The sequence below is a fragment of the Vicia villosa genome, unplaced genomic scaffold (genome assembly GCF_029867415.1).
Source record: "Vicia villosa cultivar HV-30 ecotype Madison, WI unplaced genomic scaffold, Vvil1.0 ctg.003373F_1_1, whole genome shotgun sequence".
Taxonomy (NCBI): domain Eukaryota; kingdom Viridiplantae; phylum Streptophyta; class Magnoliopsida; order Fabales; family Fabaceae; genus Vicia; species Vicia villosa.
The window spans coordinates 92106-164194 of record NW_026706189.1 but is presented as its reverse complement, the minus strand read 5'-3'; the positions used below and the strand labels follow the sequence as shown (position 1 = coordinate 164194).

General features: G+C 32.3%; 3 protein-coding genes and 1 pseudogene across 3 annotated transcripts; 1 reads left to right on the top strand and 3 right to left on the bottom strand.

The window, feature by feature from the left end:
• Positions 1–3707: 3707 nt before the first annotated feature.
• On the bottom strand, positions 3708–4768 carry LOC131640890 (uncharacterized; annotated as a pseudogene).
• A 14896-nt stretch (positions 4769–19664) lies between these two features.
• Positions 19665–23943, bottom strand: LOC131640889 (DEAD-box ATP-dependent RNA helicase 42-like). Its single transcript, XM_058911257.1, has 3 exons — positions 23787–23943; positions 20094–23597; positions 19665–20008 (listed from the first exon to the last, which is right to left on the bottom strand). Exon 2 carries the CDS (start codon positions 23586–23588, stop codon positions 20097–20099), a length of 3492 nt encoding a protein of 1163 aa, XP_058767240.1. The 5' UTR covers positions 23589–23597; positions 23787–23943; the 3' UTR covers positions 19665–20008; positions 20094–20096.
• Positions 23944–28790: 4847 nt separating this feature from the next.
• On the bottom strand, positions 28791–44134 carry LOC131640884 (UDP-glucose:glycoprotein glucosyltransferase-like). Its single transcript, XM_058911252.1, has 37 exons — positions 43820–44134; positions 43286–43729; positions 41870–42023; positions 41510–41681; positions 40897–40970; positions 40125–40221; positions 39899–40011; positions 39698–39813; positions 39106–39163; positions 38534–38686; positions 38341–38439; positions 38093–38239; positions 37936–38004; positions 37234–37325; positions 36650–36812; positions 36006–36140; positions 35827–35926; positions 35644–35738; positions 35405–35517; positions 35053–35263; positions 34875–34943; positions 34604–34749; positions 33828–33929; positions 33490–33637; positions 33085–33141; positions 32873–33003; positions 32406–32494; positions 31932–32281; positions 31776–31865; positions 31309–31373; positions 30965–31067; positions 30706–30864; positions 30422–30562; positions 30253–30296; positions 30043–30157; positions 29522–29674; positions 28791–29390 (listed from the first exon to the last, which is right to left on the bottom strand). Exons 1-37 carry the CDS (start codon positions 43963–43965, stop codon positions 29211–29213), a joined length of 4893 nt encoding a protein of 1630 aa, XP_058767235.1. The 5' UTR covers positions 43966–44134; the 3' UTR covers positions 28791–29210.
• Positions 44135–47368: 3234 nt separating this feature from the next.
• Positions 47369–50822, top strand: LOC131640888 (chaperone protein ClpB1-like). Its single transcript, XM_058911256.1, has 5 exons — positions 47369–48536; positions 48643–48824; positions 48899–49533; positions 49779–50256; positions 50505–50822. The coding sequence occupies exons 1-5, from the start codon at positions 47369–47371 to the stop codon at positions 50820–50822; spliced, it is 2781 nt and encodes a 926-aa protein (XP_058767239.1).
• Positions 50823–72089: the final 21267 nt, after the last annotated feature.

Below are 72089 nucleotides of genomic sequence, written 5' to 3'. Positions count from 1 at the left end.
AAACTCGTCATATTTTGACAACAACTTTCAATTTAATATGTAAAAATTAAATTACTCAAAAGTGGAATAATAAACATAAAATAATAGTATAAAAAAATATAAAAATTATTAGAATGAAACAAAAAAGTAGAAGAGACGAGAGATTAGTGAAGGTGAGAAAGAAAAAACAAAAGAGTTGAGAGATTAGAGAAGAAGATATGCGATAAAAACGAAATTGAAATAGGGAACATTTGCATAAAAATGAGAAGGTGAAAAAGAAAGAATATAAGAGAGTAGAGATTATAGAAAAATAAGGAAGATGTATGTGGCAAAAAATGCATGATAATGCTATTAGAGATTTGAGAAGATCGGGACTAAAATCATATGTGTAAGGATGAGAAAATTATTCGTAATCATAAGGTTAAGGTATAATAGATTTAAGTTTGGGTTGGATGTGGGTTAAGTAAAAGTTAGGTTGTAACATAATACGGTTTGGTTCGGTTTGGTTCGGTTTACAAAATACAAACCGCAAACTGAACCGAACCGTGCGGTTTTGTTAAAAGATGACCCAAACTAATCCGAACCAAATGCGGTTTTTTGCGGTTTCGGTTTGGTTTTGTTTGGTTTGCGGTTTTTTATTGGGTTGGTTTGGTTTTGATCACCCCTAGTTTAGGTGGATCATTTTTCATATTTCACTACTATGGTTGCAATAACAAATTCAAATTATTCTACATTGATATTCAATAAAAATATGTATGATTATGTTATATATGTTATATTTTATAAATAATTTAAAAATTTATACATTTTTCTCATTGGTTGATAGGAAATCTTTTTATTTTTAAGATTAATTTGAACTTTCCAAAAATATTAAATGTTTTATTTTGTATCAAAGTTGTCACATCTCACTTGTTTATTTTTAAAAAAGTGAACTTCAGTCGTTAAGTTAGGGGTGCAATCAATTTATAGAATATTTGGATATATGGTAGGATTCTTAAAAGTACGGTGCATTTTTACGGCAAAGCAGAAGCTATGTTTTGTTGCTTCTTCATTTTCACGGTGGAAAGGGTATGAAACACGCGTCTGATGTTTCCACCGCCAAACCAAACAGGCCATTAATTTGGATCAAATTTTGATAAAATAATATCCGAACATTTCTATCGATTTGGTTTGGTTTGATTTTTTATATTTTTCAAAACTGGAACCAAATCAAATTAACCAGGTTAGTTTGGTTTCATTGATCAGTTTACAATACTTTTTTTCAAACATTAAATTCCTTTGGGTATTATCCTCTATCGTATTTTTCGATGTATTTATGTTATTATTTTTTTCAAATCAACAACAAGTTGTTTTTAATCGATACGAAGCACTGACATGATTTATATTCATCGTGAAATAAGTTCACTATCAAATATAAAAGTTGACAGTTGACATCAGAAGGTTGAGACGAGATTCAAAAACTTAACAAATAAAACGCAACAATATCAACAAAAGGTTTCAATACACATAAATTAACATGATTCACACCTAATCAAAACTACTTTGTAACAAGAGTAGAAACAATTTTTGAAAAAGAAACAAAAAAGGTTAAAAAAATATAAAAATTAATGAAGAGAACTTGAACACGAAGAAGGCGACCAAAACATATCTAAACGATGACGGCGAGAGCAACAATGGTGGTTCACCGGTGAAAGCAACAGTTCGATAAGGGCAAGTTTTTGTGACTTGGTGACTTACTGTTTTTACTTTTTATGTTTTGAGTTTGGTTTTGGCTACGTGTTTTGTTGAAGAAAAGAAGTGTAAATAAAGATAGAGAAAGGTTGGACCAAAATAAAATTTGAATAATGAAATATTAAGTGAGTATCTATAGTCATCGCTTTGACGGTTTTTAAAAATTAAAATCGAGATTCAAATTGAGTCACCTCAATTTTCATTGGTTCGATTAGGTTTTTGGACGAAACCAAAAACAATTAGATTGTTTTGATTTAGTTTGAATTGTCGGTTCAGTCGATTTTCTATGACCCGCTTACATGTCTACACTAGGCTACATACATGACAAAAAAAATTGATTAAGAATACAATTTATAATTTAGTTATTTGATGCTCTAACAAAAAAAATTATACGGTAAATTAATTTTGGTTAATGATATATAAAAGGTTGAATAATATAATTGTAATTTTGGTCTCTTAATTTTTTTATTTTTTTAGTTTTGATCCCCATTTAAAAAATCACAATTTTGATTTTTTTTTTATTTTGTTTTGAATTTTAGTTCTCTATTAAATTTGGGACTAATTTTTAATGATGTGACATTGATAGTGATTATATGTCAATGACACATGATCAAATTTAATTTTATGTTTTTTTAAAAAATTTATTATCATGTTATTTATTTCTTAAATATATATTAAAAAATAATACTAACTTAATATTATTTAAAATAACATAAGTTAATATTTTCCATTTGAATTATTTATCCAATTAAATTATTTAAAATTATTTATTTTATATAAATTTTAAAGAATGAATTAATTATAGAAATTTTGAATAATTGATGAATATTAATGAACAAATAAAAAATTTGAACCCACACTTTGAAATAAGTAGACTACTTTACCACTTGAGCTGAACATCTTATTGTGTTATTTCTTCCCATATGTTATATTTAACAATGATAAAATAATTTAGTTTATGTGAAAAAATGTACGTCTAGAGATACATCTTCATAATGGTGGAACAATCCTTATTTGCAAACCGTTTAGAAGAAATTAGTAAATTTAGCAGTTCAAAATGCACAAACCTATATCAATGTTTAAAAATCAGACCGAATTGACCGGTTCAACCGCTTAGACCGGGAACCAGAGATGAATTCAGTTGGGTCAACCTTTCAAAAACGCTAATGAGTCAAAACCAAAAAAACGGATTAAAACGTCCAAAATCATTCGAACCACAAAATCGAAGTTCATTTGTAAAACTGCCCCGTTCAAAAAAATGCATCAAGTTGACCATTTTTTTTACAATTTTTAAAAAAAAGTTCAATATGTATAATGGTTTTTTAGAACCATACCAACTTCTAAGTTACGTCATTCCGTTAGTAGTTTTTTTTTCCAACCATATTCCATCATCATCATGCCGTCTCTTTCAAACATAGTCACATTGTCCAACTCAATATTATTTGTCGTTCAAGTCAATATTGTTTGTTGTTGTTGTCAGTTATGACTTATTAGTCGTAGTTCAATTCAAATTTAATTTTTGTTTGATTAAATCAATTGTATTAATTATTTTTGACATTCTATCTTAATTTTGATTTGAATAAGTTTAATTTATTTTATTGTAATTATTTAATTTATTTAACTTATTTTTTAAATGAAAGTTGAAATAAAGTGTATAACTCTCCTGTGTTAATATATGTACTATCGATATTGTTGTATTAAGTTTTTTAATAAATTTTTGAAATATTTATTTTATTAAATTGTAATATATAATTATGTCGAACATATCTATGAAATTTAATTTCATAATATTAGTTTATTTAATAAACGATTCGACCGTAAATTTAACGGATTAAATCAAATAAATCTTAATTGAAAGTCTCGTCAATTAGATTTCCGATCCGTTTTTAAAACATTGTGTATAATTCTAATTTTATCTAAATTTTAAAAAACTTTATATATATATATATATATATATATATATATATATATATATATATATATATATATATATATATATATATATATATATATATATATATATATATATATATATTCACCTTAACAACCTATGGTCAATATTTAAGCGGTCAACACAGTGAATGAAGATAAAGGAACCAAGGATTTTCCTCATTCAGGCCTGTCTAAATGACCATATCGTTGTTACCAGTATTGTGAAGCTTCATATCGTGTTCTGAAATTCCATATGTGTGGCTTTGATTTCTCTTGAGCTTCGAGGATTTCCTGCATCCAGATATACAACTTGTGACTCCAATAAAATGTGTAAAGTTGTTACAGGAAAAACACAATTCAAAATTTTCAATGTATATCAACTACACATTAATGAGGAAGAAATAGGAACTAACCTGGAGTTGAGAACTATGTTTGGTCTTGAGCATTAAGCAGTCAAGCATTGCTTTCCATTTACCAGAACAGTTATCAAGAACACCAAGTCTGTAATACTGCTGCATTTGATGAACTGGGGCTGCACACATTAAACACACAAACTGTATCAGTATTGGGATGGATGACCCATTTGCATTTTATAAGTTTTGGGTGAGTAGCCATTACAGTAGCAGAACCAGGGGGCATCAAAGTGAGCAGTTCATGATAGCCTGTGTTTCTCTTTAGAGCTCAAGGCTTCCTTCTCTGACGACATAATAACTGCAACTATCTGAAAATTGGAGCTTTTAAGGCTAATCTGAATCTCATAAACTGTAACAGTTATCAGAAATCAATGTTGTGAAAAACGAAATCACAGTATTACCTAAAAATTGGAGGATTGTGGAATAGAAGAATCGAACAATAGAACGGTCGAATGCGGAACTGCAGATTGCGGAGCAGCAGAAAACCTGATTGCGAAAGTTCTGGATTGCAGATTTGCGACGGAACGAAAGGGTTAACGGCCGGGAATCTGAACAAGGAAGGAATCAAATATGACAATATAAATTGGTGACGCGTAGTCAAGGGAATTTCTTTGAAAATCTCTTTGGGTGAATTTCTCCTTTAAAAATCCCAAAATCCTTTTTTGAAATGTATGTCTGAATGCATTTATTTTAGATTTTTTTGAGTTAACTTGGAGAAGTATATCCGAAGATACCATTTTCTTTGGATAAATTCAAAGATATATCTCTCAAGATACAAGATACTATTTGTTCTAATTGTCATTAATTTCTCAACATAATTTAATAAATAAAAATAGATTTTTTTTATTATTCCTATAAATATAAATATTATTATAATTTTCTATAATAATTATTATTATTTTTTATAATAATTATTTTAATATTATTTCTAACTTTATTTTAATATTATTATTATTTTCTATAATAATTATTTTTTAACTAAAACTATATATATATATATATATATATATATATATATTAATATTTTAAAATTATTAAATATTTTTATTAATATAATATTATTAATATTATATAAGACTTTATTAATAATTTCTGGACTAAAATTATATTTTTTCTTAAAATAAATAATAATTGAGTTTTAATGATTATATAAATTATGAATTTTTGAAAAGGATTTGAATCTAATCTATAAATTTTAATGATAGATATTAATAAATTATTAATTATTTGGAACGAAAATAATTAATATTTGTCCTGGATTGGCCCAATAATTAGGCATTGACTTAATCCACTCAACCCCTCCTGCATTCAGAACGGTCCAATAATTTTGGCCCAATCAACAGGGGGTAAGCGAAGCCCCCTTCTCATACCTCTGTCGAAGACACACCTACATTTGACCCGAGGATGGCATACCACCACCAACCTCGGCCAGACCCTCTTCCATGCCAAGAACAAGACATCCGCTCGACTCTCTTATCGGGGACAGATAGCCCTCTGCTCGTTGGGCATCTCTGTCGCCAAGAATTATTCCTCTATCCGCCTAACGACTATTTACGGGGAGCCTTCCAGAATTCCTGAACATACTCCTAGAATCCCGATAGTCATGCGTTTTGGGCCTAGATCCATGATCCAGCCCAAAAATGTGGACCAATAGCTAAGGGCTGGGTGACAATATAAAAACCCTCTCATTTGAAAGGTTAAGATAACATAATTTTAAACCCTAAAAACATCCTCACATATCTGTGCTCCTACTTACTTGATCGTCGGAGAGCCTTGCAGGTACACTCTCTCCTCATCATTACTAACATTATGCTCGAAGCCGCCGACCCACTTTCAGATAGGTTCTGACCACCTTCAGGGTTAGTGGCTGATTAGGCTGTTGCTAAATCAATTACATGTTACAAGATGAAAAATGATAATAAACCTAATAATTATAATGCGCACAATATTTGAGAGTTTGAATCCTCTTATTCTATTTTGGTCTAGTCCTCTCTTCTTTTCCTAATTTATTAGTTGATTGTCACACAAAAAAAAAACATTAGTATAAATGAGAGAAAGAATCATTTTAGGTATTCAAATAAAATTAGTCATGTATTTGTCCACATGGCATTTTATTAACTAAACACAACTTTTATGTATCTGTATATGAACTTTTATATTTAAAAGTTCTAATCATCTCTTCCAACAAAATCCATTAAACAAAAGAAATACTATTTTTCTTCATGTTTGATACTCAAGTTGTTGTATGTTTGAGAGTTTCGGTGAAATTCCGTAAGGTGAAATTCCTTAAAGACAGGGATTACAACAAATTGATGCATTTTACATATTTTCCGCGAGGTTCTTGTGATCAAATAATCCAATTAAAGTTACAATGGACGCTATCAAATCAAATATTGTTGTGTTCTTCACACGCATAAGCATGTGTTAAACTTCATGTAACAAGCTTGAAGGTGTGTCTCTTTCTAATTCATAAAATCTTTCATGTTCAATTTTGTGCACAAAATTTTCACTATTGTTAGATCCTCCCTTCCATGGATACCATAACCTTCTATAACCTTTTTTGCATCATTAATTTCTTTAACTTAGAACATAATCTTCCAAAATACCAATGTATGTAAGTTTAACGAACTTCGTGACTTTTATGTAGTATAGCACACGAAAATCTTCCAAAATATTAACCTTCCAATGGATACCATAATCTTCCAAAATACCAATGTATGCAACTTTAACGAACTTCGTGACTTTTATGTAGTATTCCACACGGAAATCTTCCAAAATATTAAAATTTGCAAGTTTAACAGCTTCGTGACTTTTATGTAGTATAGCACACGAAAATCTTCCAAAATACCAAATTTTGCAAGTTTAACAAACTTCATGACTTTTATGTAGTATAGCACACGAAAATCTTCCAAAATACCAATGTATGTGTTCCGCCCAAGCATCTCTATCCGCTGGCATATCGGCAGAAGATCAGTGGCATGGTCGTTAGGGGTGGCAAAACGGGCCGTGACCCGCCGAGCCGGCCCGCGCACCCGCAAAAAAATGGCGGGTTGGGTTGGGATTTTAGGCCCGTCGCTCGCCAAAGCCCGCCCCGCCAAAACCCGCCGCCCGCCATACCCGCCCCGCCAAATCCCGCCGCCCGCCAAACCCCGCCTTCCTCCAAAACTCACTCTTTTTTTAGTTAAATCTAGTAATAGTAATCCTTGATGGTTTATTTTATACATTTATTTATAAATATACTTAATATTTTTTTAAGTAAATTTGTTAAAAAGTTGCTTTTATGAAAAATTATTTTAAAAAATAAGTGAAAAGTTTAATTAAAAGGTAAAAAAACCTATTAATTTATTAAAAAAAGTATAAATAAAAATAGGCGGGTAAGCCCGCCACCCGCCAACCCGCCATCTTGGTAGGGCGGGCATGACTTTTATGCCCATTTTACTTGGCGGGCATGCCCGCCCCACTCATTTTTTAGCGGGCATAAGGCGGGGCGGGCGGCCCGTTTTGCCACCCCTAATGGTCATCCTCGGTCTGCTGGTTCTCCAAAATCTCCTCGTGTGCTAGCCCGGAAGTTCCGGAAGCGTTGGGTGTCATTAGAGGATGTGACACTTGATATAACCATGTCACGTACCTCAACCCTAGAATACTATATATATATATATATATATATATATATATATATATATATATATATATATATATATATATATATATATATATATATATATATAAATATAAATTATTCAACCATTTGGATTCATCCCAAATAATGAGGTTTAATATTATTTTTGTTTTTATTTTGTATGAGGTTTATTTTGATCTTTTCTAAGACCATTTGAATCCTTAATTATATAAATTATTAGTCATTTCTATCATTCTTCTAATAGTCAATCAATAAGTAATAAGTAAGACTATGTAGCACCATTATGGAATGTCATTTATTTCATATTTTTTTATTGAGTTAACAAAAGAAAAATCTTCTACTAAAAATTATTTATGGGTTTTGATCGTTGTTTTCCATTTTGTTCCACAAGCCCACAATATTCAATGTTGTTGTCAATGAAAAACCCACCTTTCTCATTCTTTAACACAAATATCTTTACTCTTTTCTAGTATAATTCATTGTAGGATAGTCATGGAGTCGAAATTTTAAAACATTTCAGGTTCATAAAATAAGGTAAATTTAATGTTTTGTACCTTGATCTGGTGCTCTTTTAGAGATATGTAAGACATAAAATAAGGCCATGGATTCATTGCTCAGTTTGGATCTAAAAATGGTTTGGACCTAAAAATAGCTAAAATCAGTATACCACTATTTCACGTGTACCTCATTAAATTGGTGAAGCATTACATTGATATTTTCAAGGGAATTTCTTTGAACATCTCATTGGGGTGAATTTCACCTTTGAAAATTCCAAAATCCCTTTTTGAAATGTATGTTTGAATGTATTTATTTTAGATTTTTTTGAGTGAATTTGGAGAAATATATCAGAAGATACCATTTCTTTTGGATAAATTCAAAAATATCTCTCCAAAGATACGATTTGTTCTAATTATCATTAATTTCTCAACATAATTTAATAAATAAAAATAAATTTTGTCTTAAAATAGATGTTTTTTATTACTCCTATAAATATAAATATTATTATAATGCTATAATAATAATTATTATTATTTTTTATAATAATTATTTTAATATTATTTCTAACTTTATTTTAACGTTATTATTATTTATAATAATTATTTTCTTGACTAATATATATTTTATTATTATTTTCTATAATTATTATTTTTTAACTAAAACTATATATGTATATTTTAATATTATTAAATGTATTTATTAATATAATTTTATTAATATTATATAAGATTTCATTAATATTTTCTTGACTAAAATTATATTTTTTCTTAAAATAAATAATAATTGAGTTTTAATGATTATATACGTTATGGATTTTTGAAAGGGATTTTAATCTAATCTATTAATTTTAATGATAGATATTAATAAATTATTAATTATTTGGAATGAGAATAATTAATATTTGTCTTGAATTGGCCCAATAATTAGGCGTTGACTTAATCCACTCGACCACTCTTGCATTCATGACGGTCCAATAGTCTTGGCCCAATCAACAGATGGTAGGGGAAGCCCCATTCTCATACCTCTGTCGAAGACACACCTACATTTGACCCGAGGATGGCATACCGCCACCAACCTCAGCCAGACCCTCTTCCATGCCAAGAACAAGACATCTGCTCGACTCCCTTATCGGGGACAGATAGCCCTCTACTTGCTGGGCATCTCTGCCGCCCAGAATTATTGTTCTGTCTGCCTAACGGCTATTTATGGGCAGCCTTCCAGAATTCTTGAACATACTCCTAGAATCCCGGCATTCATGCGTTTTGGGCCTAGATCCACGATCCAGCCCAAAAATATGGACCGATAGCTAAGGGTTGGGTGACAATATAAAAACCCTCTCATTTGAAAGGTTAAGATAACACAATTTCAAATCCTAAAAACATCCTCACATATCTGTGATCCTACTTACCTTATCGTCGGAGTGCCTTGCAGGTACACTCTCTTCTCATCATTACCAACATTATGCTCGAAGCCGCCGACCCACTTTCAAATAGGTTTTGACCACCTTCTGGATCCGGATCAATGGCCGATTAGGCTGTCGCTAAATCAATTACATGTTACAAGATGAAAAATGATAATAAACCTAATAATTATAATGAGCACAATATTTGAGAATTTGAATCCTCTCATTCTATTTTGGTCTAGTCCTCTCTCCTTTTCCTAATTTATTAGTTGATTGTTGCACCCAAAAAAAAAAACATTAGTACAAATGAGAGAAAGAATACTTTTTAGGTATTCAAATAAAATTAGTCATGTATTTGTCCACATGGTAGTTTATTAACTAAACACAACTTTTATGTATTTGTATATGAACTTTTATATTTAAGGGTATGTTTGGATTGATGGAATATGATAGAATGGAGCGGCATGGAATAAAATAAGTTTATATTCTATTGTTTGGATTGATTAAAAACGAATGGAATTGAGTGGTATCGGATGGAATGCATTTCATCCCATTTCATCACTTTCCACCATTTTTTGTACCTTCTGATTTGGGCGGAATGAAAAAATTACTCTATTCCATCGTGATGTTCCCAAACAATAGAAAGACGTATTTATTCCATTCCGCTCCATTCTATCCCGCTCCGTTCCATTCCGCTCCGTTCTTTTTATTGTATCCAAGCATATCCTAAAAGTTCTAATCATCTCTTCCAACAAAATCTATTAAACAAAAGAAATACTATTTTTCTTCATGTTTGATACTGAATTTGTTGTATGTTTGAGAGTTTCGGTGAAATTTCGTAAGGTGAAATTCCTAAAGACAATGATTACAACAAATTGATGCATTTTACATATTTTCTGCGAGGTTCTTGCGATCAAATACTCCAATTAAATTTACAATGGACGCTATCAAATCGAATATTGTTGTGTTCTTCACTCGCATAAGCATGTGTTAAACTTCACGTAACAAGCTTGAAGGCGTGTCTTCTTCTAATTCATAAAATCTTTCATGTTCAATTTTGTGCGCAGAATTTTCACTATTGTTAAAACCTCCCTTCCATGGATACCATAACCTTCTATAAATTTTTTTGCATCATTAATTTCTTTAACTTATAACATTTCATCTTTGCTATTAAAAACTAAATCTTATTGTTTCCTCACACATTCTTCTGTGTTAAACATTATGATATCACACTTATCCATACATCATTAAACAATGAACCATAATCCATGGGTGAATCATGTTATGTAAATTGTTCAACTATTAGACATATAGTTTCCATTAAATCATTTATCTACTTGTTAATTTCAGTGCATTAAATTCGTTTTTCTTCCATGATTTGTTACATTTCCAAAAAACCTGCAAACCCACCTTCAGCGCAACAATATGTGATTCTAATGTTCCTTAAATAATCACCATTAACTTCCTTAAAAATAGAGTGTTTTGATAACTGTTAATAGATACCAATAGGAAAATTTAATATAGTTACAACTTTTTTAAGAAATTCGAGTGTCACATTTCTCTTTTCTCATTAATTCAAAAGTTTGGTCTCTCCGTCTGAATAGCCTCTTGTTAATTTTTAGGATAATACACAACAATCTGCATTCTTCTTTTTATTCAAGCACAACGCATAATTGTTCTCGTTTAGCCAAAATAGTTTCACATTATTTGAAAATCGAACAATTCTCATACACCTCGATCCAACAAAGCTCATTTTCTAAATCTAAAAGACTTTAATTTTCACAACTAAAATAAACAATACCTCATAGTCACAGTAACGGTCAACCGGAACATTGGTACTGTATGTGGGAACGAAGTTCACACCATGCCCCTTAGCCTCGACTAGGAGACAAGTGTTTTGATTTGACCACTCGCCGTATGTAGGAACTCGAAATTCACACCGTCATAGCCGCAATGAGCAGACTTGAGGTCGATTGGAATAATAACTACCTTTATGACATATTTATTAAGTGGTAAGTTACAAAATAACGCTATTACCAATATTTGAAAATATAACATTTATTTAATAAATGCTCTTAGATATTTTATTTATATTTGAAATCTAAAACTCGATTTGAACCGCTAGAATGCTGAAGATTCTTTTACAGCTACAAAGGAAAATACTCACCAAAATTAACAATAAAGAAAATGGTTTATGCACACCTTATGCATTTCTTGGTTCACAAATACATGCCAATATGTAGTATCTGTATAATACATAACTACCTACATATAATACTCAAGAGAGCCACCGGCATAAACTTGCCTCTATTTGAAAATCAAAAATGTCTGGTGAGAGTACTTCTGAGCTCCCCCTTAACAAGCTTCATATGACAAGAAATTTTCTCAGGACCACTCAATCCAGAACATGAATCTCGGAACCCAAAAGCAATAGCAAAGTAAAGATAAACCGTACATAGGATAGTTAGTAGAGCTAAAACAGATAGCAGAAAGCGGTGCCTCATGATGAGTATCGACCAACTACCCACTTCATTCTTTGTAAACGGCCTCCTGGCAGATGATGATGACCTCATAGGATCTACTCAATCTGTACAATGTGTCAATAATTAGTTAGACTTTAAGGTAATTCAATGCACAATTGCACCCATATAGACAATATACAGTTTCTTTGCTGAATTCATATTCAATTCTCAAATAAAACCCGTGATAGTAACAAACAAGAAAAGAACCCCTCATGATGATCTGAAACAATGCTTTTAAGCATTTATGAGCATGAACATTTTCAAAATAATTCTTCCCAACTTAGAACCAAACAATCTTAGATCTGGTACAATAGCCATGATTACAAACAACAAATCAAATGGAATTTCCTAGTATGGTGACATCCATTGAGTGTTGCAGATTAAACACAATAATGCAGGAACGTTAATCTCACACCCCCCATTATCCTAATGAAACAAGATAGCTGGAAAGTACGCAACTGCACACATGGGGATTGGGGATACACAACAAATCTAACTCAGAAATAGATACATAAGAAATTCGCATTAAAGTTAAATGATGTTGATTAAACGACAACGTGATTGGCCTGAATGATAAGAATTACCTTGACAATGAAGGAACAAAAAAGAAGAAGCAATGATGCGGGATCTTGATCCTAGAAGAACGTTTCTTATAATGTAAAACAATTAAATTAAATCTGAAAATAGTTACTATAGTGTTAGAGAATATGTTACTAGTATTGATTTAAATTTAATTTTAAAAAGAAAACAAATTCCATGATAAATAATAGATTCATTTATTTTCAATCTTCATTTAAGTGCTCAACATCACATTACATAATGAAGGAAATAAGAAACACCCAATGCCAAAAACAACACACGACTTTTTTACATAAATCATAACTAAATCCCACATAATACTAAATATATCTCTAGAAGTTTTAATTGCATTTTATGTATATTAATATAAATCAAATATTTACTATATTTATTTTGGACAGAAGCAACCAAATTTTAAATCACAGAAAAAGCAGCCTGATTTTTCTATATAAAAAAAAGCCTAATTTTGTAGGTTAAAAAATTGATCCATATTTAATTAATATTTTAAATCATATTACTAATTTTTAAATTAAAAATAATTTAATTATAAACCCAATTTAATGGTCTATATATTTTGGCTTAATGAAATTTATATTTGGACTACATTTTCTAACGAATTCAATTGCCACCACCTGCTAATTAATAAGAATTTAAAAAGGAGAAAAAAGAATGGATTTTATATTTGCTCCGGTCCCATTCGAATTAAATCAGTTTTAATATCCGATCCATTTTAATCTGAACCGGAAAAACCGAAGTCTAATAGGATCGAAATTAGGGTCTAGTTATTACACCTGAGGGTTGGTCCGATTTACTGGTTTGGGCCCGAACCCAAACTGAACCAAACCGCTGTCCAACTCTACTACCAATAGTTGGCTTAACGGAACAAAAAAATAAAAAAATTTAATTGATATGTTCTGATTGTAAAAAAATTTACACCATTAATTCATCATAACTATTCAATTGTATTACTTTGAAAAAATTAAAATAAAAGTTAAATATTTTAAATTAATCAACAATGATTAATTTATATTGTTTGTATGTTTCAATTAAAATTTAAAAAATAAACTAATCTGAATTCCTTCTCAACCACTAAAATAGACATGCATATGTTTGCACAATGTGATGAAAAGTATTAATTCAGGGTGAATTCTTATGTACCCAACACAAAAAGTTGGGTAGAGTTACCTTTAGTGTAAAATGCATTGGAAACAATCAAAAAATATATTATTTAATAATTAATTAAATAGGACAAAATTAAATGATGTGATGTGATTGGTGGAATGTACACTACCCAACTTTTTGTGATGGGTAGAGAAGTTGTCCCCTTAATTCAGAAGAGTATATGGATTTGATAATAATTGGAAACCAATATATTTATAGTTGATAAATAGAATTATAGTTAAGATGTATCAGAATTTATAAACTAGAATGGTTACTCTATCGTCGTTGAGGAATGAACATTGACACCAACTATTATGGATATAGTGCAACATACAGCAGGCTGTTATTTTATATCAACATTGGATAAATCCCTGTTTAGCAATAATAACAGTATAACCTCAAAATCTGATTGTAAGAATTAAAACTAAAATATAATACCAACTATAAAACACGTGTTTTCCTTAATTACCTTGATTTCATCTTTGATGATACTCCAGAAGAAAAAAAAAAGACACGATACATTATGCAACAGTTTTTTCTTAACACTACAATTTAAGTAATAAGGCACGTGGATCTTGATGTTGGAGTAAACTCCATCAGAGTTTCAGATTAAAGCATCAATGAGACTTATTAGATCTTGAGGCCTATGGCACCCTCTGAGTAAGTCCTGCAAACTTTTTTCCAAGCCACAGTTACCTACTTCCCATGATTGATATCTATCAACAATGTAAAACTTTTTATCCATTTCCTATGTATTTACGAGCAAGGAAACACGTTAAGTATCTCAATCAGGATGTATACAGTCAAGGGTAATTTCTGAATACGTGATTAATGAAACAATATGAGAATTGATGAATGTGATCACCTAGTGAATGATGAGTGCAATCACGTGAAATGTTGTTGAATCTAATCATGTATTCAGAATTTCTCTTGATCATGCACATCCCGATTAAGATACTTATGTAAAGTATAATTTGAGATGTGGCACCAATAATCTGAGCCTTAGATGGGTTTGAGTCCCTACCATATTGAATTTATGGGGGAGCGGTGGACACTCAAGTGAGTTCAAGTCTCATATGGTGAAAGATACTTAAAGTGGATTCGAGTCTCATACGAGTGACGGTTCTTAAAGTGGGTTCGAATCCCATAAAGAACATGATATCCACATGAAAGTCAAATTATACAAACATGCATGAATCGAGCCTTGGCTCAGACGTTGGTCTGGTTAGGCATTGATGTTCGTGCTTCCGAATAATGATTTATTGAGTTATGAGAATTCAAGTTTCCATACAATGGGAATACCCCTTAGATGCTTAAATCTTGGTTACGTTTTACGAGTAACACATAAGTAACGAAAGATAGATTCTTGAGTTAAGAATCAGTAATAGATTCCTTTAAAGTTGGGTGGACTCATAGGATAGGGGAACTCATTGAGATTATCATCTCACCCCATTATCATTGTTGTTTTCCATGTGTTTATTTACAGGTTAAAGATAAAATAAGTTGTCTGATCATGTTTCAAAGGATTCTGATTATTGTGATCTTCCATCGTGGATTATGTACAATGAAGATGTTTTGCATAGGCCTTGATTTTATTTAAGTACCTTTGTATAACATGTGCCATAATGTATTTTATACTTTTGGACATGAACATATATATATATATATATATATATATATATATATATATATATATATATATATATATATATATATATATATATATATATATATATATATATATATATATATATATATATATATATATATATATATATATATATATGACGATGTCATTAGGCACTTATGTTGTATCAGTACCAATTAATATCATGTATAATGTATTTTCTAGATCTATATTACACATGGTGTTATAATTGGTATTGGAGCAGGTTGATTCTCGACCAGCCTTGAAATATCATAAGTAAATCAATTTTCGCCTCATATGTGTGATTTGCCAACATTATTCTTAATGTCACTGTATATAGTATTGTGCTCGATCAACCTAATTTTCTATGTGTCGCAGGTAGGATCATAGTTGAGCGACCACGAGGACTCCAGATGATTAGTAGAGTTTGTGCTTTGAGAGTAGGATCAAATCAAGAGTTTAAAAGCAAGGACAATCAATGAGCTTAGTTAAATTCGTAGTAACATTTGTGTTTCAGGTAATGTGGGAGTCCAAGGTGGAACATGGTTCGAGCAATCCTGTAGGGTTACAGGAGTCAGAAAGTTAAGGATTTCTATTGGATGAATTTGTCGATGTTGAGCAATGTGAGAGCCTGTTAGTAGAACAAGATTGACCCACTTGTATGAAACAAGTATTACATGTAATTTCGTGCAATGAGGGAGAAATGATGATTTTGTCGCACGTATGCCATAAGGCTCAGAGGCGAGGTGGTGTATTGATGTCTTAGCTCGTAAGGTCACTAGAGCATCTTGGAAGAACGAGAATACTTCAAGGAGTATGTTCGGAATGGTACCTTCTAAATGGATGAAGGTTTGAGAGGTATTAAAAGTAAGCATCTTTGTAAGGGTTTAAGGAAGTGGTGAAGTATGTGAAGATACTCAAGGACGTGACGACATATTCCAAGCGGGACATGGCCGCACTAGACGAATGGCAGGAGATAGTCCTAGTGTACCCAGTCCTAGAGGGGATATTGTGTTCGAGATAATTCATCAGGGGTTCAATGTTAGTAAGAGCTCGCATGGAAATGTTGAGCTGCATAAGGATCAGTTTAAAGAGGTTCATGCCAAGAGAGAGCAAGCATTTCAGATCTAAGGAACTCGTGGTAGAATGGTTCTATAATAGGAGTTAAGAGGGTCGCCTTAGAAAGAGAAGCAAATGCGGAGTTAAGATAAGGAATACAACTATCATAATTGGTTGTATTTCGAAAAATGCATAGTGGGATCATTAAGGTTTCATTGATGCTAAGATAGGAAAATGCAGCTCGTGTTTGTTCACGAAAGAAGATTTCTAGAGTATAAGGTAAAATAGAGAGAGGTATATTTTAGTACTAAGAAATTAAGTGATAGTGGTATTATAGTCATAAGTATGTATTTTTGGGTTATCTTGTATTAAAGTGGTTGTGAAGTATCACACTACTTAGTCGAACAAATGAGTTGGCGTCCTGAAAGTTTAAGCATATGGCCATCAATCGAGAGCGATCCGAGCTTAGGTACGAAACTAAGCGTGGATCGTGAAACAGGCTACACCGCGTGGACTTGTAAGTAGTTCACGAGATATCCAGTTGTGAGTCGTTCAGATATGTAACCTCCGTGTGATGAAATGTATAGTGGATGTTGAGCTCAGAACGGAATCCAAGCCAGTAAGTGTGTGGGAATATTAGGTTCATATTGAGTGCGTATTATTTGGTTTCCAAGAGTAGGAGTGTCTTATTCAAAATCCCTTATCTTCTTAAGTAGTGTTTGGATTGATTGGTCACAGAGTATGATGTTCACATCTTGTTGGAACTAAGTACATCCCAAATCTCATTTGGGTACAGTTGTGGATGATCGAGTTTGAGAAAGGAGTTGCAAGTTAATGCAAGCTAGATTGATAGTTTGAAATTGGAATTTTGGAAGGTGTATTTTGTAGTTGATCACCGATATAGATGTCAAAGAAAATAGACGTCTACGAAGCTAACTTTTGTGAATTGTACTCAGTGTGAGTAAGTATTAGGGTGTATCAGTATTATGACTATTGAGAATCATAAGGAATGAAGTTGGGAAGGACTTACTAAGTGATGCTCTCGAGGAGATCGGTTCAGTATCAATGAAATTGCACCAAAGTTCAACTCTAAGTCCTTACATTTTACTCTATTTCTAAATGTATGTACGTAACACATTTAAACTAGCAACAAGATATATGTCTATTTTTTTGCAAATGATATAGTCCTTAGAGAATCGGTTAAAAATTTAAATCAAAGGTTGGAGACTTAGAGAGAAACTTTAAAAGTGTATGAATTTTGCCTAAGCAAAACTAAGATAGATATATGAATGTAAGTTTCGCAAAAGGAGAATTGTCTTTAACCTAGAGATGAAAGTTAAGATCAAGTCTTACCACTAATTTTATGGATTAAATATCTTGTGTCCAAAGTACACAACGATAAAGAAATAAAAGTACACAACGATAAAGAAATAAAAGGAGATCCAAACCATTGAATTCAAGTTGGATGCTTAAAATGGAAAAAAAAATTTACGTGTTATGTGACACAAAAAAATCACATTTTATCTAATAGTTGTAAGATAGACAACGCTGTTCAAGACAAAATAGTGGATAATAAAAAACAAATACAAAAATAAATCAAGATGTTATGTTATATGTGCAGTAAAAAAAAAAAACTACTAGAAAAATTATTGGAATAATGCCTATAGTAGAAAAAGATTGTGAAAATAAATTTAAATAGTTTGGACAATGTAAAGAGAAAATGTGTGAATTTTATTATAAAGAGTAAGAGTATATTAAATAAAAAATAGTCAACCAACTACTATAAAAGCTAATAATTTTTTTTTTGAGATTAACAATTTTATTGAATTTTAACATAAATATAATCTTATTGAATAATGTATCAGGAAAGTGGGGGTAATGATTGGTTGTTATTGCAATTTGCAACACCACAAATTTCTTTAAGGCTATGTTAAAAGAATTTGGAAGGAAAGGAATCGTTTCCGAAAATGATTATTTCCGAAAATGATTATTTTTTAAAAATAAAAAAAATTGTATAAAATAATATAAAAGTTTATCATTATTATATTTTTACTCTTTATAATACTATAAAGACATAAAAATTATTTAAAAAAATTATGTAATTCCTCCAAAATCCTAATTCAATACAAATTTTGAATTCTTCAAATTAGGAAATTTTTTAGACCAATGTTGGTTTAACAAAAGCTATCATTTTCTTCCTCACACTAGGTAACAGGATGTTTCCGTCTAACTCAACCCCCTGAATGCTGATCTCGATAACTTTCTGTGATTAAAGCTGATAATCATATGGGAAGTTGCAGAGAAAATAACTGGAGAAATCAGATACCACAAGCAAAATGTAAAATTATTGTTTGGCACGAAGATGAAATATGCATCAAGACATCAAGCAATTAACACTGGACAAGTTGACAAAACAGAAAGAGCAAAAGATTAAGAAGTGAAACCTTGTTAGCAAGTCAGGGTCAACCTCTTTAATAATTTCCACTATGTTATTTCTGCTGATAAAGTGAGCACATGTGATCCAATAAGTCTAACAGAGAATGAGCAACTGTGCCTAACTCTAAGCACATATAGATTACAAGTAAAACAAATTCCTATGCCATACATAGACTACTATAAGCCCCAAAAGGAGAGGAAACATACACTTCATCTATCACCAAACCAAGACTACCACCATAAACCATTTGTGGATTGAACATCAAAGTCTATTTCTGAAATAAGGAACCTTATCACTAGCATGCATGCCCACTTCCTCTCCTACAGAATCCTTGTTAGCTTTCCTTCATTAACTGCAAAGATTTACATGCAACCGGTTCACAAAGCAAACATAACAAAAGCCCGTGTCCTAAATGATTTTTGCCCAATCTAATGAATAAACAGATATAAACAAATTAAAAAAATAAGGTAAGATGTATAGAATGCGTATTGAAGAAGTCTATGGAATGATTATGCACAACTAAGAGCCATCGAAGCACCAGCTGTCTCGTTCTTCGTTCTAGTGGGAGAGAAAGCATCCTTCAATCTGCAATGTTCAAAGAAGGTGAACCCTTCCATCCAGCACAAAGTAAATCGAATTAGCTGATTAAAAAAGGGATAAATGTAAATCGAACGACTTTCCTTTTCCCAAACCAATCCAATTCTTAAACACTCCTTTGGAATTACAACATAAAATATAGAATTGCTGAATTCACCAAAAACAAGGGTAAGTGTAAAGCAATTATCTTATAAGTGCCATGACTACTTTATAAGCCTAAACTGATGATTAAGATGCCATGATAACATATCAATTAAAATGGTCAATTTGACATAAAGATATGTCTTATGGAACATGTGCTGAAATCCAAATCAGTGCAGCTCGGAAAACACATAAAAAAAACTGAATCATGTGATCTTCCCAATCACATCTTGTATCCCTTTTCAAGGCAAAAATCATCGAACCAAAACCTGAAAAAAGACACATGTAAAATCAGATTAGAACTGCAACTAAATAAAATAAGCATTACTAAACTCAATTATATCAGAATCTTACCCTTTATACAACAGAGTATTTGCCTGGTTGAGTTCCACCAGGTAGTTGCAAAGCCTGATTAGTGATGTCTTCCAAAACACGCTTCAATTCTACTTTGGCTCTTTTAACTGACTGCTCACTAGGACCCTCAATGAACAAATAGAGTTTGCGATCCCCAGGTCCTGCGACTTTGCCAGGTGGGAAATACTGTCCCCTGGTGGTAATAGCAGCTCCGGTCCATTCCGAAATGGGGCCTAAAGTTTCCTTGTGTGTGACTTTCCAGCGAGCATTCTGAGGGAAATCATTTATTTCCAGCTCGGCCTCATAATGCTCTGGCAATGCTTCAGATTGTATTTTTGCCAAGTTGTGCTGCAGGTTTATAGCAGCTAGTGCAGCTCGAGCTGCCCCGTCGTTTGTAGCAAGGGGTAGTCCTGTTCCAGGCAAGACTGTTGCAGTCTGGAGACCAAGAACAGAAGGCAAAGAAACAGGTAGCCCACCATTTGAAATCAGTTGGGTTGCAGAGATGGGAGTAGACATTGAGGGAGCATTTGCTTTTGTCGCAGCAATAATCTGAGCGAGAGCAGGGTGCTGTGAGATATCACCTCCTGCCTTCCTAATACCGTCATCTTCGTCTTCAGAATCTGACTTGTCTTCTTCAAATCCATATTCTTTGGCTTGAGCTTTCTTTGCTGCTTTCCTTTCCTCATCTTCTTCTTCATTAAATTTAAAGCCACTGCCTCCATAACCAGTCCCATGGGCTTGCTCCAGTCCTTGAGTCACTTTCACCATAAAGCCAGCGGCAAGGGATTTCAGATCATCAGGAACAATCTGCTCAGATAGCTCCAATGCTTTCACCAGATCTGGTGCATATCTTGCATCTTCTTCCGAAATAAATGTGATGGCACAACCTTTCCGGCCAGCACGACCAGTGCGCCCAACACGATGTACGTAGTCTTCATAGTGGTTTGGAACATCAAAATTGATCACCAATTCTAGCTCCTTGACATCTAATCCCCTAGCAGCAATACTTGTCGCAACCAACAAATTGCAAACATTGCTTTTAAAATCAGATATTGTGGATTCACGGTCTGTTTGATCCTTAGCTCCATGAAGAGAAAGACAAGGATAACCGTGCCTGAGTAGATCCTTGAACAAGGAATCACATTTCTCCTGTGAGTGGACAAATATTAAAATCTTTCCCTTTTCGTACCATTCTCCGAGTAGTTCCAAGAGTCGTAGGAACCTCTCATTTTCTGGCCTCACTTCAACTAACTGTGCAATATCTTTGTTCACAACACTCCTCCCACCAACTTGCATTTCAACAGGTTTATTCAAAACCTTGCGAGCTAAAATTTCAACCTGGCGGGGAAAAGTAGCAGAGAAAAGCACTGTTTGACGATCCGGTCGAATATTTTGAACTATTCTCGTGATTTGAGGTTCAAAGCCCATGTCAAACATTCGATCTGCCTCATCCATGACCAGATAGGTGACTCTACGCAGGTTAGTTATTTTCCCACTACTGGTGCATAGTATGTCAATCATCCTACCTGGAGTACAAACCACTATCTCAGTACCACGTTTCAACTCACTGATTTGTTGAGCAACACCAGAGCCTCCATAGACAGGGACACACCTGATACCCATTACCTTTGTAAACTTCTTTATATCACTGTGAATCTGTTGAACAAGCTCTCTTGTAGGGGCCATAATAAGCCCAATAGGTCCATCTCCTGCAAGAACTGGTGGCTGATCCTTGATATGCCTCAACATTGGCAGAACAAAAGCAAGTGTTTTACCAGACCCGGTTTTGGCAATGCCTATGCAATCTCGGCCACTCATAATTACAGGCAACGCTTGAGCTTGAATAGGCATTGGCTTTTCAAAGTTCGCCTTCTTTATTGTATCCAAAATTTTGCTAGTAAGTCCAGTCTGGTTCCATGACTTTATAGGCTTGGGCACATCCTTTCCATGTATCTTTAACTCTAACTGCTTCCTGTATAAAGCAACTTCTTCAAGAGTCATCTTTGAGATCTCCTTCACTTCAATATAGAAATTCTTTTTGAACGGTATATAGTCAATCTTTGAGTGGTCAACTAAAGAAAGTTTTTCAACTTTCGTTTTCTTCACTCTTTTCATGAACTCGTCATCATCTTCTTCAACTGGATCCCCGTCAGTTTCAGGATCTGCATAATCTGAGTCGGACTCTTCGCCAGGAATTATCCTGCCAATAGACTTCCCTGAACCTTTCCTTGACTGTCTGCCATTACTACGCCCGTCCCCTTTATCTTGGGGTTTCAAGTCAGAAGTTATATCAGAAGGTGTTGAGTTAACAGTATTGTTCAGCTTTTCAACCTCAGGAAGAACCATAGAATTCATAAAAGCATCCAATGGGTCTATTTCCTCGTCTGAAGGAGCACCAATATCTCCATTTTGTAAATCAGGCGCAACTGTTCCATTGTCAACATCTACCACCATTGACTCCATAGGTTCCTTATCAGCAGGTTTTTCTTCTTCGTCTACATCCATAGCAGTATGTTTACCTGTTCCATCTTCATCATCAGATTCCTCCCCTTCAAGTGTCCACGCCTTTCCCGACTCAAGTTCAGCAGCACTTGCTTCACCTTGCTTTTCTCTTTCCGCCTCTTCCTTCTTCCTCCTTAACTCCTGCCACTCTTGAACTCTTCTCCTCCGTTTTTCCATTTCATCATCCAACCTCCTTTGTTCATCTTCCATCTCCTCCTCACGGGTAGGTTTTTTCTCTCTGTCTTTAGAATCCGAGTCATCCCCGTCACTCTTTCTTCTAGGACTTCCATCAATTCCCTCAATTTTCCTGTTTGATTTGCTAGAACTTTTCTCCTTCTCTCTCCCCTTATAATCCCCGTCCTCTTTCTTATGCCGCTTCCGATTCCTCTCCCTCAACTCACCATCACTGTTTTCACTATCAACATCTCTATGCTTCTCCCTCTCTCGTCCTCTCCTCCCTTTATCTCTATCCCTTTCCTTTTCCTTTTCCTTTTCCTTCTCTCTCTCATGATCCCGCCTCTCCCTCACCCTTTCTTTCTCTCTAATCCTCTCCTTCTCTTCCTTTCTTTCCCTCTCTCTTTCTTTCTCCCTTAATCTCTCCTTCTCCTTGTCTTCCCTCTCCCTCACTCTCTCCTTTTCTTTCTCTTCTCTATCTCTTTCTTTCTCCCTCACTTTCTCCTTCTCTTTCTCTTCCCTATCTCTTTCCCTCTTCCTATCCCTCACTTTCTCTCTCTCAACCTCATGAACACGCACCCTATCCTTCTCCTTAACATCTCTCCTTTTCTCCCTCTCTCTATCATGCTTATCATCAGAATCACTACTTTTCTCTCTATCATGTCTTCGCGATTCCCGATCCCTCTTCTCCCGATTATCCTTATGCCTACCATCACTTCTATCCTTATCCTTACCTCTTTCACCAGTTCTATCGCGATCGCGATGACTCCTCTTCGAATCACCGTCTTCTTTTCTCGATTTATGTTTTACCTCATCCATTACTTTCACCTAAAAAAACAAATTCACACACAAATATCAGCAACGAATTCCTAATTCAACAAAAATAATAAGCATATAATTTCTAAACCCTAGAAGATAAATTCAATCATTCACGATGCAAACTGGTACGAATTCGATAAACAATGGAATTGAAGAAAACTAGTGTGCGTAACGGTGGAATTTGAAGAACAAATGTACCTTGGGGATTTGAATGTAACTGCGAAACTGGAAGTGATGCGGAAGTGATGATTTTGAGAAGGTGGAATCACGTTGAAGCAGGTGCTAGGGTTTTCGGCAGAGGAGAAAATTAATAAGAATCAAATATAATAGATCCTATAAAACAAAGTAAAATATATTAGAAATCTTTTTTTTTAATCAAAAGAGCATCAATTTATTTTATTTTCAATGTAGTTTTAATTTATTTATTTTTAATCAGTACACCATCCGGTCATATTTATAAGTAAATTGGATTTTTTTTTTTTTACATTTAACTAGTCTAGTCTATATATGGGCTACATATTAATGGTCAAATATATCAAAAAAAATCAAAATTTATTAATAAAGAGGATCACGGATTGATGCTGCGATTGAAAGGGGTTACAATTACAAGATGTCAGAAGAAGTGTCCTCCAAACCAAATTAGACATTCCAATAAATCAGATATTGGTGATGAAAATCCAAGCAAAAATAATAATAATTAGTTCTCAATAAATAATAAAAAATAATATATTTTCTATATTATTAAAATAAATTTTATTAATTCATTTTTAAAATATTTTGACTTAATTGCAACTTTAATCCTTCTATTTTGTCTTTTTCTTGATTTTGATCCCTCTATTTTAAAAACAATTATTTTAATTTTCTTTTTAAGTTTTTTGTGCACCCCCTAGTTTGGTTTTTTCTCGAAAATCAGTTCATATTTTTGTTCCATTTTCAACACAAAACTCAAAAGGGGATCAAAATCGTGGTTTTAAAAATGGAAGGACTAAAAAAAATAGGAGGACCAAAGTTGCAATTAAGCCAAATATTTTAATAATTTTAATATTATATTATTGTAGTAAAGATCAATCTCGATTTAAATAAATTTTGCAAATACTAATAAAATTGAAAAGTAAATACAATATGAATGCTAAAAATACTTATACTTATGGGGGAGACCTCGCCTTTAACGTCTCCTACTCGTTCCGTCATGGAAAATGTGAAAAAAGAAATGTCTTGATCAGAGAGAATTTAAAGTCAATTGACTAAACTGCGTCTTCCTGTGAAGTAGAGATTCAACGACCCACTACCATGACTAATATGGGTCACACCTTTCGTTACCATCACCACTTCGATACTCACCAAAACATCCACTCCCAGACCTAATTGTTCTCAATTATGGTTGTTAAGAGAGCACAATCTGAAGGTAAAGAAAAACACAAGAAGAAATGGGGGTTTGAATTGGGTTTTCAAAACTTTGTCGTTCTTAGAAAAATATTCGTTTAGATAAACATTAACGCATGCAAGAAATAGAAAGATGACACATTCAGTTATCCAGGTTCCTCTTAGAAAGGGTTAGTCCTGTCATCCCGCCAAGGTGATTTTGCCTTAGAAAAGGACTTAATCCACTAATCATAGAAATGATTACAATTGCATGGGCCAATTGTCGGTGACTAACAATAAAATATTGATCAACTCTATTAGTGATCCTTTAAGAATTCTGATTCAACTGGTCCCCTAAGAGATATAACGATCAATGACTTTAAGAATTCTGACCCAACTGGTCCCCTAAAGAAGATTTTTCCAAAGCACGTTGATCAACCTGTTAGTAATCCCTTAAGAATTCTGAATAGCATTTGAGTCCTTTCTGAATAGAATAATGTCTTTAGATAATAGTGCAACAACATATTTGAGGAACACATCTGAAAAAGAGTCATCGACTACACTATATTTCACATTGAATCCTTATCAATTGATCTTTGACTATATCTTCAGAGTAATGAGCAACAGCTCTTCTGACGAACATATCTTTGACATATGATATTGACGTGACAACTTGTATTTGATGCAGACTTTGATTCTGATCTGGAGCAGCAACATCTTGGTAGACTTTGTTTCTTCTGGAAACGCTTGAGACTTCTGAAGTAGAAGCTTGTTGAGAAGTGTTCTGGAGATCTTCTTTCTTATTCATTCAACATTCCATGTACCTATAGAAATGAAAGAGAGAAGTCTTTTTGACAACATTTCTGATGATTCTTTAGACAACAGTCCTAAATCATATAGAGTTTTCTAATCTGCACACTCAAGAAAACATTAGAAACAAAATTGCTTACATATAAAATATATATGTTGTTATCATTAAAACTTAGAGATGAGGTGTAGAAACAAATCTTGTTGTAACACAATCCCCCATGCCGGAGGACACTAGAGGTAACAGTGATTTCAGTGTCCATGTGGAAATGTACACCACATGGACGAACAGCACCGCCAAAATCAAATCTTAGAGGACGATGTCCATAATATCCAACAATACCAACATGAGACTACCCCCATAGAGGAGATGGAAGTGTTGGATCATCAACCACTTTTAGACAAAATGTGGGAAGCTCTTGTCCCTAAAAGGTTCAATCTCCCTCCTTAGTGAAGTTTGATGAGTATAGTGATCCTTATGAGCACGTCGCCTCCATTACCATAAAGATGGTCATCATCTAAGCGCCGGACTCCCTTAAATGCAAGATGTTGTATGGAACTTTCAAAGATTCAGCCTTACGATGGTACATGAGCCTACCCCGAGCTTCTATCACCAGCTATCAGGAGTTGGTGAAGACACTCTTGCACTAGTTTGCAGCCAGTTGTCATAGGAGGATGGCCACTACCAACATGTTTAACATTCGACAGGGTGCTTCAAAGTCACTAAGGGAATACCTCGCTCGTTTAAATTAAGCTACCATAAGAGTTATACACCCAAACCAAGAATGATCATGGGGGGTGTTTTAGAATGGTCTCAAAGGTCATCATCTTCGTTAGCAAAGGCGGTTACAAAGGTTGGATGCTACATAACGAGCAAAGAGAGCAACACCGAGAAAAATGCATAAGACGTAAAAGAATGTGTACCTAACATCGAAGGCTCGAAACACCCACAGAAGAGAAACTATACCTCAGTACTCGTCAAAAAGACAGATAAGGCAGAACGACACATGTATTTCGTAAGCAAAATGCTTAAAGGCGTCGAGGCATGTTATCAGAAGACCGAGAATCTAGTTATGGTCGTCGTCATGATGAGAAGTCTTCGACCCTACTTTCAAGGCCACAAAGTGCTCGTAAAAACCAACTACCATGTCCAATAGGTCCCAATTAGTTGAAATCCAATATATCCCAAGAGGAAGCATCAAGTCCCTGGCTTTGGCGGATATTTTCAACAAAATTTAACTCGTCGATAGACGAAGAGGTGTCCCTAAAATTAGGGGTGTTCAAAATCAAACCAACCCAATAGAAAACCGCAAACCAAACCAAACCAAACCGAAACCGCAAAAAACCGCATTTGGTTCGGATTAGTTTGGGTCATCTTTTAACAAAATCGCACGGTTCAGTTCGGTTTGCGGTTTGTATTTTGTAAACCGAACCAAACCGAATCAGACCGCATTATGTTACAACCTAACTTTTACTTAACTCACATCCAACCGAAATTTAAACCTATTATACCTTAGCCTTGTGATTACGAACAATTTTCTCATCCTTACACATATAATTTCAGTCCCGATCTTCTCAAATCTCTAATAACATTATCACACCTTCTTTTCCACATACATCTTCCCTCTTCTTCTATAATCTCTACTCTCTTATATTCTTTCTTTTTCACCTTCTCATTTTTATATAAATGTTCCGTATTTCAATTTTGTTTTTATCGCACATCTTCTTCTCTAATCTCTTAACTTTTTATTTTTCTTTTTCACCTTCACTAATCTCTCGTCTCTTCTATTTTTTTCATTATAATAATTTTTATATTGTTTTATGCTATTATTTTATGTTTAATATTCCAATTATGTCAAATTTAATTTTTACATATTAAATAGAAAATTGTTGTCAAAATATGACGAGTTTTGTTGTTATTTGATAGTGTATGAATGTCTAAATACAAAATTATGTTGTCATCTATAAGTGTATGTATGACTCAATAAAATATTTGTAAAAAACCGAACCAACTGAACCGAACCAAACCGCATTAGTTTGGTTTGGTTTGGTTCGAATTTTTTTAAAAAGCCAACCGAACCAAACCAAACCGCACGATTTTTTCTCTTGCGGTTCGGATGATTTTTTTCGTCAAAACCGCCCAAACCGCACCGCGAACACCCCTACCTAAAATGGACGTCGTCAGTTGATAGAGCCTTAAGTGTCAAAGGGAGAGGTGTCAGTATAACATTAGAGGGGCCAAACGATACACTGATCGAACAAACACTGAAGTTTGAATTTAAAGTTAGCAATAATCAGGCCGAATGTGAAGTTCTCATTGCTGGTATGGTTCTCCCCTTAGAAATGGGTGCCTCCAGAATGAAGGCAAAAAGTGATTCCTAGCTGGTCGTCAATTAAGTCAATGGGGAGTACCAGGCAAAAGAACCCCAACTCATAATACTGAATATTGTAAAGGGACATAATACCCAATTGTTTCTTGGACTTTTGTTAACTTTTTATCACAGCTCATGACATAAGCAGAAAAGAAATCACCATACTTAATTCTCAATTAGAAAATCATGGATGAGATGCTTCATATATGGTGGAAAGAGTCATACTTACTCTTGAATATCATGATGTGAATATGTTGAATGGCATGATTATTAATAAGTTTAACTTCCCTTAAAAATATTTTTATTAACTTCCCTTAAAAAAATATCTTTCTCTTTTAGCCGTTTGACTTCTCTCTATTTATTCTGCTCTCGATTCTACATGGTCTACATGTCTTCATTCTATTTGCCCAAATCACATAACTATATTTACACAAGTACATGCCCAAAATCTACATTGTAAACAACAAAATTCTACATTAAATCATTATTAATATTTTACACGCGCGTTAAGGTGTTAGCATAATAAAATAGCGAGTGCCCGTATGTAGGCTAGTGTTTGTAAATTAAATGCAATAATTTGATTTTCAACGTCATTAAGCCATTTTATATCTTATTTAAAAGTTATAATTTAATCCAATCATATTGCCTTAATCCCAATGAATGTAGTAAGTATCATGCATCCATTGAAAGAGAGAACTAATGTAAAATAAAGTTACACTATTACATGGTAAATTTGGCATTGCTGACTCTAGCATTCTTCTCATATTCTAAAGACTTATTCTTGAAAAGAACAAAGAGCAGAGTTGGACGATGACAGGATTGTACATAAGATTATATAGCACATACATCTGTCTACAATAATTAGATTTGAATATTCTAACACTTCTCTCTAACCAAAAATTCTTAACAGAGAAGGCAAATCTTCGTTGCATTCACTGTTGCTAGTGTTTCGTGGCATGCCAATACATTAACCAAGCACTCCTTGACAAGAAAGTAAGATACCATGCTGCTATACGGTACCAACTTCATCAAATATCACATATTTTTCAAGAACTTCACATTTGTCATCGATGTTCACAAATCACAATTCTGCCTTGGATTCCAAGTCTTCTTTCAGTGTATCTTCATTAGTTGAATCCTTCAATTCATTAGATTCGTTAGGGGATTGAATAGGTTCTTGATCATCACCCAAGATTCGTGCGGTGAATGTTCTTGCCTCTAAATCAAGGTCCGGCCACTCGGATACAATTCGCCTAGCCCCCTGTTGACCAAAGTGGAGATAAGTTAATGAAGTATATTTATGCAGAAAACAAGTGAGGCTACAAAAACAAAAAACTAATATGATGCAAAGTGTCCAAGAAAGAACAGATACTTCAAACAGAAAATGTTCACCTGAAGTTTGGGCTCTTTTGTCATTGGATTGTTGCACAGATCAATTGTTTTTGCCTTGGATTTTGTAGCATTACCACACCATGATTCACACCATAGCCATTCTTGTGGCAACGAAAAAATGGGCACGTTATGCTGAGCATAGTTAGGTAGATCCTGAACCAATTGAGTGCAAATTTCAGCCAAGGTCCCTCAAGAAGAGAATGCGCCAACAATGATGGTGCAACATTGGAAATATATGAAAAGGATTCCATCTTAAGAAAATAATGGGTATCCAAACCCTATATCTTAATTACATGGTCAGAAAAGACCAAAAAATTTGTTCACAAAAAAAAATCATTTTATGAAACTCTTGCCTTTGCGAGTGTGTAAAATTAAACCCTTTCTATTATACATTTAATTTAAGTAATAAGCCTTCTATTGTAACTTTATGAAACGATAAATTGAGTTTATGAAACGATAAATACAGTGATTCTTTGAAAGTAAAATAAATATACAAAAAAAAAAAAAGAACAATCTCTCACCTGATCCAAGTTGGCTAAACTATTTGGATCCTTGCTAAGGGTTTCATAGAAAACTCGGAGATTATCTCCAGCAGCAGTCTCTCGGAACTTCTTCAAATCAACAACATACAAAGCACTGAAAGTAAAAGGAAATGGTAAACAACTATCAGAGTAATGATACTTATATACTCCAACTCTTTTGCCAAGAGTAAATAGAAAGTAGTTGCCAACCTAATATGATACGGTCTTCCCCGTAAATGATCCTTCCAGAAACCCTAACCAAAACAGCAAGGCAAAGAAAAATTAGCATTCGAAGCTGCACCTACATTTAATTATATACGTGTGATGACAACCAAGAGTTCATGTACAATAAATGATATTCAACAACAGTGGCATTTACTTGTCTCCAAAACCGATATCCATCCATCTCCCTATTGTTATCACAAAATGGAGTATATGCCAAAGGTCTTCCTTTTAAATCCATGTCGTATAGTTCTCCCATGTCGGTCCTGACAATCTGATCAGCATCCACAAAAATGACCTGCAAATATCGGAGGACTTTAAACACACAATTTTTAAATATGCTTTTCTTTTCATTCCTTGTTATGCGACTCTGAAATTGAGAGTGGAGAAGACAATACAAATGAAGCATTAAGCTTGATACAGAAGAAAAAACCATGATACCTTCTCCAAAGAAAGGGGGAAGATGACATCCAGGAATAAAATTTTATATGCCCAAATTATTCTTTGCTTTTCTTTCTGCTTATGCAACCAAGTAGGCCATTTGTATGTGATTAGTTCATATTCAAAACCATACTCTTTGGACATGTGGGGAATCAGATCCTGTGTGTATAGATGACAACCAAAATAGTTCAAGTATGTCAATCAAACTTGTTAAATTCTGCTTTGAATTTCCAATATAAAAGAAGAATAAATATTTAACCTTAAAAGGAGGAGAGAGATAGTTCTTTATGAACCAGAATTTAACTGGACGATGAGTATTCTTTAGAACACTTAGAATCATAATCTTCAAAAAGCGTTCATATCTGGCAATAATACATAAAACAAAACAAGTGAAGATGCATTTGTGATGATAGAAATTAAATACCTAACAATTAACAAGACACAAATGTGTCAGTTCTATAAACATCTCTTAATAGATTCTGGATCAAGTAAAACATTTTAAAACTTTTGAAATTCAGAGGTCTGAAATTAAAAAATGTTAAAAAAATTGAAACTGAAAACCAGAATTGGAAAAAAACAAGTTAAAATAAGAGAACAACTTACAGGTGTCCAGAAGCAATTGAAAAGATATTAATTGTTTTTCCACGCCTTCCACCTTTCGCAGTCTCCTATCGTGGAAAATAGGGTCACTCAGTTACACCTCTAGGAAATTATGGAGTGGGTTGACATTAAGAAAGAAAAAAGGGAGAAGAAGGCAAGAAAATAAATTGAAATTCATCATATATTTTGATAATACATAATTTGGACGCAACGCAGGCTATATAAATGGTCTTTTCATTCAAGAACAAGAATCATAGCTATCTCAATTCTCAAGCCAAACATTACATAATTCAAAGTATTGAAGCATTAGTCAGATCAAAACAAAAACAATTGCACCAAGTTTGATAATTTTTTACTCAGAAGTCCCTAAACAAGGTCTTCAATTAAATCTAGCAAGAGAAATATGAATTCACGCAAAAGGAACAGAATGGAGAAACTTTTAAAAATTAAATATATAAAGTATAGCTCACGGGTGATTTGCTTTCAACATTTTTCGATTGTTCATTGCTACTGATGAAACCAGAAGCCCATTTTAGTATGTTAGAATTCCAGCTACTTCCCTATAAAAACAAGTGTCAGGATTTGCATTTGAATTTTCAAAATAAATTTAAAAAACAAGCACTCACTTTCTTATCTTGTCGATCGTCATCATCATCATCAGGAATGAGCAATTTCTCATCTTCCTTGCCCTTTCTTTTCACTACTTCCATATGAACTACTTTACCCCGTAAACTGTTAATAGTGATGAGTTTTGATGATTGTCTATTCTTACTTCCATCATCATCTTCCTTAAAAATATAGAGCTCAGAACTTCTACCAGGAGCAAGCTGCAAGAACCAAACACCAGGAGCAACTTTCATTTGCCAATAACCAAGATTGGCCATCACAAGGGTATCAACTAAATGGGGTGAAGTTTTGGTTCCAAGAATGAGCTGAAGACCTCGTGGAGGATCGTGATCTTTCTCAGAGCAATGACCTGATTCGATGAACAATAGAGAAGAATGCCAATGGACTCAGAGGAAGATTAATGCTATTTAATTCCGACAACATCAGAAATAATTACCAGCCTATATCTTAAAATAAAAGCAATGCAATTTTACCTGTGAGGACAAGAGCTTCCAGTTCAAAAGCTGCTCGCAGGGTTCTTGTGTCCCCAAGGTTCTCAAGCAGAATATTATCCAGGTCATGACTGCAGAATGAGAAATCACATTAAGGACTAACATGATATAATAACATCAAATGTATCTAGCACGGTTTAACATGTCTAATACTGAACTAATAACGAAGGCTATAGTTATGCCAAAACTGAAATACAAGAGAGGTCAGTGTGATTTGCTCTAATAATACTTTTACACAAGTAGACAGAAAATAAAAGTGTATCAATAGTAACAGACAATCTTGTAAAATATGCAGCTATTCGTGAGCCCCCACCCAATAGCTTTAAAGATAGCATGCCATGAACCAGCTCTGATGGCTTGTGGCTTATGGCTGATACGTGGAGGCTCATAAATTGCTTAATATGCAACAAACGTTAAGGATAATACTAATACATATAAATAATACATACACAGTGAGAACAGGCTCAACAAGCCAGGGTTCTGGAACATCAAGATTCATGGTAAGAGTCTTAGATAATGGCATGTTGGCAAAGAATGCTTTTGGGCCATTTATCGAAGAATCAGTGTTGCTAAAGTCATCCTGCAAAAGCAATAAAAACCTAAGAACCCAGAGATTAAATATCATGAAGAATTATGAATGAACGAAAAATGTAAGATATACCATTGACGGTACTACATATCTGTAATAGTTCTTCAGAGGAAGATCAACAAGGGAACTCTGGCATAAAAAGAAAAAATCATTGAATATTAGTGTAATGTATTGAGATAAATTAAAACAAAATATAGTTTTTGCAGTAGAAAATTCGATATTAGGGTTAAAAAAATCTCATAAGGCCAAAGGCACTACAAAGGCTAAATTTGAGTGGAGTTCATAGTTAGGCCCACAAGGACAAAACTGTCTTTTCAAATTACAGGTATCATACATAATAATTACACTTTTCTTATCCTATTTCCTTTTTTGATCCGAAGGACTTCAGAAGAATCTTAAAGAAGGTTTAACTTAGGTAATGGAAAACAAAAATATTTAAGAAATAAAATATAAATAGAACCATAGATATCAACCGACCATTGGATTCAGTACAATCCTCATGCTGGGCTGAATGTATTTCCACAAGACTCGAAGAATTCCAGACAACTTCTGGCTGGTTGGACTTAAAGGATCCAGAACCGCATCAATATGAATGCTAGAATTTTCACTGTTTAGAATAATGGCACTGCATAGAACAAACAAGCGTAAAAAATATTACCTTCATATTTCATATAACTATATAATTAAAACTTCAGTCAACAACCCAAAAATGAATAAACCTTTAAAAAGAAGATAATATCAATCACAATTTGTGCCTTTACTTTCCTACTAACCATTCTTTCTATCTGAATTGAGTTCAGTGACTGATATATTACCTGTGTTCATCACTCAAAACCTCAAAACGAGCACTTTCTGAACTCCGCTCCCTCATAGACATTGAAGATGATACAGACATGACAATATCACTAATGAATTTGCTGCAAAAGAAATTGAGGAAAATTCGAATTGATACATTGATTGCGTAAACAGATAAAGAACCAACAACTAAAATAATTTTTTAAAAAATAATATGTCATGACCGGAAAAATAAAATGTTGTGGGCATTTTTATAAGGACTTCTTAAAATATTTTAAAAAATCCTTCTCATGGACAAGCTTTAACTTCAAGCATAGTAACTAACTAGAGATGTTGCAAAACACACAAACCAACTACATAAAGCCCATCAAAGTGTTATCAAACTTCCAGTTCTCCTAAGCTAGCATTTCCATCTTAACCCTTCAAATGTTTGTGTCTAAGTCATTGAGTGGTATATTCATTGATGGTGGATGGTGGAGTGCCAAAACCCCACCATACCGTCCGTTCTGCAGCGTCGTTATAGCAGATTATGGTGGAAAAACCGACAATATCGGCTGATATTTACCATTGCGGCCATGGCACCGCTATTTGATAACACCGGGTATATTATTATTGAGCAAAAGACAAAATAACTCATGGTCCCCAAAATGCTGATTTTGATAAACATCATAAAATAATATGATAAGAGGCAGAGATAATAACTGGTCTGGATCATATACTTAGATGTAGGCTGTAGCGAGATATAACATAATAATAACCACGGGACATAAGAGACAGAGCGAAGACAAAGTGAAACCTTGTTAGCAAGTCAGGGTCAACATCTTGCCAGTTCACCTCTTCAATAATTTCCAAAATATGCTTCGTCCTCTTCTTAAGCTCTATCGATTCAAGAAGATGCAGATCAGCACTCAAAAATGTGCCCTCGTCAATAGGACTAGTAACCTGTGAAACACAGTTGCTAAGGTTAACACAGGGAGGATTTACAGAGATTCTTTGAAAATCTCTTAAAATATACACACACAAACAACTGAGACATAAAATATGGCAGGAGATAAAGACAGACTTACCCTTCCATTAGTAAAGATAGCATTGACACCAGATTCAGACCCAAGGGTTGTAGACAAAAACTTCTCTGCCTGATAACAATAAGTCTCATTAGTGTGAACTTTCACTGTTACTGAACAATAAAGAATGTCACTGAAAGGCTATATTGAGTTCAGAAAAGGGAAAAGCAGCCAGAAGTACCTCACTCAAATGGCTTCTCACTTCATCAGCAGAAAATTCTGAGAGGGAAGATCTAAAGCTCTCAGATGGTAACCCGTTAGATTCAGCAAGCTTCCCGATCTCATCAATAAATGCTTGGGTCCCATCAACTTCCACAAGAGAAGTAAGGATGTATTTCTGCTGATAGACTGAGCAAAGCTGATCCAAAAAGTTTAATGCATCCTTTTTATGGCTGCATAAAATCATGCATTCATACAATAGATATAAAACTATGCGTAAACTTAGAAAAGAAATGCATAAAACTGCAGAATCAAATAGACAAATGCCAATCAATCTATTTTTATAAGTCAACTTTAAAAATTATAAAACAGACCTATATGAGGATGTAGTAATTTCAAAAGCCTTCGCAAAAAGGAGGCTAAATAAATTTGTAGTATGATTGCCACTAAACAGAAGACCTACACGAGCATCTTTGGACCCTTCTACCTGTAGAATAATGTTCAAATAAAAAAAATAGACGTACTGAATAAGTTGCCCAACACTCTCAACTCATGACAGCCATCAGGCTAAAAGGAAGAAGAATATTCATAAGAAATGCAAATCAATATTAACCAGATAATTTAAGCCTTGGCGAAGTAACTTAATCCCACTCGTTAAAGTGATGTCAACGGCAAAAAGATGTGTCACGGGTTTCAAATCATCCATTGCTGCATTGGATAAAAACAGTCCAAATGATAAGACAAAAGACCATTGTGTAGATATGGGCCTGTTTATTCTAACATATCAACAACTTACATCCAGGAGAATGCAAATAGTTAATTCCGCTAAGTATAGATGCCTCTCCAAAAGTAAACATCGAAAGAGATATGAACCTTGGTTTGTTATCAGAAATAATCTACATCAATCAGAAACTGGTTAGCCACACATCACATTGTACAAGTTTCCAGAAAATATAAAATTTTAAAATATTATACCCGAGGATTATAGCGTTGAATGCCAGCTTCTGATAGGAGCTTGTCCAATACATCAGTGTGAGATTTTATTTGTCCAAAATACACTTGCTCCTGTAATCTCTGAGTCTCATCATTTAAGGCATTTAGTAGAGCTTCCTGTTAAAATCAATTGCAATTATAATGATTAGAGTAATTAAAGTAATACCAAAATTTAGTTTATGAAACTAAAGCTGAGCACATAAAGCAGACTGAAAGTTAAACAGGACATCAAGCACATTATAAAATGAATTTAATCCTCCACAGTTCAGGGTGTATATTATATTTACGGAAGTGGTTAACCGTTGGCAATTAAACAAGGAGCATATTCAGGGGGGAAAAACCCTTTCATCAACAGAGAAGAAAATTCAGAGGGAAGCTAGCTACCTAGAAAAGTCTAAATATTGAAAACCCGGGTACTCATTACCTAGAAAAGTCTAAATATTGAAAACCCGGGTACTCATTACCTAGAAAAGTCTAAATATTGAAAACCCGGGTACTCATTACCTAGGAAAGTCTAATACCAACGGAAATACAAAAGAGCAGAACTGCAGAAAGGTTTTAAAACTAATTGTTTTGGAAATAAGATGAGGTATAGGAAAATATTCAAAAAGGTCATTACTCATTACCTCAGTGGGATCAATAAAAAGTCCATTCATCAACAGAGAACATTGAATCTTAGATAAACCAAGCTTAAATACAATCTTGGAGCTTTCTTGTGACAATTCCTTCAACTCTGGCTCCTTCTTCAGCTTTAGTAATATCTCTTGAGGAGGGGATTTTACCTTTGGTCTACAGAAAATAGTGAGAATGTTTAATTCAATGATAGAACTGGATCAGAAGAGAAAGATCTTTAATGAATAATGAGTGACTGTAAATTTAAGGTGCTTGAAAGACCTACAATCTCACAACAATGATCTAATTCGATGCTTAATACCATCTCCCTGTCCTCTTTTAAGATTCCCATTCTAAATAACTAATTGCATATCGTTAACAGTTACATCTGTTACAATTATACAGGGGTCTTGTCCCCTGTTTCCCTCATATTTCTCCTACTTTACACCTTCCTAATAGGAGGTCTCATCTCAACTCCTTATCACCCATGTCTTTATGTGATTAACATATAAAAATACATAATGCTACTGAAAAATAAGGGAAGAGTCATATTAGAGAAATGTCAAACTAATTGCCAGAAAGAGCCTAAAGCACTTACAATATTGTTTCCACAAATGCTGATTCAACATGGTGCAGTTCAAGGTGAGCATCTTCTACATCATCATCTGCTTCATCGCGTAATTTGTTAACCTACAATAATGTCCATAGATTTAGATGACCCGGAACAACGTCAACAAATATTCACAAACAGCTTATACGTGGTACATTCTATGTCATTTTTATCCCCCAAATACATTTAATTATAAAAAATAAAAAAAAAGATAAACGGGAAACTTAGGGACGAAATTGGGCGAAGAGTATATGAAAAAGAATAATGAGGCTTTTTCTTGTTAACAGGGTATGGATGAAATACTTAGGAGGAGTCTATCAATTCTCTGGCAAACTAGGTTCATGGCTTTATTTGAACTAAACCCTTGATTTTATATGTTAGTGATTATCTAGAAAAATATTGCAGTTATAGGCATGGTAAAGGAAAAAATAAGTGTGAATCATAAGTGAGACAAATCAGGAAACTTGACAGATTCAGAAGTTGAACTTGAGTCACTTTCAAGATATCGGGAAGAATATGCATATGAAATATAAGTGGATCTGTCAGTTTTCTCTTGATATGTATTATTCTGGGTTTAAGTCATGTTGATTTCGTGTATGATTTGTTGGTTTTTAATGTAAATAAAAGCAACAGAACAAGGTTGTAGAAACACTGAACAGAAGATAGATTATACTGAAAACAATTCCATACATTGCTCAAAAACTTGAAAGCCATTTCAATACCATAGTTCCTCTTGATATAGCTGAAGAGACGTATAATCTGAAAAGCAAAATGACAAAAGCAGTGTATCACAATCTGGTCAGAAAACTCTACTAAAAAATGTGTGTATTCCTAAGGTGAAGATTACCATATCAGACACGTCATCCTCAAATTTATCTCCATCCTCCTTGGTAGACTGATCCTCTAACTGTGTGATGTACTTTGAAGAAAACAGTAGAACACCAAATCTCACAGGAAAATTATTCTCATACAATGATATGATCAAATCAATGGACTGCAAGGTTTTCAAACAATAAGCTATGCAGTGAGAGATTTCACTCGGAAATAAATACAAATTACAGCATGGAAATTTTATTCTTGAGGAAATAAACTTGCCTCAAGACCACAAGTGGTTGCTGGATCAATAACAAAAACAGCGTGAAAAAGATTTTTACGGATTTGACGTAGCTGCCCAGGGAAGACTGGCATCAAGATCTAAAAAATAAAAAATGAATTACATTCAGATGAAAATTTACACATAGATGTTTTGAAAATAATATTTTTGTTTGAGATTCATGAAGTAGTTGACCTCATTTAGATTGTTTCTCCACCATTTGTATTTGCCATCTTCTTCCAAGTTGTTCAGATAATGAACATGAGTAGAACGAAAATCAACACGAAACATATCCGACTCTGGTGGAGGTAAAGTTGAGAGCAGTTTTCGCACAGTGCTACGAGGAATCTGTAATTACTGGGAACATCAATATTACAGTCTATAAATATATGTACCAAAGAATTAATCAAGTGCAAAATATCCATGTTTCTGACAGAAAATATGGAAAAACAAGTTTCATACAAAAAATGGGAAGAAATCAACATGTGACAGTGACACTATTAAAGTTTAACAGTCCATAGCTACAACAAAGCAATGCCATTTATCTGCCATTTAAAATTTTGTTCATAACTTTTCGTAGGCAACTATCATTGATTGATACATGACATCATATACTTCCAGTTTGTGTATAACAAACAGATTCCAACACATTTGAATGCACCGGATAAAGATTTTCATTTGCCCACTAATAGTTGCAAACATGAACAAGTTAACAGGAAAATAGTCAGTAGTAAATAGGTGCCAAATGAAGATCAGATGACATTCACCTTTAATTTAGAGAACTGATCGGCCAACAGAAGATCCTGATGAACCAAGTCGATCAACCTAAAAAAAATAAAAATAGAATACCATAAGTTTGAAATTGTTCATAATAACTTACGAGGTGCAACTATTACACCATAATCATAATTTTACTTAAATTATTGTAGATCATCTTTTAGGTTTTCCCTATTTATTTAGGATTAGAGGTCTTTCATCCCTATAAATAGAAGTTTATATTTAGTTTTTTGTATCAGGTTTACTATACCATAACATAGTTTTGGAAAAATTATTTTGTATAGAATGATAAAAAAGTGTATATCATTACTGTATTTTTAATTTTTCGAATACTATAACAACATAAAAAATATTTTGAAAATTTATTTAAGCCCTCCTTCAATACAAATTTTGAGTTCCCCCAAATTAGGGGATTTTTGGTGTTATGAATAAAAGCAAACCCTTTAAAACCCTCCCAACCAAAATCATTCAATTCTCTCCACCCAATCCTTCTATTTCTCTAGGCCCTCCCCTCCCTTCTCCTCCAAACTCCCAAACATAGCCTTAAACAATATCAGTAGAAAGGAAAAAAAAGCATATTACATATAAAGGTCAATCTCTTCGACACTGATTAAAGCACCATTGATTGCCATTAAAGACTTGCCAGGTGGGATCATCCGCTGGTTTGCAGTTATTTCATCTCGAACAGAATCATCAAGCTGTCGTGCATCGTAGTTCCATAAGAATGTTAGTCAATAATTTTGGAGAAATATGGTTCATATCTGAGCATCCAACAAAATTTACCTTCATGCGAGACAAATAAGAAACTATGCTAGGGAAATTTTGATTAATATCCTGCATTGACTGCAGTGGATCGGAAGCGTGGACTATTCTCTGTACAGTTTGATGTCCTAGATCTGTTTCATTAAAAATATATATTACAGCACAGTTTTTAAATCAAAATGAAATGGAAATACATAAATAAAATAATCAATCAATTCATATTAACAGGAAAAAGAGGTTCCCATACCTTTCAGTTCCCAGACATCAAGTGTATCTGATATGGTTGATGACAGTAGATAATCCCTGAAAGCCATGATCTCAGATGCTAACTCAGGCTTACGATCCTGCAAGTCAAAACAGACAGGTAAACTTATACTGCCTTTGATAATATCCTAGGCATAAATCTAGTAAATGCAAACAATGAAATTTTAGAATGGCATGCCTATCCATTGATATCAAATGGAAAGATTCAAAACTATTATGACTAATCAAATATATAGAGCCACATGATAAGAAGCACATACAAAAATATAAGTATAATAGTAATTTAGATGAACCCAAAAATGTTATGTCTTGAATGTGAAGGCTTATTGAGGAAAAGAATGGCAAGAAAGCATTAGTGTGTATAAGTATAATCTCAAATCTCAACTTCCAGCTGAATAGTTGACATTATAGTTTATTAGTAAAAATAAAGTAATGTTGCATGGCCGCCTTTTACCAATTAGTTCACCAATCTCTAGTGTCGTCGTGCAATAGTCATGTATTTTTCTTATGTTCTGGTTCAGTTTTTATTATTATTTTTTTTTTTCCGTTTCTTACTTTGTCATTTAGTTTGGCTCTTTAAAGGCTACAATGTGAACATCTAATGTATTTGGGCTTTTCCTCTGATATTTTTAACCATGCAACTTATAATTTGGTACAAACTTTCTTCTCAAAGTGACTTATATAAAAAACGGAGGTGGTCATTTGATACAAATAACATAAACTAAAAACCAGAATATAGGTGAGAACGAACAAACCAGAATTTTAGAGAATATGAATCCTCTAACTTCTTGGCTAAGATCTTCGATGCGAGGATCCTCCAAAGTCACACCTGTAAACCACAACTGTATTAATAAGGGAGTTATTCACATTCATAACGACAAGTAATCTATGTTTGTTTTGAAAGAATATCTCAACCACTTTATTTGAATGAACTGTATTTAGAAAAAATACTAAAAATTTTAAGCAAAAATTAATTAAAACATGGAAACACTTCTTTTCAACTCTCTGTTTCCAAATTCAATAGCTTCCAAACTTGAAAATCAAATTCATAGCAGAAGTAGTAGACAATAAGAATTAGCACACGTTACTGGAGAAAATGACATGAACGGCGATTGAGGATCGAAATAATCAAATTCTCAAGATAGTAATACAAACAGAGATATTTAACAATAAATTTATAAGAAACAATACTGCATAGTTTCTCTAGAAGTGGCACTTCAAAACTGTTGGCCAAAATTAAACAATGAAAAGGAGAATAAAGAAATTATCATCAAATATCGCCGACCTAAAACAAAATTGCTTCTACTTACAAAATATAACCTAATGTAGTAGTCTGCATTTACAAATGCATGATAATCACAGTCCAACCTTTTTTAATTGCACTATCATCCATGGCCTTATATTCCATATTCTTTAAAGCAAGTTCAACGCCATAACCACCCAAGTTTACTGTCTCGCTCACACCAACAGAGCCACAGTGGCCAATATGTGCTTCACATCCAACTGGCAACACTGGTCTCAGAATATATTTAACTTTTCCCTAAAAATATTCAGACAACATATAGTATTTGTGAGGGAAACATATATATAATCATTACAATATTGTTTGTGGGATAATTTGAAAGGGAAATTTTAGTAAAAATATTCACTTCGCCATGGAAAAATCAGAAGAAGCGCTTAAGAGTTGTTATCAACAACAAGTTAAGATAAATTGTCATTATAGTTAACCTGTTTCGCAGCCTCAAGAAGAGCAACATGAAACTCCTTAAAGCAATGGGTCCCAAGAGCACCATAAAGGAAAGCAACTGGACTCCCAGAAGTTGAATCAAAATGAACATGATCAAAATCAAACACCGGAGGACTTTGAAACGAATCACCCACCCTAATGACAAAAAGTTCAAACCTCGGTTAGAACTCATGCAGCTCACAATTACACAGATATTAATCAACAACAATCTTGAAATAAACCTATATGAATTGACTTATTTGAACTTATCTCCTAACATAAACACCTGTGAGATTGTTTGAGAGCTTATTAAAACCGCTTATGATACTAATGACAAAAAGTTCAAACCTCAGTTGGAACTCATGCAGCTCACAATTACAAACATATTAATAAACAAAAATCTTTAAATAAACATGCATGAATCGACTTATTTGAACTTATCTCCTAACATAAACACTTGTAAGATTGTTTGAGATAGCCTATTAAAACCGCTTATGACATGCTCGTAAGTTGTTTTAGCTTATTTCCATAAGTTCTCCAAGCTATGAAAATATGTTACAATTTATACGAAAATAATTTAACTTTTTTTTTTTTTATTTTTGTTGTAGAAATAGTTTATATATAAACACTTACTATTATGATAAGGGCCTACGGTATACGCAGCATTAACATCCAATTAAGTTGTGCTTAACTTTTTTCATCTTTTGTTGTAGAAATAGTTCATATATTAACACTTGCAATATGATAAGTTCCTATGCAATACACAGCATTGAAATTCAATTAAGTTATTTATGTATAAACCCTCTCAACACTCGCTATATGCTAAGAGCTTATGCTTTAAGCAGCATTAGCATTAACGAGCATTAGCATTAAGGTTCAATTAAGTGTAAGTTTGATTTAGCTTTTGGAAAAGCCAAAAGCAATTTTAAAGGTATAGAATTGATTATGGAATGATTTTGAGGTGTTTGGTTCTTCTAAAATAGAATTGATGCTGCCTCTAGAATTGATTCTACTTGAAGCTAGAATTTGTATCTTTTGAGTTTAAACGTGAATTTTACACTGAAATTTGTTATTCAGATGTATTTTACATAAAAGATATCCAAACATAAATCACTATACATCCAACTCACTTTTAACCAGAATCCTACAAAATCAATTCACTCATAATCAACTCTCCTCACCGCATAACCAAACATTCATCCAACTCAATTTTAATCAGAATCAATTTCCATCAATGCAGAACCAAACACATACTAAGTTGTTTATTATGTATAAACACTGCTCTCAACACTCTCAACACTTACTATATGCATAAGATAAGTGCTTATGCTACAAAAAATTCAATGAAGTTGTTTATCCAAACAAGCCTAAAACAAAAAAGCAATACATGATAAAGAATCTAGTAGTAGAATACTCACTGTTGAGGATCATGAGAATTCCGAAGCCAAGCTTGCAACTCCTCAACATCGAAAAACAAGTGCTCACCAGTATCAATCCAACAACACTTCCCTCCAGGACTCAGGAGACTCACACCAACACCAAGAGGATCCAATCGAGTGTTATTGCTCTTCGTTTCAACAATCTCATGATCGTGATGAATCCACGGAAACGACGCAAGCGAATCAAGAGCCAATTGACGATAAAGCGCAATCGTAGGCGAAGCCGATCTCAAAATTAGGGAAAATTCAAACAATGACGCTAACGGTTCCGTTAATAGTGAACGACCTTGTTCTAGAATCTTCTTAACACAGTATTTAGCTGTGTAACTCTCATTAACATCAGGATTAGGATTATGATTAGTATTAATCCAAATGTCAATGAAGTTCCAGAAAAGGTGTTGCTGTTGTTTAGATAATAACTCGCTGTTTAAAGACAAAAAAAAGAGATTAGTTAGATGATTAGTTAGTAGTTAGTTAGATGGTGATTAGTAAAACGACGACGTATGTACGTACCTGGCTTCTAAGAGAAGAGGAGTACCGGGCCATTTAGCGTGAAGGGCGGTTTGGACATTTTTGGTGTTTCGATTATCGGAAGCAACAAAAACAAGAGAGGTTGAAAATAAGAAGAGAAGAAAACAATAACGAGATCTAAACCCCATTTAGTGGAAGATTAATTAGGGGATTATCATGAGATTAGCATGGATGAGATGGGATTTGTTTCTCTGCACTGGTCTTGGTCACTGACTCAGTGGTTTTCAGGTCTTGTTGTGGAAAGAAAAATGAGTAATAGTGAAAATGAAAGTGAGAAATTGGAAGTGATGGTGATTTGCCACGTCGTTAGCATTGTGACATGTTGCTCTATAGTTATTGGTTCTATGGATGGGGAAGTGGGACATAAATCCAGCTGGAAGTTTTATAGTTTAACTTAAATGGGCTTCTCGGGCTTAGTTCGGTTTGGTAGATGAGAATTTCTTCCGGCACCCCTCCAATTAAACCAACCTACACTTTCACTGTATATAATTTTATCAAATATTTATAATAAATTATGATATATGATTTTATACCATTTCTTTAAATATTTGAAAAATTACAATCAAATGAGATTTATAAAAAAAGAAACTCAATGTTTATTTTATTTTTTTATTGACTTATCGAATATGAACTATCAATTTAAAAAAAAAAATCAGAAAGTCACAAACATACTGAATTTATCAAAAAATCTAGTAGTGTTAACTTTTTTTTATAAGCCTACCCGATAGAAATGAACTACTGAATATTTTTAAAAGGAGTTATGCTTAGATTCTTTATCTTTGATAAATGTCATCTACTTTGGCGTCCATGTGATCAAAAGGAATAGCTTCGTAAAGCTCGTCTTTTTTAGGGGCTTTTGTAGTTAGTTCACGGGCGCTTCCCCATGAAATGGGAACAACCTTAATAGGTCCTTAAAATTATCTCAAGCATCAAATAGAAACTCCTCATATTCCTTCCTGCTTAAAGATCGATATCTCATTTCTAATTTGTGCAGTCTTACTCAGTAAAAAATATTGCGCGAGAAACGCAACTTTTAGTTCACCCCAATTTGTTATGGAGTTTTTCAGGAAGGGATTGTAGCCACGCACAAGCTCTATCCCGTAAGAAGAACAAAAATAATCTAATTCAAATAGCGGCAGGGTCAACATTATTAGCTTTCAACATGCCGCAAAATTCGACAAAGATAGATAAGTGTTAATTAGAATTTTTAGTGGGTAGTCTTAAGAATCGGTTATGTTGAACCATGCCCACAAGAGAGGGATTAATCTCAAAATTATTTGGGCCAATGGGTGGATGAACTATATTGCAATGTGGTTTTTCATCGGTGGGAATCACGTAGTCCTTTAGGGGCTTATTATCCACTTCTTCTGCAATTTGTTATTGTTATATTAATAGCTGGCGCCTCTCGTGTAAGAAAAGATTCCTTTGGTAAATTTTACAATTCTACTCTTCTAGAATTACAACTTATTCTCACTCACAAAAGAAATTTATTGAAGAAGCACTTCGGCTAAAATATTAGTGAGAGAAAGTAAAAGAAAAGTTTACGGAGAGAGACTGAGAGTGAGAAGTGTTAAAACACGATTATGGATGATTTAAAATAAGGAAAGAGACCTCTATTAATAGGCTAGAGGTTGGCTAAAAAATAAAATTGATTTTAATACATTTTAAGACTTTTCAATCGAGTAGTACTTAATGCTAATCGATTAGATACCATATATATAACCGATTGTAAGTTTAAAATAAGAAAGAAAATATATCTAATCGTTGCACATCATTAAGATGTTATATCCTAATCACTTAAAGCTCAATTTTGAATTGAGCTAGTCAATTAGGGTAATATGCCAATCGATTGGCGAAGACAAGATTTTTCCCAGAGCTATTCTGACAGATCCCGACTCATATGACATAACTTCAAGACATTTTTGAATATATTTACTTGAGAAAAATCAATTTGAAAAAACGTTTTGATGTGTGTGAGTGTGTGATTTAGCCATGCACTTTAACGATAACGCCCTTGTACTTTACGAAGTATTCACTCAGGTTAATTAAGGTAGGGCTTTCTTACACTTCATGACTTTGTCAATTGCTTTCTTTCTTGTAAACACTTGCTTGAGTTTGCTTGAATTAAGATTTGAGTTATATTCCATTTGATTGCGATTATCGGATAGTTATATTCCATTTGATTGAGATTATCGGATAGTAATATTCCATTTGATTGCGATTATCGGATAGTTAAGTCCATCGAACCCTAATTCTTAGGTTTGTATATTTATCCGCTTAACCTCTTATGCTTGACTAGTCAGAAAATATTTCCTTGTTAAAAGAATATCATATGCAAAACAAGGTGCCACACGGTCTGATTTATATTACTTTGTTCAAGACCATCGACAATAGAAGTACATGTTTCGTAAATTATAATTAATTAATTTTAAATATATAATTGCCGACTTATTCTTTTTTTGGTACAAGCGGGAAAATGAAAGAAAAAAAGCACGCAATTATTTAGAAAATAAAGTCACATTAGCATTAGCTAGCAGGAGAGTGATTATTTCAACATTAGGCTTCGTAAAGAATTAATTCACCACATCATTACTAACCTCATGTTTTGTTAGACAGTCGGCACAAGCATTCTCTTCTTAAGAGTATGCAATAGTCGAACTCGTCATGCCCTAGAAAGAAACTCTTTAATGTTGTGAAGAATCGCGACATAGTGATTTCAAATATTGATAGCAGAGTTGGAGTTAGAAAAATACACCAAGTCTTCAATACAAAGTTTCCAGGCCATCCACAATGCATGATATATCGCCATCTGCTTAACATGAAGAATGTTGAATAATCATTACCCGCCAAAGCACGAACTCAAGCACCATCAACATTTCAAATCAATCCACCAAAACTCGAGAAAATAAATCTGTGATTTTTTTTAGAGATTTTTTCTCAAATCGACCATTAACCATTTAACCCTAATTAAAAGTGAACAAAATCAACATATACTTTTCATGGAGCCAATTCTATTTCATACTATAAAATAATTCAAAAAATAATTTGGCACCTCCTCTCAAAACGGAAAGAAAAACGAAAAGACGTGAACAAAAAGTGCACCCTTATAGCTTTTCTGCTTCATCATTCCCATAAATCTTCTTTCACTACTTGCTTTCTGAAATTTTCTTTTCTGTTTTCTTCTTCTACCAAAGGTACGTTCAACTCTTTTTATACTTTTGTTCATGCCTTTTTTCATTGAAAACAAAGTATTCACACAGTAACTATAAGTCAACTAGGGTTTTCACCATATATACATGTTTGTTATCATGCATGCCGTAATTTTTAAACCCTACGTGCAAAATATTTGAAAATGATAAACTGTGTGATATGGTCCGATGCGGTTGCGGAGGCTACAACATCTGCAATATTGCGGCCGCAATCGCGGTTGCGGAGTGCAATTGTTATTAAACATGCAATCATTCTAGATTGATATTTTCTTTGTTCAGATTCTAGGGTTATATTTGTTTTTTTTGTTAATGCATGTTGAAGATGAATACAGAAACGTTTACTCACAAAACAAACGAATCCATTGCTGGTGCACATGAACTTGCAAAGAGTTTAGGACATGCTCAGTTGAATCCACTACACCTTGCATCAACTTTGATTTCTGATGCCAATGGTATATTATTCGAAGCAATTTCCAATGTTGGTGGTGAAGAACAATCACGCGCTGTGGAAAGAGTTTTGAAACAAGAATTGAAGAAATTGGCTACTCAATCTCCTCCACCGGATGATATACCTGCAAGTTCTTCGATTGTTAAACTCATTAGGAGAGCACAGGCGGCACAGAAGTTGCGCGGTGACACTCATTTAGGGGTTGATTTGTTGATATTGGAAATTCTTGAGGATTATCAAATTGGTTTCTTGTTGAAACAATGTGGCGTTGATGTTTCTAAGGTTAAAACGGAGGTTGAAAAGCTTCGTGGCGGCGGTAAAGAAGGCGGTAAAGAAGGGAAGAAAGTTGATAGTGCTTCTGCTGACATGAATTTTCATGCTTTGAAAATTTATGGTAGAGACTTGGTTGAACAAGCGGGGAAACTTGATCCGGTTATTGGACGCGATGAAGAGATAAGAAGAGTTGTGCGGATTTTGTCAAGAAGGACTAAGAATAATCCGGTTCTTATCGGTGAGCCGGGTGTTGGGAAAACTGCTGTTGTTGAAGGACTGGCTCAGAGAATAGTTAAAAGAGATGTTCCGAGCAATTTGGCCGATGTTAAGTTAGTTGCTTTGGATATGGGTGCATTAGTTGCTGGTGCTAAGTATATGGGAGAATTTGAAGAGAGGTTGAAGGCGGTTTTGAAAGAAGTAGAAGATGCTGAAGGGAAGGTTATTCTTTTCATCGATGAAATTCATCTTGTTCTTGGCGCTGGTCGAACTGATGGAGCAATGGATGCTGCCAATCTATTCAAGCCTATGCTTGCTCGTGGCCAACTTAGATGCATTGGCGCGACAACTCTTGATGAATATAGGAAATATGTGGAAAAGGATGCAGCATTTGAAAGGAGGTTTCAACAGGTTTATGTTGCGGAACCTAGCGTGCCTGATACGATTAGTATTCTTCGTGGATTAAAAGAGAAATATGAAGGTCATCATGGTGTTAGAATTCAAGACCGCGCAATTGTTATTGCAGCTCAGTTGTCTAGTCGGTACATATCTGGTGCGCGTGCTCTTTGTACTCTCTTGATGTTTGTTTCTTTTGATATTAATGATATATGTGTTGAATGTGGATGATTTTGGTGACATAGCGTTTTTCGTTTGTTAAGGGCGCTATCTTCCTGATAAGGCAATTGATTTAATCGATGAGGCTTGTGCAAATGTTAGAGTTCAACTTGATAGCCAACCGGAGCAAATTGACATCCTTGAAAGGAAGAGAATGCAACTGGAAGTGGAACTTCATGCTTTGGAGAAAGAAAATGACAAAGCTAGCAAAGCTCGTCACGCAGATGTAAGTACGGCAGCATCAATTTTGATGATGTATTGTGTTATTTCGACGGTTCTAATTATTGATATTATTTATAGGTGCGGGAAGAGCTTGACGATATAAGAGACAAGCTTCAGCCTCTGATCATGAAGTATACAAAAGAGAAAGAGAGGATTGATGAGATTCGAAGGCTGAAGCAGAAACGGGAAAAGCTTATCTTGTCGCTAGAGGAGGCTGAGAGGCGGTATGATCTAGCAAGAGCTGCAGACCTACGATATGGCGCAATCGATGAGGTGGACAATGCAATAAAGAAGCTTGAAGGGAGCAGTGATGGGAACACAGATGAGAGTTTGATGTTGACAGAAACTGTTGGACCAGATCAAATAGCTGAGATTGTTAGCCGATGGACCGGTATACCTGTGACTCGGCTCGGCCAAAACGAGAAAGAAAGGTTAGTTGGACTTGGTGACAGATTGCACAATAGAGTTGTGGGACAAGAGCAAGCAGTTAATGCTGTTGCTGATGCTGTGTTGAAATCAAGAGCTGGTTTAGGAAGACCTCAACAACCAACTGGTTCCTTCCTATTCCTCGGTCCAACCGGTGTTGGTAAAACAGAACTTGCTAAGGCTCTTGCTGAACAATTCTTTGACGATGAAAATCAGTTGGTGCGAATGGACATGTCGGAATACATGGAACAACATTCTGTATCAAGATTGATTGGTGCACCGCCAGGGTAAGTTATCGTTAATAGCACCGTCACTAATGACCATTTTATAAATGTTCCAGATGAAATCTGAAAAAAGCATGTCTGTGTCAGTGTCAGACACCGACACTTCTGATTACGCCAAATTTATTCATTTTTTCAAATTATTACTGTTGTCGTTGTGTTAGTGTCAGTGTAATGTCCGGTGTCTGTATCTGTATGGGTGCTTTATAGATGTTAAAACCAAAATTAACATTGTGAATTGAATTTTTCAGATATGTTGGACATGAGGAAGGTGGACAATTGACAGAAGCTGTAAGGAGAAGGCCATACAGTGTGGTACTTTTTGATGAAGTAGAGAAAGCACATACATCTGTATTCAACACTCTTCTTCAAGTCTTAGACGACGGAAGATTAACCGATGGACAAGGCAGAACCGTGGATTTTAAGAATACAATCATTATCATGACCTCAAACCTCGGCGCCGAGCATCTCCTAAAAGGACTTTCAGGAAAATGTACCATGCAAGTTGCTCAAGACAAAGTAATGCAGGAAGTAAAAAAGCATTTCAGGCCAGAATTGTTGAACCGGTTGGACGAAATAGTTGTATTCGATCCTCTTTCTCACGATCAACTGAGGAAGGTTGCAAGGTTGCAAATGAAGGATGTTGCCAGTCGTCTGGCTGAAAAAGGAATTTCATTGGCAGTTACAGACGCAGCAATAGATTATATACTCGCTCAGAGCTACGATCCTGTAAGTTTTTTTTTATCTATATAGTCTCATAAGCACTTGTAATACTATTCAGAAGAACTATGTTATATTGTTACTATTAGCTCATTTGACTAGAGCGTTGATATTATTAGGTTGAATGTCATCACCAGAGTGCTATCAGAGTCTCTCTGTTGTGTGTATGAGTTTCAAGTGGTTATTATACCACTTCGTCTTCATAATTTTTTGGTTGTTAATACTAACTCGGAATTTTGATTGTTGTTGTGATATAGGCGTATGGTGGTAGACCAATTAGAAGGTGGATTGAGAAGAAGGTGGTGGTAGAGCTATCTAAGATGCTTATAAGAGAAGAAATTGACGAGAATACAACGGTTTTCATTGATGCTGATCCTAAGGAAAGTGGTTTGGTATACCGTATCGAAAATAATGGATCTATTGTTATTGCTGAAAATGGAGTGAAGTCAGATATTTTTATTCAGATACCAAAAAGTGATGCTACTAGGCCTGCCAAGAAAATGAGAATTGAGGGAATTAATGATAATGATGATGAAGATGATGATGTTTTAACGTTAGAGTTTCCTTCAAAATAAGTTAAATGTAGAAAGTAAGTTTTATGAGTTGTAATTTAGTTTTTTTTTTTTTGTTGAGAAAAGAGTTACTCATGTTTATTTTGTGTTCATGGGAGTTGATCATGTAAGTTCAATTTAAGTCGTCCGTTTATAGGATTTAGTTATTTTGATTTTTTAGGCACCTTTTATCCGTTTTATTAGGCACTCTCTAGTGCATTCACTTCTTTTGAAAGTTTTCATCGTAGGACTATTTATAAGTTATCTTTGCTATCAATAAATTAATTCAGTTGCCAGAACTCTCCAATCGTTAACACAAACAATATATATTGGTCAATTTAATTTTAAATATATTATTTAAAATATAAAATTCAATTAAATATTTTTTTGATTTTTTTCTTAGAAGAAATCATTAATTAACTTCTTCTTATTGTATTATATATATATATATATATATATATATATATATATATATATATATATATATATATATATATATATATATATATATATATATATATATATATATATATATATATATATATATATATATATATATATATATTAATTTATATTAACATTGAGTATTTCTTTAAGTAGATAATTTAATATTCTTAAGACGGGAGTAAATTAGAGTTGCTGACCTATATAATATTTTAAAACAAGAATAAATGTTAAAGAGGGATGAGCAATTAAATTCATTTCTAAAGGGTATCCCACTAAAAATCTTAAAAACAAATACGAGTATAAACACGAATACCTATCTACTAAAATAAGTATGAGCGCATATGTATGTGAATTTTAATACACACTCCGTCTAATATCTATATAATTTATATTTATATATTTTAATTTTTGTTATTATATACATGCTTATTAATTTTATTAAATATATAATTGTTAAACATATATGCATTTTAGTATACATATGTATTTATTTTTTAACTCAACAATAATATTTTTTTAATATTGTTATAAATTTTATTATATTTTTTATAAAGTTTGTAACAATTTAGTGTTTATAATAACGTCTGTAGCAATATCAAAAAATTTCTAACAATATCTAGTTATTTAAAGTTTGCAATGAAGTTTTTAAAACATTATAAAGTTTGTAACAATAACATCTTTGCAGTTTTTTCTATTAAAAAAAGACATCTTTGCATTTTTATACTCTTATTTTAAAAAATTTGATTTCTTTTTATATATAAAAAAATTGAATTGGTATTGACTATTTCTTAAAAAAAAGATAATAATAAAAAGTTATTAAGTATAATTTTATTTAAGACTAATAATGTGAAGAAGAGTTATGTTTACGCATAATATCTAGGATAGGGATGACAATGGATAGGATTTGGGCACTGTACTATAGTATCCGTCCCTATATCCGCACTTTAAAAAAATTTCCGTACCAGAGCCCAAACCTGCGTGGGTATCAATATTCATACCCTCCTGTGGGTACCTCAATGCTTATATCCGTACTCCTTTACCCGCATTTATAGTAAAATTAAATCATTTAATTACAAAAATATCATATAATTTAACTTTTTAATAATATTAAAAAAATTATGTATGTTATTGTTGAGTTAAGAAACAAATTAACACTTTATTAAAAATATGTAATGATTTAATAGTGATATATTTTTAAGTTTTTTTAAAAACATGTATTTTTTATATAATATTAATATAAATGACATTATAGAAATATGTAGTGTGGGTATAGGGTGGGGTGGATAGTAAGGTATCCGTGCCCGCAGCCATATCCGTATATTTTAATGGATGATTACGTGTCCGTACCTATTACGGGTTTTTATCCTATCCGATGTAGGTATTCTTTGGAGATGAGTCAAATTGTCATCCGATAAAAATCTTTAATTTAATAAAAGGAGAGAGTGAGTGTTATTAAATAATAAGAATAATAGGTTCAGAGAATGCCAATTTACTTTTCAAAAAACGGATATAATTCTAGAAAGAATTTAATGAATAATTAAAGTTTTAAAAAGAATTTAGTAAATAATTAAAGTTTTAAAAAGAATTTTAGACCTAAAGTGAATAAAAAAGAAAACGTTGGGCTATAAATAATGGTCTAACGCAAACATTCTCAAACATAAAAAATTCATTGAGATTGGAGTAATGGCAATGAGTCAAATCCAAAAATGTGTTGCGATTATGATGTTGATGATGATGGTCTTTACAATACAAATTGAGTGCATCACTCAATCTCAAGACTTTGAGACAAACAAGCTCCCCAAAGGTTTATGTAAATTAAGATGTTTTTTTTATAACTGTAGTTCTAAAGCAGGCAGCGATCTGTATAGCTGCATGAAAGATTGTGTTAGAAATTGTTAGCAATAACAATATTATGATTCTTCATATGAATAATGGTATTATTTTTTACTATTGTTTATTTTCTACAATTGTTGATTCATTGATTTTCTTTCATGCAAAAAGCATTTTTAAAGACGTTTAAGGTGTTATTTGGAATTGATTCTGAAGTAGTAAATTTCATGGTAATTATAATTGGATCGGACTGGTCGGTTCATCCGGTCAGACGAGGAATCAAACTCTAATCGATTTGTTTGGATTTGAAAATCGACAAGTTGAAGAACTGAAACTTAAACTAGAAAATTAGTCAAAACCTGTTAAAAACCAAAAAAATCGGAGATTTAGACGATTTCTAAAGTCGGACTGGATTTTGCTTTTAATTTATAAAAGTATGATAAAAAATTTATTTTGAATCAAAATAATATTTGATTTAATTTTTTTTCTTCTCCAATTACTACTGTACATGTTACAAGAAAAAAATTAAAATAAATATTATTTTTAATTCTTTTCCTCTATTTTTTTGGTGAATAAAAATATAATAATACATAATATTAAAAAAATATTATAGTTGAGTTAAAAAATAAATAATATTTATATTAAAATGCTTACATGTTTAACAATGATATATAAATATAAACTATATGAGTATGGGGCGGAGTGGGGTACCAATACATGTGTTCATATTCACTTATTTTAGTAGATAATGTTAGAAAAATCAATTCAAGTCAAATAGAATTGAGGCTAGAATCGTGAACGAAATCACTTTTCTTATAAGCATTTCAAGCACTCTCAATATGTCTTAGAGTTGGAACGCAGGAATACCTAGGATAATTCAGCCTATTGTCGAGTTTGCGTAAGACCGACGAAAAACTTGAATGCAAGGAAGAGTGTCTGAAAGAGGATTTATGATTTTTTGTGTTTTTCATTTTGGATTCATAAATGTGTATTTATAGGCCATGCATGTGTTGTTTCATAAGTTTGCAACTCTTGATGAAACAACGCCTTTTCACCATATATTGCAATGGTTCATCTATAATGACACAAGGCACCCCTTCATGAAATGTTGTAAATTTGAATTCAAAAAACAAATTTATGCAACAACCAAAAATCTATTTCCATTTTTGTCACATTAGAACACACTATGGTAATTATTATTTTATAATTTCCAACAATCCCCCACTTGTTCTAATAATAACAAAAACTCATTCCAGAAATAAAGATATAAAGAGTGTTAATACAGTTAGGTATCTTTCAATTTAAAACTTAACCTTAGTGATAATAACGCAAAGTTTAATCGGAATACTAGGTAGCAATGCTATTAGACCATTAATCCATGTGATTAGACCGACGTTATCTTACACACACTCTTTAAAGGTTCTTCCTCTACATATCTCGCTTAGCACTTATTTATGGTCATATGCTATCCGGTTTCATGAATTTTTCATGAGAGAAACTCCAACTCTTACTTTGAGACGGCACCATCTTGAAATTCACATAGGTGAAGTTCATATTGTGTCTTTTTTCACGAGACACGTACCCTTGGTATTGAAATTCATTAAGAGTTTTAAAATAAAACTCAACGCTTGTTTTATGGTCAACATTATCACGAAATGTTTGACAATTATCCAAATCAACGACTTGTTGTTACCCATTGAAAATCTTGAGGTTAATGTTCTGTTAACGTAAGATTGGGTTGCCGCCGTTGTCGAAACTCTTACTCAAGGAGTTTCAACCCCATACCTCTCAAGGTTGTTTTTACTAAGTCTCTGGCCAGTGGCTTAGTAAATGAACTTCCCAAATTATAGATCGATCGTATATATGCGAGTAAATGATTACATCTTTAATCAATTTTCTCACGAATGTCTAAGGCCTTAGTGCCCAGACTTTCCATTTTACACTTATCTTATAAATTCTCTTGCTAAATTGGCTTGACTAACACATTGTGTTAACACCTTTGAAACACTGTATTTAGCCAATGGAACTTCCGACAGAAGGTCCCTTAACCATTTAACTTCTTTGACTAGTGGAAGCGAGATCCACACACCATGGCTCCATGGTCACGAGAGTGATGCATGTTTGCTTCTTGCTCTTCCAAGAAATCTCATCTCCAACTAGTGTAAATATCTACTCAGTTGTAAATTTATGATCTCCAACACTCGATATCCAACTCATATTGGTATATCCTTCTAATATGATAGGAAACCTACCATGATGGAGGTCAAGATTTTGGTTTCTTTAAAATATGATCGAAAATCCTTGTGATGGCCTTCCAATACTCACTATTTGGATTTCTAGTAAATCTACTCATTTACTAATTGCAACTGCTATATTGCATATAGTACATTGCATTAGAAAACCAATTTCACTTGTGTATTCTAATATAGTGTCGCCCTCGGTTTTTTATATCTCTCGTGAGAGAGAGATACGAACTGACTCTTCTTTTGTTTTTGAGTTTTGAAAATCAGAGAGTCGCCACCGATTTTTATTTTATCCAATTAAGGAAAGGTTTATAAAAGAAACAGAATAAGACCTTTAAGAGATTTTGGGTTCGGGGGTAGGTTATACAAAGGGAAGGTATTAGCACCCCTTTGTATCCATGGGCTCTTAATTGCTTAGCTCACTTGTTTGAATCATTTGTCTTGTCTTGAAATGCTTGTATGTGGTTTTAAAATTCATTTTTGTGAATTGACTTTGTAATGATCCTTGTGCGGATGTATACAAAGTGTTTTATCTTTCGAAAGGTGTTTTGAAAAAAAGATCTTTAATTTCGTAATGATCCTTGTTTGGATATATTCAAAATGTTGTCTTTTTTTGAAAGTTTTGTTTTGAAAAACAATGAAGATGTGAGACATTTGTTTGTTTTGATTTGAGCAAGCAATTAGGAGATCTACCCTAAGTTTATAAGGTCCTTTCCTATTTCTTTTAGAAAATTCTCCTTTACCGGATGTAAACAAAAGTTTGAATTTGTATTTGAAACAGTAGAATTTGATTTTTTTTTTGAAAAGAGTAATAGAGGGATTACCCTAAGAGGTGCAAGTGTGATTGTGTTCTGATTCAGATATTTTATCTTTTGAATTTAGTGATCTAACGCTTCAGTTGTTATTCTTGACATACACGCAGTTTTATATGTACAGAAATTAAAATGCGAGAATGTAAAATGCGGAAAGTAAATCTACGTTATTACATCGATTGTGCGAGAAATGTAAACTACGCTATTTACATGAATTTGACAACCTATACACTTATCTATGAATTTAAATTGCAATAAGATAAAGGGAAAATATTTTTGGATTTTTTAGATGGTTGATTTTAATTAGGATTAATGCATGATTAATTTAATTAAAATGCTAAGAATTAGAAATAAAATTTAAACCTAAAAAATTAAGTCTAAAATATGTTCATATTGCTTGTTAATTAATTTTAAAACAAAACTATTTTTTTTGGGATTTTTGAAATTGTTTTTGAAATTGTTAAGTTAATTAACATATAATTATGCAAATAATTATACACATATATTTAAACTTGAAGAGAAAAATATTCTAAATATGTACAAAATTAGCTTATAATATATAAACTTAATTTAATAAAAAGAAAATATTTTTTTCTGATTTTTTGATGGGTTAAAAATATTTAAAATGGAATATTTGAATATATATATTGATTAATTAAACAAAATATTTTAATTATTAAGAAAAATAAAATATTTTTGTGTCTAAAATTAAAACAATATTTTATCAACCTAAAAATATTTTTTAAATTTTTTTTTGACTTTTGAAATTATTTTAAATTAATTTTGCAAAGAAAATAAAATAAAATGGAAAATATATAAATATATTAAATCTGGATCATGTGTGGCTAGCTGAAGAGTCCATAGTATGGACTTGCGTGTGATAAGCGTTGGATGAGCTGGTAAGTTGATCTGATGGTTCAGATTTTGAGGAGCATGGCACGTGTATCACCTGCAAAGCACTGAATCAGAGAATTTAAAAAAATAAAAACGCGCGCGTTCTGTCCAGTAGGGATGCGCCATGTCTTCGTCTTCTACCTCCAGCCTCCACTTTTAACAGCGTTTTTGCCAAAAAACGCTGTAATAGGTGAGCTTCATCCCTGCAAAATAGCGAATAGGGGTAAACATGCACAAAAAAATTGCGCGACCTGTCCATTCTATTTGCCATGATCCACTGAATTCAAACATGCCATTATTTTTGTCTAATTTTGCCTCTAACGAAAAACCCCAAAATAGAGTTCAAGAACCCTAAAATGGTATCTTCATGGATACGTGTCCAAACTTAAATTAATTATCCAGAAACGATCAGAACATCAAACCAAGTTCAAATATATGATTACATCGTGCTAAATATGCGTGTATGATGAGATTTTGGTAAGTTTTTGTTTGAACAAACCGTAACTTCTGAGTATTGATTCGAGGGGCTTTGAGACTGGAAATTGATTTGGTTATGTTCAGGGATGTTTGAGGAACGTGTTTGAGTGTTTAGTTTGGATTGAGAATGGCTTAAACTCAAAATTCGAAATTTAAATTTCCTTGAATATTTCAAGTTGTTACAAGAGTGTTACAAGCATGAGTTTGTTCAGAATTCGTGTCTTTTTTGTTACTGAAGTGTTCTACTCCATTTATAGGCCATGGAGGTACTTAAATCTTAAGCTAACAAGCATTAAGTGCCTTTGAATTTTTGACTTTTTAAATAATATAAAGCTTTGAATTCAAGCAACCATGGCTTGATTTTTCTTCACCCTCTTGCCCTAGGCCTGCTATGTACCTTCATGCTGCAGAGTTGAATCAACTTTGATGGCTTTAGCTTAAGAACAAAGCTATGTATCATTATCCTTCACCATTTCTTTTTCAATTTAATTTTAAATGTAATAAAATTAAACCAAAAAAGAAATAAAAATGTTATGGGCCTTAGGTTGGTCGTGGGAGGCCCTTAACATTATTGGGAACATGTTTGGATCATGAAAACTTGGCCCCTTTTGGAAAAAAAACATTTTTTATCAATGTTGATTTAATGCATTTTCCCAAAAAATAGCCAACTTTAACAAGGCATAAATCCCTCAATTTTGATCATATGAAGGAGTTCTTGTACTTTTTAGAAACCTCAAGATGTCCTCTACAAGCTACTTCGGAAACTTTTTTTCATTTGGAGAAGTTATCTTGATGTTATGGCCTTTGACAAAAAACCACTTTTTGTTGACTTTGAAAATGACCTGTAATGTCTGAGCTCATATTTTTCAAATGGTGAATTCAATGACCATGGGATCAATTGCATTTGAAAGATAATTGAATTTCCTTCAAAACAAGCTTTGGTTGGAATTTTTTTAATGAACAAGGAGAGAGTTATGGTCAGTCAAAATTCAGTTGACTTTTTAGGAGAAAACCCTAGTTTTGAAACTTAGGGTTTTGTTGATTTCTGAACCTTTCTTGATGAATTATGATCAACCATTGATCAAATGATGAATCTTTTGACAAAATATGGATGTTGACAAAAATTTTCATTTTTGACTGTCTGTTGACTTTTCGGTCAAACTGGTCGTCTGTTGGCTGTTTGAGCTATCGATTGTGCGTCCGAGCGAATCGAAGTTTGAAAATTTGTCTGGTGGTACTTTGAGACATATGGAGGTCCATGAAATCCATTTGAAGTCTCAAAAAACTTGTTCTCCTGAAAAAAAACAAAAACCCTAGTTAGGGCTCATTGTGTAGGAGACAGTTAAGCGTACCTGATTTTTGTGCAGTGCCGAGTCTTTGCTGATCTTGTGATTGTCAGAAGACTTCTAGAACAAAAATCTTGGAATTTTGAAATGTGAAAGATTGACTTGATTGATGATACAAACACAGAGAATCGTGCTGTCACCGGGTTTGACTGTCAACTGGCTGTCCGAGCATTAACGTAACAGTTAAAGTGAAACTTCAACAGTTAAAGTTAATTTTTTATTTTTGTTTTTTTTGTTGTGTTAATGGTGAGAAATTATTTACATGAGTTGTTAGAAAAACACAGACATAATAAATAAATAAAATATACCGTACGCGAACAAAATTACCGATAATAACCTTGAAAAATATTTAATGCATAGAAAAATAAATATTTAACTAGCAATAAGCACACATAATATTATCTGGATAATTAAACTACAGTACGATAGATAGTACGACATTTAATACTGACAGTACAAATATTACATAATATAATGAACAGTACGACAAATAAACGGTACATTATTTGAAAGCAAAAGATACGACAAACTTTAAAAATGACGATTAAAAACCCATGCTATAAATAACAACATATAGATGATTGGGAGTGTAAACAACCCAGGTCCGCATTTTTCAGGACTATGCAGACAGAAAAAGGACATGATCACCACCAAGACAGTGATGACCATAAGAAAACACGTATCCATCCACTTCGCCATTTTTGCCGGGGAAGAAGAGAAAATAAATATGAGGTAGAAATTTGAGAGATGAGTTGAAATTTGATGTGAGAATTTATGGAAAAAATGAGAGGTATTTATAGAGTGAAAAGAAGGATAGAGATGTTGGGGAATGAAGTGATTTCGTACAAAAAAAAAATTTGAGTGGTAGTAGGATTTGAAAGAAAGTTGTATAGAATAAAGTTAGGATTTGATTTTGAAAGAAAGAGATTTGAAAAGAAAGGAAAAGATTTTGAAAATAATAGACTATAGTACAAAAATTAGTGGGAAACAAAAAACTAATAATAATTTACTCGTTACCAGTACAGTCTGAATCCCCGGACTTTGCGCCTGCAAAAAATTTAATTCTGTACCAATTGCGTCAGTACTATTTATCTGTAAATAAATCTCAAATAAACAGCGTGTGTGAAATGATAAACAATAATTGGCGTTTGTGTAAAAATAAATTCAACAGCGAGCCAAAATACCGTATAATAAAAATTCTAAAAACCGAGTATTCATAAAATCAGGATATTTATGAAAAAAAATCCAAGATTATATGAAACTCTCAATTTTTAGACAGAAGTCTGTTGCCTTCTTTTTTTGAAAAAGATGCGGGCAAATTTTGGGGTATAACATATAGCCATAACTCTTCCATCATCATTTTAACACTAAGATCAAATTGAATATTCACTTTTTGAAACGTGACAGTTTGAACTTATCAAGAACTTTCTCAACAAAGTGTATTTGCCTAAGTTCATAACCCCCACTATTTTCGCATTACTTTGATCGAAAATGGTGTCTATTATTTCAAGATCTTTTCATCTTGAATGTTGAATCTAGAAACCTCTTTTTGTTTCTAAAGTTCCATTCTTCTTGTTGATAATGATCAACATATAATCAACATGGAGATAAGAAAATCACGATGTTCTCATATAACTTTGTGTATAAACACTTGTCACAAGAATTAGATGAAGAAATATTTTTTAGATAATCATGCATGATGATGCAAGAAGGTTTTTAGATGAAGTGAGAGATGAAATTGTGATCAACTTGAAATAGTATAATATAAATCGCAACGAGTACCTTGGTTATGTTCAATTCTCGCAAATCTTCACTTGAATTTCTATGTTAAACCTTCTTGGTCAACTTCATCATTGACGTGTATGACACTTTTGATCCTTTTCTTCTTTGATAACCTTTGTCTTCATCAAAACTAGATATAAGATATTCTTCACAATCTCCCCCTTTTTGATGATGACAAATTCTTTGAATCCTTGTTTTGATAAGAATTAAAAGTTCTCCCCCTAACTTGTGTGTTTCCCTTTAATTTGTGTGTTTCCTCCTTAACCCGAGAATCTTACAATGACAACGTCAAACTTTTAATGTCATTGTTTCGGTGCTTGTTTTAATCCATACAAGGATTTTACAAGCCTGCACGCTATTTGTTCATTACCAAGAAGCATATAACCTTACGGTTTTTTCATGTAAATCTCCTCATCGAGATCTCTATTTAAAAATATTTTTGACATCTATTCGATGAAGCTAATGCAAACGAAACTATAATTTTCATTGTGCTTGCTACTAGTGCATATATGTCAAAATAATCGACACCTTCCTTTTGTTTAAAATCCTTGGTTACTAATCTATCCTTGTAGATGTTTAATGTACCAACACTATGATACTTTCTTCTAAACATCCAGTTGTATCCAATAGGTCTTGATCCTTTAGGTAGATCAAAAAGTTCTCAAGTATGGTTCGACATTATTGAATTCATTTCATCTTGGATAACATCATTCCAAGAGAAGTCCCTTGAAATTACATCTTCATTGTAACTCTTTAGGATCAACTTCCACTCGAATAATAATAGGAATATTACGAACAAAATTCTCACATTTTTCTTTTACTTGGCAAAAGAAATTTGTCGACAATCAATTTTGTTCGGTCCTAGTGTTAGAACAAGAAATGTTCTGATCAATATTGTTAGTTTTGATGATAACATTATATATGAATTTTTTATAAGACAATGTGGTACTCTAATTATTCACGTTTTCCATTTCAGGAAAAGTCTAAAAGAGTATGCACAAAATCAGCATTCAGAAGCACTGACCCTGAAGTTCTGGATGGCTTCATCAGAACATGGTCTGTCAGACATCAGAAGATGGTCTTGAAGAAATTAGAACATGATCTGGAAAGCATCAGAAGATGGCAGTCAGAAGCAAAGCTCTGAAGATCTGATGATATCACGCTCCATAGCACTTCCATAGTCTGTTGACTGAAGTTGCATCTGCACCAAAGCTGAAGACTCTGATATTCAAACGTTTATTCTACATAATCTGAGTCCAAAAGCAAGTACAAGATGAAAAGGCTATAACGTCAAATCTGTCTGACTGACAAAAGGAACGTTAGAAACTACAAAAGGCAAAGTCAGAAAAAGCAGTTGAATCATGGCTCGAGGTAGTTGACAAAAGAGTGAAACATTAAATGAAACATGTACTATTCATGCAAAGCATTAAATACTCCCAACAGTCACATTTCCTCACTGCCTATATATAGAAGTTATGATTCAGGAGCAGTAACAACTCTTGCGCTAAGTACCAAAACGCTGTCAAAACGCTATCACACAAAAGCAAAGAAGAACTTCATCTTCAATCTCACAACTTTGTAATATCTTAGTGAGTGTTAAGAACTAGAACTTAAGAGAAATATCACTTGGTGATTATAGCTTTTCAAGAAGCAAATTAAACTCTTGTAATATTTATTTTACATTGATTGTAAAAGGAAGTTCCTAGAGTGATCAAGTTGTGATCTGTAGACTCTAGAAGACTTAGAGGTTATCTAAGTGGAGAACCATTGTAATCAGTTTGATTAGTGGATTAAATCCTCAGTTGAGGTAAATCACCTTGTCAGGGGTGGACTGGAGTAGTTTAGTTAACAACGAACCAGGATAAAAATAACTGTGTGATTATTTTTTATCTACCATTTTTAGAAGAAACCCTTATTCAATCCCCCCTTTCTAAGTGTTTTTCACTCCTTCAATTGGCATCTGAGCGCCGGTTCTAGGTGCAAACACTTAACCGTGTTAGAGAAAAGATTCAGGGAGAAAAATACAAAATGGTTGAAACAGCTACTTCAACTCCTACTGATCAAAACAACAATGGTAACAATGGAAGTAACAATTTCAATGGTTACAATAGACCACCAGTCTTTGATGGTGATAACTTTGAGTATTGGAAAGATAGACTTGAAAGTTACTTTCTTTGCCAAGATGGTGACTTATGGGATCTAGTATTAGATGGTTACACACATCAAGCTTCTGCTCAAGGTGTCAAGATTTCTAGACAAGCCACGAGTGATGCTCAAAAGAAAGACTTCAAGAATCATCACAAATCAAGAACTATATTGTTAAATTCTATTTCTGATGCTGAGTATGAGAAAATAACAAATAGAGAAACAGCTCATGATATCTTTGAATCTCTAAAGATGACTCATGAGGGAAATGCTCAAGTAAAGGAGACAAAGACCCTAGCTCTAATCCAGAAGTATGAAGCTTTCATAATGGAAGATGATGAAAACATTGAAGCAATGTTCTCAAGATTCTAAACTCTAACTGCTGGATTAAGAGTTCTTGACAAGGGATGCACTAAAGCTGATCATGTAAAGAAGATCATCAGAAGCTTACCCAGAAAATGGGGACCCATGGTGACTGCCTTCAAGATTGCCAAGAATCTGAATGAGGTATCTCTTGAGGAGCTGATTAGTGCCTTGAGAAGTCATGAGATTGAGCTGGATGCAAATGAACCTCAAAAGAAAGGTAAGTCTATTGCTTTGAAATCAAATAATAAAAAATGCACTAACGCTTTTCAGGCAGAAGAAGAAGGATCTGACCAGTCAGAGTCAGAAGAAGAAGATGAATTATCTCTTCTATCCAGAAGGGTGAATCAACTCTGGAAGAGCAAGTAGAGAAGATTCAAGAACTTCAAAAGACCTGAAAAGGGAGAATCTTCTGATCACATAAGATCTGGCAAGAAGAAAGTTGTCTGCAATGAATGCAAGGAACCTGGACACTACAAGAACGAATGTCCAAAGCTTCAGAGGAAAAAGCCCAGAAAGAAGTTTGAAAAGAAGAAAGGCATGATGGTTACATGGGATGACTCTGATTCATCTGATCAAGAGTCAGACTCTGAAGATGGGCAAGCCAACATAGCACTTATAGCAACAGTTGATGCTGGTGAAGAATCTACTTCTGATTCAGACTCTTGATGAAACAACACTTTTTCATCATATATTGCAATGGTTCATCTATAATGACACAAGGCACCCCTTCATGAAATGTTGTAAATTTGAATTCAAAAAACAAATTTATGCCACAACAAAAAATCTATTTCCATTTTTGTCACATTAGAACACACTATGGTAATTATTATTTTATAATTTCCAACATATAAATGCTCCTGCTTATACCTATATCTATTTTAATTTTATTTTATTTTATTTATCGTGGGTAATTTTTATATATCCATTTAGGAATGAATCTAATTGTCATCTCCAGTCCCCTTTAACATTTATTCTTATTTTAAAATATTTCATATGTGACTTCATTTATTTTATTATTATTTATTTAAAAAATAGTCAATATATTATATAATACAATAAAAAGAAGTCAATTAATGGTCTTCTTCTAAGAAAAAATATCAAACTTTTTTTAAAAAAAAAATTTAATTGAATAGTATATTTTAAATAATATATATTTAAAATTAAAGTGACCAAAATATGTTGTTTGTGTTTACCATTGGAGAGTTCTGACAACTGAGTTAACTTCACATGTGATTTGGATTGAGGAAAATAAAAAGTATTAGTAAAAGACTAAATTTTGATTAAAATGGGTAAAGTTATGAAAATACTAATATTAAAAAAACTGAATATTGAAAATAAAAAGTAATTAAGAAAATAAAATTTATATTATTTTAGATTGAATAATACAACTAAACAAAAATTTATTTTGAATAGGTTAGAACAAACGCTTATTTTGTTTAATATTGTATTTTTTTATAGAAAAAAGAAATTTATGTAATTATTATTATGATGCATTTTGTTCAGTAAAGATACATAATAAAATTAAAAATGAAATTTATAAAGAATATAATATATATGTTGTAGTAGCAAAATTATAAATGTTTGCACGGGTATCCATTATGGCACGCTAATATTAGGGGAATATAGAAATTAAATAAAACATAATAAAAATGAAATTGATAAAAAAATAGAATATATATATATATATATATATATATATATATATATATATATATATATATATATATATATATATATATATATATATATATATTGTAGTAGCAAAATAATAATTGAGTTGGATTGATGTCAATGTCACTATTTTTCATGGTTATTGAAATGCGAAATCCATTAAATACATAATTAATAGAAAAAATACTTTGAACAGTAATTTAGGTTCCCGTTAATATTCAATATTTTGATCACTAACTTCATGTTCCCGTTAATATTCAATATTTTGATCAATAAACTTCATTTTTCCGTATATATTCAATATTTCAATCAGTAACTTCATGTTCCCGTTAATATTCAATATTTTGATCAATAATTCATGTTCTCGTTAATATTCAATATTTTATCCAGTAACTTCATGTTCCCGTTAATATTCAATATTTTAATCAGTAACTTCATGTTCCCGCTAATATTCATTATTTTGATCAGTAACTTTGTATTTCCGTTAATATTCCAAATTTGTTCCCGTTAATTTTCAATATTTTGATCAGTAACTTCATGTTTCCGTTAATATTCATTATTTTGATCAGTAACTTCGTGTTCTCGTTGATATTCATTATTTTATTCAATAACTTCGTGTCCGTTAATATTCCAAATTTGTTCCTATTAATATTTAAACAATTTATCAGTAACTTAATGTTTCTGCTAATATTGGAAAAAATTAGATACATAAATAATTAAAAAATATATATGGGTACCATATTATTCTATATTTAAATCAATAGTTTAATATCAGTATCATATGTGCGTAGCATACTAGTACCAGTGTTTTAAAAAATAAGAAATTAAGATTTGAATCATAAAATATATTTTTTCGTCTATAAAATAATAAATATTATTTTTGTTTTGACACTAATTATAAAAATATATGAATCAATAGTAAATTTAACTCCGTTTATAAAAATAAAATCGTTTAAAAATATTTGATAATAATTAAAATATTTTATAATAACAAAAATCGTAAATTGACAAATTATAATGAAGAAATATTCAATCAAATTATATAATTAAATTAGTAATAACTATTTAATTTAATTGATTAAAATTAATTTACAAATCAAATATATTATTCCATATATAAAAGTATTTGAATCAACAGTTAATTATTCCTATATATAAATATTTTTGTTTTGGAATTATTTATAAGAATATTTAAATAAATAGTAAACTTATTCTCGTTATTATTCAATATTTAATTAAATGTGTTAATATCAGTACCTTATGCGCATACCATATAATTACCCGTGTGTATCCGTAACATATTATTTTGTATTTGGATAGAATTAACTCCATTAAAGTTTTAATTTTAATATTTCAATTATATTATATTATATATAGACAAATATATATTGATCATTGATGAACTTGCCCGTTAAAATTTTAAATTTTATAAATGACAGACAAATTGTATGATTAATAAAAAAATATCATACAATTTTGATACTATTTATTTATACATTACTTATGTTTCATTCCATTACTATTTATTCATACATTACGTATGTTTTATTCGATTACTTATGCTTATTAACACCCATGTATATTTTTAAATTTGTTTTTAAAAAAAAGTAGTTAACAGATCTAATATATTTATTTTATTTAATAATGTCTAAAAAATTTCATTAATATATATATATATATATAACTTTCGTATTTAATATTTCAAATAATTTAGTAGTATTTAATAAGAAATCTTATTAAAGTGAAAATAGAAAATAGTAGTTAGTTTTTCTATACAGAGAATGACGAAAGCACATGTTGTAATTTAAATATTTTGAAAACATACTTCTATTAATTATCTAAATAGAAATTTTTTTAGTAAATATTTAATATAATGTACATAAGAACCAAATATTATATAAATAAATTAACCATGATGAATCTACATAATTAAAATTAATATATCATATAATATATATTAAAATATTAAAAAAGTATGATATTTTATTTAAAATTTGTAATTATTTATTTGTAATTTTATAATTATTTAAATTTCAATTAATGTTAATTATTATTTTATATAAAACATTCTTAATTATTTCGTAAAATTCACTACAATTAGATGACAAATAATAAATTATTTGTATGGTGGAACCTCCTTACTTCCGAATTTTACACCAGGATTATTCTTCAGAGTGATATGAATTCTTAAAACAACAATTTACAACAAAAGAGAAAGTATAAACATATTATTTATGTATATCAATATCAGTAATGTGATAACTTTTTCACAATAGTAATTATGTATTTTTTATGAAGAAAATTCATACAATATATAAAGGCAAATGAAGTACATTGAAGTTAAATAAAATACTAAAGCTTATAACTTTTACACCAAATGAAGTACAAAATACCTTCATCGTCAGACTCCATTTCATTCAACACAGTAGCAATTTCTTCTGCAACTGTAGAAGTTCATATATATATATATATATATATATATATATATATATATATATATATATATATATATATATATATCGCAAAAAATTGTTAGTTGACTAATTACCAAAGTAGGAATACATTATATAACAAGAAAATTAAGGTAGAAAGTAGAGATTATTTGACAATGACATACCATTGAAGCTTCTACAATAGTCCAGTTAAGTCGGCTATGATGAGGATGCAATATGCGACCACTATTACTGAAGGTCGATTTAGAAGCTACTGTAGATATAGGAATAGCTAACATATCTCTTACAATTGCTTGAAGTATTGGATACACAACTCCATTGACCTTCCACCAATTAAAAATGTCAAAATTTAAAGTTTTTTTTATAACTGGATCCTTCAAATAATGATCCAACTCATACTTAACACTTGAACTTGATTTTTCTGCAATCGTCTCAACGTATGCATCAAATTCAGCCTCTTCATCGACAACGGTAGTTGTACCAATGGATGGAGCGATAGGTTGTGCATCTCTAAGTCTAATCTATTGATAATCATTGAGCAAATCATAATACATCTCTTTGATTCTACCAACTTGTGCACTTGAATCTTGACCATACAACTTAGGAAACCAAAAATTAAGTACAACCATCTTCTTCCTAGGATCCAAAACTGCAACAACGGGTCCTACCTGAGCTCATACCTGCATGGGCATTTTTGTACCCGTACCCGTATCTTATGGGTACATAAGTTACTTAGCCGAAGTACCCGTACCCGTTTACCCGTATTTTTTATAAAAAATTACCGATCAATTATAATTTATCATGTCATTTTAATTTTTTAACAACATTTAAAAAAATCAAGAATGTTATTGTTGAGTTAAGAAATACACAATGACTTTTATTGAAATGAGTACAAGTTTAATAGTGACGTATTTAATAAAATTGATAAGCATACATGTGTTTATAATAAAAAGTAAGAATATATAAATATATATTATACGGTTATGGAGCGGGTTGAGTACTAAGGTACTCTTGCCATACCCGCTTATTTTTCGTGTGTAATTGTCCGTGTCCATGCCCGTATCTATTTTTCGGGCTTTTACCCTATTCCTTGTATGTGATTTTTGAATAAACCCGATGAGAATGGGTACAACTGCCAAGAGAGAGAGAGAGAGAGAGAGAGAGAGAGAGAGAGATAAAAAATAAAAACATGTCAACTTTGAGATAAAATTCCTTAGTTTTTTTTTTCTTTTGTGTAGCAAGAATTCATATAAGGGAGAATTACGGGTTCTCCAATCTAGATACACAAAAAGACAATCAACAGTCGACAAAAAGAGAAATTACACACTCTTTGCTAAAATCGTAAAAACAACAATTAGAGTAAGTAATATCACCAAAAGAAGACCACCTCCACATAGGGATGTCAACGGGGCAGGGATTGCTTGAAGGATGCTTCCCCGCTCCTCGCCCCACCCTCCCACTTTATTCCCCATCCCCAATCTTCGCCACAAGGATATTTTCCCCCATTCCCATCCCCACAGATCCCCACGGAGGTCGAATCTTAAGAAAATTTCTATACTTTTTGATCAAAACTATGACACTAGTATTTCGTTATTACCATATATTTGATGAGTAAATACCATAAGCACAATGAACAAAGAAAGTGGTTGTTGTGATGATGAAGAGAACGGAGAAAATAATGAATGAAGGAGACAAAGATAATTGAGAAAAGAAAATGAGGGACAATGTGTACATTCTATGTATTGGGTGCACTTTCTAGAGTTAGGTACTTGGGTAGTGAAACAATACATTATATAATAACACATTAAAATAAAATGTTATACTAACGACTCTTCATTTTCGAATACATTAATATTTTTTAAGTAAACTTATATAATCCAAGAAATGGCTAGCCAAATAATCCAAGAAGTGGCTAACCAAAACACCCCAAATTTGCCTTCTTTAATTTTTTTTACACAACAAATAGAGTACCATTCCATAAAATTCGGAAGACACTCTTTCTCCTCCAAAACCGAAAAAATCCACCCAAGAAGTAATCTCCCTCCAAACAATCTTAATCACATTGCACTTAAAAAAGATATGGTCCTTATCTTCCAAGTGAAGACCACAAAAAACACACTTTCACTACCTAAAAGATATTTAACCAGTGGCGGATCTAGGACAAAAAATTTGGGATGGTCGACAAAATAAAATTAAAATTAAAAAATATTTAAATTATATTAAAATATAATTAAATGTTAACTATATATATATATATATATATATATATATATATATATATATATATATAAATCTACAATATAAGAAAGTTAACTGATCTGGAAAGTACAATTCTGCCCCTTTGCTTTCACAGTCTGCCACATGGACACCTTAATTGCTCTCCTTTTCTACAATCTACACCACCACGTCTGATTTCAAAAAAGCCAAAGAAAACCTTTACAAAATTTTCAAATATAATAATTTTATATTGCTATGTTTCTTGGAAAACACAATTATATTCTCTGTCATACTCAAACTCTTTCTCAAAGTCTTTTTATTAGGTTTTATTACTCTCTTTCTATCTACCTCTATCTTTTTGCTATTTCTCTCTCAAACCTCTCTTCCCTTTTCTCTGACTTTTTTTCTTTTTCACTACTCTTCTGTTTTCAATCTTCTTCCTCACAACTGGGGACATCATCAGCTTCATCAATTCATTTATCATCAATGGAGTAAATTTTCTTACTCAAACCTTTGTTTATTTTCCATGTTTTATTAACTAATTGAGTTTTTATTTTCTATTTTTCAGTTACTATTCATTACTCTTTATCAAGGATTTATCTTCTTATTCATCTTTCAGATCTAAAACGGCTTCTGACGGGACCATCAAATCTGAAATTAAAACCACAAAATCACCAGATTTGAAATCAAAACCAATGGATCTGTAATGGAAACCTCTGGATCTTAAAAAAGTTTATTTTTAACCTTCATCTTCGAGTGTTAGGCTTTATTGATTTCTGAGTTTTTTTTCTTACCTCTTTTCATGGTTTTATTTTTCAGGCATTGTTCTACATCAATGAGGCATAACATATCTATTTTGAGTTTTTCTCTTAACTACTTTTTCACTATTTGTATGTTCTATTTATTCTATTGCATGTTATATTTATTTATTCTTTCTTCATCAATTTTTTTTTCTTTTCCTATCTCTATTAATTTTATTTTTTTATATCTTGCTATCTTCTATTAGCTTCTTTTGTAATGATTAATGGATTGTTCTGAAAAATGCATTTTGAAATAAACTTAGTATTGCAATATAAAAAGTGTTTTTTTTTATTAATTTGTTTGCATGTTTGATTTTGTGGTTGATGTTAAGGTGTGAAAGTAACTGTAGCTTGATGGAATATGGAATTTTTGGGAATTTTTGGGAAGCTGTTGAAATTTTTGAGGTTCCCACATGCTACTACTGGTATTTGATGTTTTGCTTGCTTCAAAAACTAGGTTTGTTATTTTTTGAATTTTTATACCAGTCCTCTTTCATCGATATTAAGAAATTAATATATTAATTACGTGTTCATTCAATCCAAACAAAAGTTACATATTTTGTAACTTCTATTCTGATTTGTATTAAATTATGTGATTTCTAAATAAATATTTGCATATTCATAAATATACATCAAGTTTATCAAATCTCAAAAATTATTTTTTCCATACTCATTCTAATTTTCTCATTCTTTTGTTTTTATTTATTTTATTTTTTTATAATTTTTGCAGATTTGCACAAGAATTAAGGATTTTGTTCTTATTTATTTTATTATTTATAATTTTTGCAGATTTGCACAAGAATTAAGGAGAGAGACTCAATTGAGTCTTTCCAATGCACCATGTCCAATGGAACCATTAGTGCAGCAACCTACTCATTATTTTTCTAAATAGCCACATCTATGTAAACTTGTCAATGTGACATTACTGAATTTTTATTTTATTTGAAAAATATGGAATATTAATCATTTATTTTTGTTTACAAAATATAATACTATTATTAATAGACCTATCTTATAATATTTAGAGTTTGATATTACTGAATTTTTATTTTTGTTTTATTTGAAAAATATGGAATATTAATCATTTATTTTTGTTTACAAAATATAATACTATTATTAATAGACCTATCTTATAATATTTAGAGTTTGATGTGATATCTCTCATTTTTTTTTTAAGAAATCAAAAGCACTCTTATAATTAGTTCAAAATATTATAAGTTAATTTTGTCTATTTTTTAAATTTCAAAAACATAATTATAAGTTAATTTTGTCTATTTTTTAAATTTCAAAAACATAATTTTTGTTAAAAATAGCATTTTGTAATTTAAACGGATTATATAGATTCTATTATATTTACTTTCTATGTTAAACAGATTAAAATATATCATTCAACTTTATATAATTCATATGACTCATTCCTATAATCATGTAACGACTAATAAAATAATATTTAACTTGATTTTTTTAAATAAAAATTATAATTTTAATCTGTTTGATTGTTTTAAATAAAAAATACTACAAAATGCTATTTTAATCTGTTTAACATAGAAAGAAATATAATAGAATCTATATAATCCGTTTAAATTACAAAATGCTATTTTTAACAAAAATTATGTTTTTGAAATTTAAAAAATAGACAAAATTAACTTATAATATAATATTATGATCTAAAACCTAGATCTCATACTGTTCTAAGAATTAAAAAAAAATCTAAAATTCAGATCTCACCGTGTTTCAAAAATTTAAAAAAATATTCTAAAACCCATATGTCACCAGATGTCACATTGTTCCAAGAATTAAAAAAATGT

Bases quoted from the DNA above. Each gene is read 5' to 3' on its own strand.
- LOC131640888 (XM_058911256.1), top strand. From the start codon at position 47,369: ATGAATACAGAAACGTTTACTCACAAAACAAACGAATCCATTGCTGGT. The intron at 48,537-48,642 runs GTGCGCGTGCTC...TCGTTTGTTAAG, and splicing joins GTCTAGTCGGTACATATCTG to GGCGCTATCTTCCTGATAAG. The intron at 49,534-49,778 runs GTAAGTTATCGT...TGAATTTTTCAG, and splicing joins TTGATTGGTGCACCGCCAGG to ATATGTTGGACATGAGGAAG.
- LOC131640884 (XM_058911252.1), bottom strand. From the start codon at position 43,965: ATGGGGTTTAGATCTCGTTATTGTTTTCTTCTCTTCTTATTTTCAACC. The intron at 43,730-43,819 runs GTACGTACATAC...GTCTTTAAACAG, and splicing joins CCTCTTCTCTTAGAAGCCAG to CGAGTTATTATCTAAACAAC. The intron at 32,495-32,872 runs GTATGTATTATT...CTCATTCTGCAG, and splicing joins GTTGAGCCTGTTCTCACTGT to TCATGACCTGGATAATATTC.
- LOC131640889 (XM_058911257.1), bottom strand. From the start codon at position 23,588: ATGGATGAGGTAAAACATAAATCGAGAAAAGAAGACGGTGATTCGAAG.